Source organism: Trichosurus vulpecula, chromosome 5, assembly GCF_011100635.1.
Source record: "Trichosurus vulpecula isolate mTriVul1 chromosome 5, mTriVul1.pri, whole genome shotgun sequence".
Lineage (NCBI taxonomy): Eukaryota > Metazoa > Chordata > Mammalia > Diprotodontia > Phalangeridae > Trichosurus > Trichosurus vulpecula.
In genome coordinates, this window is record NC_050577.1 from 147429223 (window position 1) to 147501311 (window position 72089).

At 37.2% G+C, this 72089-nt stretch overlaps 1 protein-coding gene across 1 annotated transcript; it reads left to right on the top strand.

Moving 5' to 3' along the window:
• Positions 1-5917: 5917 nt before the first annotated feature.
• NAMPT (nicotinamide phosphoribosyltransferase) lies at positions 5918-49822 on the top strand. The gene is made up of 11 exons (XM_036759591.1): positions 5918-6300; positions 18652-18808; positions 21007-21110; positions 24190-24318; positions 27955-28113; positions 29087-29223; positions 37237-37462; positions 39395-39514; positions 43351-43491; positions 44718-44852; positions 46925-49822. The coding sequence occupies exons 1-11, from the start codon at positions 6244-6246 to the stop codon at positions 47033-47035; spliced, it is 1476 nt and encodes a 491-aa protein (XP_036615486.1). The 5' UTR covers positions 5918-6243; the 3' UTR covers positions 47036-49822.
• The last annotated feature ends 22267 nt before the right edge of the window (positions 49823-72089 follow it).

The following is a 72089-nucleotide window of genomic DNA, read 5'->3' on the forward strand; positions in this document are numbered from 1 at the left end:
GGGCGCTACGGCCCGCTCCACCCTGCTCCTGGTCTGGTTGGTCCATGCCGCTCATGCTGGGCTCTGCTCTGCTCCACTCCGCTCCCAGCTCTGTGCAGGATAGACCTCACCCAGAGACCATCCAGGCTGTCCTGGGCTGGAGCCCTGCTTCCCTCTGCTGTTTTGTGGGTTCTGCAGTTCCAAAATTTGTTCAGAGTCATTTTTATAGGTTTTTGGAGGGACTCGGCGGGGAGCTCATGCTAGTCCCTCTATTTTTATTATTATTTTATAACCTGATGATAGGACTACATTGCCCACCTCCTGACAGAGAAATGATAGAAGATTCAAGATGCAGAATAAGACACATTTTGTGGCACAGACAATATGAGAATTTGTTTTGCTTGATTATGTATATTTGCCACAAGGGTTTTCTTTTTCTATTAAATAAGGCTGAGGGTACACAGGCGAGTAGAGGGCTTTGAAATGAGATAAAATCAGTTGGAATCTAGACTTTAAACTCTTTAAGGTTAAAGACTTTCTCTTTCCTAAACTTTGTACATCCCCAGCTCATGATGCACTATTCCATACATTTTAGATATTGAATAATTACATAAATATTGTTTGGGGTGTGTGTGTGTGTGTGTGTGTGTGTGTGTGTGTGTGTATACGTGTGTGTATGTCTGTGTATGCCAGCCAGGGCGCATGGGAGTGCATAAATATGTAGAGATCCCATGGGAGGTAACTTCTTTAGCTAATTCAGACAGGCAAATGGTTTGCAATTTATAGTCTTATAGCATTGCCTGAGTCACTGATAGGTTAAGGGACTTGCTGAGGGTCATGCAACCAGTATGTGTCAGAGATGGGAATTGAACCCAGGTTTTCCAGATTCTGAGGTCAGTTGTATATCCACTATGCCATGCAGCCCCTCTTATATTGTCATAATCATTGTTTTCCATTTTAGAGTTCCATATTAGGAAATAGTATCCTAGATCTTCCAAAAGCCAGAAAAAAAGATAGCTATTAAACTCATAGGCCAATTAAAGATAATTATTAAATTATTTCTCCAATGATGGCAATTTAAAAATGAAATCTTTGGCTTCAGATTCAGTAATAAATTCATAATATGAACTTTAATTACTTCACAACTGATTCCATTAGAGCTATTTGATAGATTTTTATTTATGATACTAAAGAAGATTAGAATAAATTTACCTAATTCCAGGGTAGTATGGAATACTTGGGCAGCTAGGTGACTCAGTGGCTAGAGTGCTGGGCCTGGAGTCAGGAAGACTCATCTTCCTAAGTTCAAAGTCTCAGACACTTGCTAGCCGTGTGACCCCAGGCAAGTCGCTTAACCCTATTTGCCTCAGTTTCCAAGGAAATGGCAAATCACTCCAGTATTGTTACCAAGAAAACCCCAACTGGGGTCATGAAATGTCAGACACAATGGAAAAACAACTGAACAACTATAAGCCCATACTAGATTTGTCCATTTTGTAACTGAAGATGCATTTTAGGATTTTAAGATTAGATTGTCATAATTCTGATTTTAACACCATCATTGGCTAGAGCCATTTTGTAATCCAACCCAATTCTTTCTCTGCACAAAGCAGAATAGAACAAAGGTTACTGTATAGTACAGTGCTTGTAGGAAGATAAACAAGCAAGCACTTGTTCTTTGAATTGTTTATAGAAGTTTTTTAAAGTTCATAGGAAAAATGCTAAATTAGGGTAAAAAATAATTTTTTTCTCCTCCTTTGTACTGGTTATTACAAAAATTATTTAGTAAAACCTCTTTCTTATGGTATTCTGCATTATCAGACTTATTGGTCAACTGAGTTATTCAAAAAACTCATTATGTTTCAAAACTTGTTGAAAATCATTTCATACTATATCAATAGAATTTGTTGCCTTAAGCATAGTGAACGTGATTGCACTGGTTTAGTAACATCCTGAAGAACATCAACTATCTTTATGCAGTTCTATGTATCTAGACCAGGGGTGGGGAACTTAAGGCTACCTGTAGCCTTCCAGGTCCTCAGGTACGGTATTTTGACTGAGTCCAAGTTTTACAGAACAAATCATTTTATTAAGGGGATTTGTTCTGTGAAGTTTGGATTCGGTCAAAGGGCTGCACTTGAGGACCTAGAGGGCCACATGTGGCCTGGAGGTCGCAGGTTCTCCAACCCTGATCTAGATTAAGGGTTCTCAGGTATGGTCCTAGGACCTGATAGGTCCCCAAGACCCTTTCAGGGAGTACTCAAGGTAAAAACTATTTTCATAACACTAATGCAATATTATTTGCCTATTAAAATACAGGAGTTATCCCTTTTGCAACTACATATCTATGTGGGGCATGATTTTCTTCATATGCTTCAGCTAAAATAACATATCACAAGAGACTGAATGCAAAAACCCATTCAAGAGTCTGTCTTCTATTACTTTAGACATTAGAAACCTTTTCAAAAATATATAAAACAATGTCAGTCTTCTCACTAACTTTTTTGGGGGGAAATGTTATTTTTCATTAAAATATTTTTGTTAAAATACAATGACTTTATTGTTGGTTTTAAGTTAAACAAATATTTTTAAAATTATTGGTTTTAATTTCTAATACAGTAAATATATGGTAAGTATAACCCACATAAACAAAAGCTCTTTGAGGGCTTTGATAATTTTTAAGAGTTTAAAGGGGCCCTGAAAGATAAAAATTTGAGAACTTATTACCTAGAGACTATACAGAAGTGTAATAAAGTGGGGCTGGCCTGTACTTGGGGGAGAAAGGTTGGGAGACAAAGTGCAGTCCTTGAAGCATATACAGATATTCTTTGCCTATTTCCTATCCAACCATGTGGAAACTTAGGGGAGCTGGTTTCCAGCTGTAAATGACAAATGATGAAAAAAAAAAGTCTTCTCCTTGAATATAAAACTAGAATAACTTGTGACTCAGGTGATTATGGACCCAAATTGAGTGTACATACAAAAGAGATGACATGCCCATCTCTCACTGGGGCTACTCTGAGGTAGGCACAGAACCAGACACATTCTTCTACCTAGCCACCGTGTGTTTGTGAGCAGTGCCCAGGCAACCTGGTAAATTTAGGGAATCTAGAGTTCATCATCGGAAGTCCCATTCAGAAGCCTCCATTTTTTTGCAGTGAAATAAGTAATAAGACCCTCAGCTGAGATGTGGAGTTGAGGAGAGTTATAGAGACTTGAGGAAGGAAAACAGAAGGAATCAAAGAAGGAAAGGGAAAGCACTTGCTAAGAACCTACTATGTGCCAACACCTTCCTAAGTGCTTTAAAAATATTATTTCATTTAATCCTCCCAATAACCCTGTGAGCTAGGTACTATTATTATCCCAATTTTATAGCTGAAGAAACTGAGGCAGAAGTGACTTGCCAAGGGTCACATAAATAGTAAGTGTCTGAGAGTCACATTTGAACTTGGGTCTTCCTGATTCCAGACCCAGCACTCTGTCCACTGTGCCACCTCCTACTTTGCTACATTCAGGGCCCAGCTAACTTTGTGATATATTCAATCAACATGGTTGTAAGACTTCTAGCTATATTCAGCAGCTTGTGAACAGGAACAGAGGAGACAAGTAGTATGCATAATTCAAGTTTGAAGTTTAGCAAGACGTGAGTGGATGAGAGGGCAAAGCATTCTAGAGCAGAAGATTGTTGTTTGTCCTTCTTGAAGAGGACTGTGGCATTAGGGGAAGGTGGTGCCACAACATGCAAGTGAATTGGATTTAAGTGAGGGAGGAGTGTGAAAAGCCACCAGTCATACTTTCTCCTTTGGAACCATCTGGGTCCAGTGGCAAGCTATAGGTCAGGATGACTGGAGATGGCCCTGGATGCAGTGGAGACCTTGGCCTTTTTAAGCTAAGGTCTTTCCCAGGTCTCAGTTTGACTGAGGCAACACCCATTCAGTGATTAAGGCTAGGTAAGAAATGAGGCTTTTTTTTAATCTAATAAAAAAAATCAATTTGTAGGGGGAAGACCCTCAGGATTTCTGACCAGACAGAAATAATTGCTATTTACATTTACTGTGAGCCACCAGGGCCCAAACTATGACCACTAGGTGGGGCTTGGCCTGGGGCCTATTATTGGCCAATCAATAAGAGCCAGAGTAAATTGGGTTTAAGGCTTAAAAAAGAAATGTAGCCCCTAAACCCCAAGATATCTTGGGAGGTTTTGGGGATCAAAATTTACATTCCTTTGGGCAGAGCACCCGCAGATAATGATATGATACCATATGTGGACAGAGGGCAGGGAGAGAAAAAGGAAGGAAGAGCAGAGGGGAGGGTAAAGGAGAGGAGGGGAAGAAAGGAAAAATACTGGGTTCCATTTGGGACAGATGAACTTGAGATGTTTTTGGAACATCCGGTTTGAAATGTACAAGAAGTTCTCATACTCTCAAATTAAAAGACTCAACTTTTGACTGATTTAACGAGGAAGCTGTCAGGGTCTTCCTTGGGAAGGTTTAACTGAGGTTTACAGGAAATTGTCCAGAATTTGTATTGACTAAAAAATAGCTGGATATCTCGATTCCTGCATTACCCAAACAAATTCCTCACCAATGGGCTAGTTTTCTAAGTATTTTGACAATTCCTGAGAAAGTAAAATCTAAAAAAAAAAATGATAGTACTAGCTAGCATTTTAAAAGCACCTTCAAGCTTTACAAAGCATTAAACATCTCATTTTATCCTCACAATTACTCTCCTATTATTCCCTTTTTACAAATGAGGGAACTGAGATAGTCACACAGCTAGTAAACGTCTCAGGTAAGATTTGAATCTAGATCTTCATGACCACTGGTGTACCACTCCATCTCCTGTGTCACCTACCTAGCTAATCGAGGTTAATTGAGTGACAGTTGAACGGTTTATTGTATTCATTTTTCCTAAACTACCTCCCCAAGCATGATCGAAATGAAGGTTAAGCTTTTAAAAGTAGAAACCATAATCATGCAGGTGACTGGAAGAAATATGTTGGGAGTGGGGGAGTTGACAGTATTTATTTATTCCTTTAGTGGAGTGAGTGACACATCAATATGAAGGCTACCAGCTATAATAAATATCAGTGCCGCACGGTGACAAGTGTTCGAGCTTTGTCTTTTGTTTGCAGTCGTCGCTAGATTTAAGGCCGTTTCTGTCCCTTATTAGCGTGGCTTCGAAAAGCATTCAATCGCCCTCTATTTCAGGACCAAGGAGCGTTCTCTGTATTTTCTCCAGAGCAGGAAGCGCTGGACTAGCTCGGCTCTCAACAGCTCGAGCAAAGAGCATTGGATGCTCTCGGTTTACGAGCCCCGGGTGGCTCCTCAGAATTTGGAAACGCTAGAAATGGGGGCGGAAAAGGGGAGGGGGGAAAGGATAGATTTCTTCAAAGACAAAGATAAGGAACGAATTTCCTCCTCCACCATCCTTCGGACCACAGAGCCGAGGGGAATGGGAGGGGAGGAAGAGGGAGGATAAGCCGCTGCTCAGCACCCAAACTCGGTGGCGTGATTTGAGGAGGTGCAAGAAGGGCAAGGGACACTCCAACCGCTGCCGCTCCGCCCCACCTAAAAGGCAGCTCCAAGACAGGGCAGGGCTGGAAGCCCCTCCCCTAGCCCGCTTCTCTCTCCCCCTTCCCTTCCCCCTCCCCCTCCTGCTTCCCCTCCCCCACTACGAGCCTGCGTTAGGCAAGGGGGGGGGCGGGCGCTCGCGCGTCTCTTGAGTCACGTGCCGGGGCCGCTGCCCCGATTATCTGTGGCCACCGAGCGCTCCCGAGGGAGGGCGAGAGGCAGCCATCCCTGCGGAAAAGCGCGTGCCTCACGTCCAGCCCGTCCCCGGCTTCCTCCCCCTGACCTCCGAATCCAAACGCGTGCGCACGGCTCCGCCTCTCCCCCTCCCCCCTTCCTCCCCTCCCCTCCGCAACGCTCCCCGCCCTGGGGGGTGGGGTGAAGGGATGGGGCGGGGAGGAGCCGAATGCTCGGACTCGGGAACCGCGCGGACCGCCGCCTCCTCTGGCGTCACGGCTCTTCCCCTCCCCAATCCCGGCCCGCCCTCTCTCCTTCGACCCCTCCTCCTGCTCCTGTTCCCACTCCCGCTTCGGCTCCTGCACCCCACCTCCTCCCCTCCTCCTCCTCCGCCCCTCCCCCTCCTCGGTCCGTGCAGTGACTTAAGCAACGGAGCGCGGCGAAGCCCATTTTTCCCCTTGCTCGCAGCGCCGACGAGCCCGCGGCTCGCCTCCCCCCGCACGCCCTCCGCCCCGAAATGAATTGTGCGGCCGAAGCCGAGTTTAACATCCTTCTCGCCACCGATTCCTACAAGGTACCGGGGCTCGGGGTGGGGGCAGGTGACGGACCGAGGAAGGAGGGTCCGGGAGACGCGGGCTGACGGACAGGGTGGAAAGGCTGCGGCCGGTGGCTGGGGGGGGGGGGGGTGGAGGGGGCCGGGCTGCGCTGCGGCGGGGGACCCGAGGCAGGTGAGCCGCCTCGGGGCCCGTGCCGAGGCCCGAGCTGGGGCCCAGGGAGGCCGCTGTCGCCAGGGATGGGGCAGGTGAGGTTGGGGCTCCCTGACTGCGAAGGATGGGGAGGAGGCGGGGCCTGCCGGAGGAGAGGGGAGGGGATGGCGGGGCGGCGCGGGGTGCGGGGAAGGGGCGTGGGAGGCCTGGCAAGGAGGAGGGGACCGCGCACGGATGCGCACCCCCGCAGACCCGCGCCCGGGCCTCCCCAGGAACGCGCCCCTTTCTTTACAGGCTGGGCCTGGGGCGGGGGGGAGCGGGCGAGCGACCGAGGGAGGGGCGGGCATCCTGCTGGGGAAGCGGGTCAGTTAGGTAACGGCTGCAGCGCCGGCGGCGGGGGGGGGGGGGCGGGGGGGGCCTGGATCTGCCCACGCCGCCCTCCCTCCGCCAGCCTGCCCGGGGCCTGGGCAACCTCGGGCGAACTGGGCTTCTGGGGAAGGGGCTTAGCCTGCTCCCCGAGACTTCCCTTCGGGGAATCCGGCCGGTTTATCTTCCTTTCCTTTACCTTCCTCTTTTTATAAGAAAGAAAATAAAATGTTTCTGGTCTCAGGCAGTAATTGTGCAATCGGCAGGTACATCCCCCTCTTGGAAGAAGGGTTGGGGTGGTGGTGGAGAAAATAAAGGAGGAACGTGGTGTGAAAGGGCACAGGGGCAAGTTCTTTCAGTCTTTTCAGCCCGGCGCTTGTCTCACTCCAAGTTTTCTTTATTATCCCTTGCCCCTAGTTCACTGGACTCTACTTCCTCGTTTGTCTTCTTTTTTAAAAAGTCTGTCGTTATCTGCAGTGTTCTTTGCCCCATAAAGAAGCAGAAACTTTAACTCGGGACTTCTAGGAAGAGAAACTTAGGAAAGGAAACTGAAAGTAGTGGAGCACTGAAGGCTTGTGGAGTTAATACTACAGGACACAGCATAGTTGAATATTTCTTATTAAACACGTGTATTGGTGCTGCCCCATTACTTAGGCTTTCAAAAATAGAAGGATGTCTAATGAGTAAATTTAGCATAAATTATTGTACACATAGTTATGCATTATTAATCTGACGCTTCGAAGATTTCATGCAGTACTATGGACAGAAACTCATGTGTTCATTGGACTTGAGAAATGTAGGTTTTTAACCATCAAGATGGTGGTTTAAGTACATTTAACTATAATATTCCTTTGACATAGCAACTGTATCTGGTTCATTTGTGTTAAAAATGATATAGAGTCATGTTTTATTTTGTGTTAATCATCCTGCTGATTATTTTGTGTTTCCCCTTAACCTGACAGTGGCTTTAACCAGGTTATTTTAATACTTTTTTTTTTTCTGATTCTGAAACTTAAATGTTTTGAGACCCAAAATCCTAAGTAGTTTGTTCAGGTAGTGTTAATGGCTCGTTAAAGTAAGGCCCCAGGAGTTTTGAGTGGTATGGCTCTTCATTGCTAGGAGATCCTAGGATCATAGATTTATAACTGGAAAGGATCTTAGAAGTAATCTAGTCCAACCCCCCTAAGGAAAGAAAGGCCCAGAGAGGTTGTGACTTAACCATAGTCTCATAGAAGTAAACAAGAGCTCTGATTCCAAAGTCCATCCATGCTCTTCCATGCTGAAAGTAAACAGCTCACTACTCTGAAACAATTAGATTGTTGTGTTAGATCACTACAGTTCCTTTGGATAAGTGGTGATGTTTTGGATATCTTAAGTGGTTATTAGGCATCTTACTGCTGTTCAGTTGTCAGCTCTTTGTGACCCCATTTGGGATTTTCTTGACAAAGATGCTGGACTGGTTTGCCATTTCCTTCTCCAGTTCCTTTTACAGATGAGGAAACTGAGGCAGACAGGGTTAAGTAACTTGCCCATGGTCGCACAGTTTAGGAAGTGTCTGAGGCCAGATTGGAATTCAGGGAGATGAGTCTTTCTGTCTCCAGACCAGAGGTACCATCCACTGCACCACCTAGCTGCCTGCAGATATACCCATATTAGCATCTAAGTATTATCTAAGTTTCCACTAGTGGAAAGAGTGTGAGATTTAAGTAGGAAAGCTTAAATTTGAATTTTGCTTCAGACACTTAGCTGTCAACCTTTTTAGCCTTAGTTTCCTCATTTATTAAATGGGGATATAATAATACCTACTTCACAGAGTTGTGACAAGGTATAAATAACTTTGCAAACCTTAAAGTTCTATGTAAATATTAGCTGTTATTATATTTTACTGCTTAGATCTGAAAATGTTTCTTAACCCAGCCTTAAAATACAAACATTTTAATAATAAGGTAAATGTGGTATGCTGTCTTCGTTTAAAAAGTGAAGGTATAAATGAAGGAAAGATTGATCTAACACTTAACATTATTTTTTTCCTTTAGTGCCTTCTAATAAAAGCTAAATATGGCAATAATGTATTTTATGATGGAGTTAATGTGCTTTCACATTAGTTTTAGTAGAATTATAAACTATATTAAACTAATATTTTTCTAATCTCCTGACAAGACAGATTTATACCATAATATATAAGACAAAAATTATAGGATAGGACCATAGGTTCATTTAGTATAATCACCACATTTTACAGATGAGAAAACAAACTCAGACAAATGATTTGCCTCAAATTTCACGACTGATTTATTAGTGAGTGTATTGTAGAGGTGGGTTTAGAAAATATTTAGTGTCTTGACTCCCAGTCCAATACTTCATCCACACACTTGGTTTCTATAAGTTTCTTTATTCAGGTGTCTTTCAAGTAGAGCCAGTATGCTTTAGCTTTCTAGTATGTCACTTTTTTTTAAGCAATTTATTTTCCTATATCTTAGTGTACTTTAACATTTAAGTTTTTTTCTACAACTCTTTAGCAAATGTAAACTTAGTCACTTAAATAAGGTAATATACATAAAACACTGTGTAATAATTATTATGTATGGTCTTTTTCCTTTACATGATCTAACATGTTTTATGTTTATGATAGATCTATTTTGTGCCACACAGGGCAGTGAAAGATTATGAAACAAATTGCATCTTATATCATAGGTTAAAAGTTTGGTTTTCTATAATAATAGCTGACATTTATTTAGAGATTTAAGGTTTACAAAGTGCTTTGCACATTCACTTCCATTTGAAACTTAGAATGATCTTGTTGGATAGGTGCTACTTTTGTCTCCATTTTACAGAGGAGGAAACTGAGGTTTAGGGAGGTTAATTGACTTTGTCAGTTACATAGCATGTAAATGTCTGAGGTGAAATTTGCCTGTCTTTCCACTAGTGGAAAGAGTGTGAGATTTAAGTAGGAAAACTTAAATTTGAATTTTGCTTCAGACACTTAGCTGTCAATTAACCTTTTTTAGCCTTAGTTTCCTCATTTATTAAATGGGGATAATAATAATACCTACTTAACAGAGTTGTGACAAGGTATAAATAACTTTGCAAACCTTAAAGTTCTATGTAAATATTAGCTGTTATATTTGACTGCTTAGATCTTTGCTGCTTCTCACTATTAGACTTTATATTTATAAACCTAATTAGATGCTGATATAAAACTGAATATTTTATGAATTCTACGAACACCTTTTGATCTAATGGTGTAGGTGTAGTTTTCCAAACTGTAACAATTAATAGACTGGTCACTTGTGGTGATGTCCTTTTCTGATTCCCATCTCTTCTGACTTTTTCTCCTGGCAGTTGAGAGACAATAATAGTTCAAAATAGTATAGTGGAAAGGCCCTTCCAATTTAAAAAATTCATTGACTTTTTTGGATAGTTTAACAGTTTAATTTTAAAATTGCCTGAGAGTGGTTTGTATGTCCATAATTTGCACATAGAAATGAACATCATCCTAGGTTAGTTTTAGTGGAAACCACTAGTTAAAGTTCTCTTGAGTTTGTAAGGATTTAGAGCAGCTGATTCAGGACTAAAACAGGAATTTTGTACTACATGTTAACATATATTTCTATAACCTGTTTACCTGGTGATCCTGCCACTATACTTTGTCACTTATTCAACAGATAGCTTTTAAATGTTATTACTATGTCTAAGATATACATCATGTGTAAGATATACATCTGTTTTTTCCCTATGAATCTTACGGTGCTAGTCATAAAATAGGACTGCTTGTCTTAAGACCTCTATAATCATACCAACAGAATGGGAAGGGAATGAACTAACCCACATGAGCAAGTGCACAGTTTGCTAGACCAGGCAGATAATGTTCAGTGGGAACATGCTTGTGTCATATCATCTTGGCATTGGGGAATCTTGAAAACGAACAAATTTTATTCCACCCTAGGATTCGAGCCCCAAACCCCTTTCCTTAAAGGTTTGTCTAAGGGATTATCTTGATTTCTCAAACCTGGACTTTATAGGGTAATGACCTATTTTACCGTGATAAATAAGGGTAAAAAGATTTAGCTGGAAATAACTAAATCTTAATTGAATCTTCTTATATCATTGATTTTTCTCAAAGATCAGAGCTGCATATTACCTAAAAACAGTACTGAAGTCAGTATATACTCTCAAACAGGTTTGTCACTCAATCCGATGTCAAGTACAGTTAGTCTTTAACTTAGGCTGTTCTAAAAAGTAATTTATTAAGTGGTGTTTTTTACAACTTGGAATTCATTTTTTTCATAGAAATGAAAGAGTTGTTAGGTTCTCAAGATTCTATATCTTAAAGGAAGATGCTAACTCAAGCAACTTTAGAATTACTGGAATTTCAGGCAATAACAAAATGAAGTGGAAAAAATTGAGGTAGTAAGGGAAACAATATGGGGGGGGGGGGCAGGGTGGTAAGTCGAATGGGAATTGTATATGGGCATGCAAGCTAGTTCTGCCCAGGAATCTACTTCTACCTCCACTAGGATTCTTCCTTCCTTCCTCTTAACACACATTCTCTAAAAGCTCCGCATTGCTTTGTTTTTATTTTCTTTCTCACAAAGAAAACAACTTTGATCACTGGCAGTTGGCCAGTGTTGCTTTGACTTTTTCTATTTTTGATAAATAGGTATATTTCTAAAAAGTTTTTCATAAAGTAAAATTTTGCATATCTAATTCGTGCTGTTTCGTTTTTAGTGTAATATTAGAGCTAGATTCCTACTTTAAAAAACAAAATCATCTTTATGCAACAAACATTTGGCGTTTTCATTTTTCTCATCTCTAGGAAGGGAATAGTAACACCTATAGTGTCTACCTCACAAGATTGTTGAAGCTTAAATGAAATAATGTAAATAAAGCTTTTTCTAAAATTTAAAGTGCTGTGTAATAATCAGTCGTTATTGTGTGTGACCCTCCCAGTTCAATGCTAACGATTTATGGAACTCCTGAACAAATAAATGCCTGATCTGTTTAAATTCAAAGAACAGAAGCCCAAGGAGAATGATGGTTTTTTTCTCCTGTTCCTACTTTATACCCTTTCAGACTGAATCAAAAATTAACAAAATATTTTCTTCATAACAAGTCCAGTGTAGCATATTGGATACAATGTTGTATTTGACATCAGAAAGACCAGAGTTCAAATTCTGACTCACAGTTACTATGTGACACTACACAAGCCTCTTAACTTCTCAGGAGCTCTTATGCACCAAGCATTGGCGTTTTAATCCTTAGTTCCAAAAACAATGTGCCAAGACTCATTATAACAAATACGCAAACATTTCTGTAGAGTGACCAGTGTCTAACAGTATATGTTATTATTTTGCAAATTTATGTAGGTATGAGTAACAAAATACAAATTCATTTAAAATCATTGTTCATTATATTCATTTATAAATTGATATTAGCTTCGTTCTGTTTTCTCAGCCAATGTGCTAATAGTAAAATTACTATCTTAGGAGTTCATGAAACTTTTATATGTTAAAAAGGGTTTCTCATATTTGGAAAGGTCGTGATCCGTTGATCTATCCATCCTCCATTTATGTTATAGTCTAAGAAAACTAAAGCCCAGGAAGTTTAAATGATTTGTCCCAAATCACCCAGCTGGCAGTGGGAGAGATGATTCTAGAGCACAATGAGGGATATGGGTCTAGACACTAAATCGTTAAGGATTTAAAGGCTCTCAAATATACATTCAGTGTTTCTGAAGTAATTATTATCATAGAACTACATTTCAATTATTCCTTTTTTTGTAGAATCTATAGCCAGCAATAGAATTCTTTTTGTCAATTGTGGTACCAAAGCCAAGTTTGAATAATCCAGTTCCTGTTGCCTTTTGAGGAAGAGAAAGCTATTATATAAATATGATTCAGAATTTGACTGACTTGATGTTTCTGCAGGTGACCTTACATGTTGTCATGTAGACATTCGTAAAATAAATGGAGTATTTTGCTACTGGTTGGGGCTATGAAATGGTAGGCTCTAAATATTTCCTAGCATATAACAGTTAAACTGTAAGCAAAATGAGAAAAGTAGAATGGCAATCACTTTTGGCCATATAATCCCATAATATTAGGAAAGCTGTTTATTAGATGACAGTCTGACTTAGAGATAGCCTTAAAAACACTTTTGAGAAAATTAAACTTTGGTTTCACAGAAATATGCTAATATAATTTAAATATTTATAAGGTGGTTTTAGAATTGCCATGTAATTCAGACAAGGATCAAAGTATACCTAGCTTCTGGGGTACAGTGCTTTTTTTGCTCTCCATTGTTCAGTTGCTTGGGCTTGGACTAGAAGCTTTACAGTATGCAAAAATGTATAGCACCAGTTGATGCTACCTAGATATATAATAAAATACTATTCTTGTATTAATTTATAATGGCAGCTAGGTGGCGCAGTGGGTAGAGTGCCTGGAGTCAGTTTAGATCTGGCTGGCCTCAGACACTTCCTAGCTGTGTGATGCTGGACAAGTCGCTTAACCCTGTTTGCCTCAGTTTCTTCATCTGTAAAATGAGCTGGAGAAGGAAATAGCAAACCATTACAGCATCTCTGCCAAGGAAACCCCAAATGGGGTCACAAAGAGTCAGACATGACTGAAACAACTGAACAACAACAATCTTTTCCTTTTGCCCCCTTTCAAGAACAATGTGACATGGTGCAAAGATGATTGGATTTAGAATGAGTCAGGATTCAATTCCTTGTACTATCTACTAGCTTTGTGACCTTGAGCAAATCACTATCTTTCAAGGTTTTCTGCTCTGTAAAGTTAGTGGGTTGAACTTGATGATCTCCCAGCTCTAATATTTTTCAGCAACTACTTAGAAATTTGCAAAATTGATTTGTGTGAATTTCCCTCGAATCTGTGGGCTTTCCTAATGTAAGTTATAAGGAGAAAAGCAGTGGCCTATTTGGTGAAAAGAAAGGAGTTAAAACAGGAGCTCAGAACAACTAGATAATCATCTGTCTAATCATAAGTTGCTTGTATTCTTAGAACTATTTGCACTGAGTTCCTGCTTTTATACATCATAACTTTAGAAAATAAGCTATTTTTGGCTTTTAAAAAAATATGTGACATGCAATGAGGCATAGTGAAGAGAGAACCAGCATTGGCATCAGGAAGACCTGGATTCAAGTTCTACCTCTTACTGTCTGTGGAATCATGGCCAAAGAGGAAGAGAAGGAAAGGGAATAAACACCTATACAGTACCTACTACATGCTGGACACTATGCTAAGCACTTTACAGATATCTTATTTGATATTCAAAACAACCCTTCAATTTAGATACTGTTCTATCCGTATTTTACAGTTGAGGAAATTGAGGCAAACAGAGATTAAGTGACTTATCCAGGGTTACACAGCTAGTAAGTATCCAAGACTGAATGTGAAGGCAGGTCTTCCTGATTCCAGGCTTAGTGCTCTATCTACTCCATCCACTACTCCATCTTGCTGCTGAATCACTTAACCTCTCAATACACCAAAGTAATTCTTAATTCATAAATTAGAGATAGAAGCTTATCTACGTTGTATAGCAGATTTCTGCACTATGGGTTTCCTACACAAAATGTCCTCAGTTCCTGACTAAGAAAGAAAGGAAAAAATGTGTTCAGACATCAACAGATACAGGTTACAGACAGAGATGCCATTTTTCTGCCACATAAACTTCTGATTTGAAAAATTGCTGATCATCCCAAGTTCTTAAGTTTATTGGTATTAGAAAAAATATCCTGGTCTACTTGACTAATTTGTTGTTGTTTTTTTAAGTAAATACTGAAATACTTTACCACCCCAACGAGCTTGATTTTCCAAAATTGGATTCATTTTTTCAACAATCATTAAGTGGCTGCTAAGTGCCAAGCATTATGCTGGATACTGGGGTGAAAAAAAAAATAAAAACAGTCTTTGCCCTCAGAGTTTATTTCAGAATACATGTTGAAACTTTGAGTACTGGCAATATTATGTTTTTCTAAATGCTATTTAATTTATAGACTAGACAGTGTTATTTTAAATACCATATGAAGGTTTAGAATCATGTAAAGCATTGTTTGTTTTGTTTTTGTTAAGTCATTTCAATTGTGTCTTTGTGACCCCGTTTGAAGTTTTCTTGGTAAAGATACTGGAGTGGTTTGCCATTGCCTTCTTCAGCTCATTTTACAGATGAGGAAACTAAGGCGAATAGGACTAAGTGACTTGCCCAGGGTCAAATAGCTAGTAAGTGTCTAAGGCCAGATTTGAACTCGGGAAGAGGTGGCCTCCATTTTACCACCTAACTGTACACCAAAAGACGATTATATGCAACGTATTCAGTCTTGTTAAGAGGATGGGGGAAAAATAAATGACCCTTACTTTGTCCTATAATACTCGAATTCTACTAATACATTTATCCACAGAATATCCAACCCTTTATCAGAAGACATTATAGAATTGAGCTAAGTGCAAGATTCTAATCATTTCCACAAGATTTTTCTACATATCAAGAGTATTTTTTAATACTTTCACCATATTAATATTTTTTTTCTTTTCTACTTGCTCCCTAATGACCTTTTTTTTTTTCTTAAAGTATCTTCATATATATATTGAGAGGCAGCATAATGTCTTGAATACAGAGTTGGCCTCAGTCACTTAGATCTGGGCTCAAGTACATATCTCACCTGCTGGCTATGTAATCATAGGCAAGTCACTTAAACTCTTGTTGTTTGTCCTTCATTCTTGAAGAGGATCATGACATCAGAGAGGTGATGGTGATGGGGTGCTTGAGTGCCTGTGCTTGGACCCCAGTTCCAAAATCACATTTCTCCCTAGCCTCAAAACGCTGTCCCGAGCAGTTTCTCTCTAGCAAAACAGAACAGCATGCCCTAGCAAAACACTTATTTCTCTTCCTGACACAGTAGCCAGCTGTACCTATAGACTTTATGAGTTTGACCAGTTGTGTACATGAACTAGCTGTGTACTGGGTCATAGAGATATTTACTACTCACTAACCTCTCATATGCATGCTAGACCTAGACCTAGACATACATATAATCCCTTACATTTATCTTGTCTAACAAGACATTGATGGGAGCAGCCTGGGTATTTCTCAGTCAGGGCTGACCACACCTCCATGTAGCTGCCCTTTGGACTATGTCCCAGTGAACTCTGGTTAAGATACCTTGGCAGTAGATACAAAAAGTGCATGTTTCTTTAAGAACTGACCACCCCTTCACTACTCCCTAATCCCCCCTGAATCACTTCATTAATATATTTGGCACATTTTACTAAACTTTACCTGTGCCCCTGTAAGGTTGCAGGTTCCCTAAGAACTCTTGCTCTCTGAAAAGTATAATCAGTCTTTGCCATCTTGACTTAAAGAATGCATGAGTCCTTGAATTCATTCCAGACACCCGACTGCCTCCAGTATTCGAGTCCTTGAGGGGTACTCCCCCTCAACTACCCTGTCTGAGAACTCTAGTCTTGGGGTTCCTGGACTTTGTCTCTCATCCCTCAACAATGCCATGACATGCAAGTGAATTGGATTTAAATGAGGGAAGACCGTGCAAAGTCACCAGCTTTCTCCTCTAGAGCTATCTGGGTCCAGTGGCAAGGTATAGATAGATCAAGAAGACTGGAAATGGCCCAGATGCAGTGGGAGACCTTGGCCTTTTTAAGCTAAGGTCTTTCCCAGGTTTGACTGAGACAACACCCATTCAGAGATTACGGCCTAGTTAAAAAAAAAAATACCAATCTGGGAGGGGAAGACCCTCAGGGTTTCTGTCCAGAACCTAAACAATTGCTATTTACATTCACTCTAGGGCCCAAACCGTGACCACTAAGTGGGGTTTGGCCAATCAGTGAGAGTCCCCAGTGATTTGGATCTAACGTTTGGTCCTTAAGAAAGATGTCTCCCAAGATAACTTGCTTGGGAGGATTAGGGGATCAAAATTTACATTCCTTTGGGTAGAGCACCTGCAGGTAAGGGTATGATGCCCTTTGTGAAAAGAGGGAAGGGAAGGGAAAGAAGAAAAAAAGGAAGGAAGGAAAGGAAAGAGCTATGTTGCCCAATTGGCCAGTTCTGGTTGGGTCCTCCATGGGGCAGATACCTCTGCTACTGGTTGTCTTTCCTTTGAAGTGGACTTTAAACTGTTAGCGCCCTAGGCAAATCTAAGATTAAGTTGAAGAGCAGATACTGATTTACCTTAGTGTAGGGGATTTTTCTCTGGGAGTTACTGATAACAATGAAATAACAGGTTTGTCTAGTTATGTATCTGTATAGCTATGCACATGTCTATACACACATGTGTATATTATTATAAACATTCTTATTTATTCCTTGCAACATCTCTGTGAAGAATTATAAATGTTATCCATCTTTTACAGATAAAGAAGCTGACACTCAAAGAGCTTAGGTTATTGCCAGGTTTGTCAGATACTTTGGCAGAGCTGGGACTTTAGTCTAAGTCTTCTGATTGCCACCTCCCAAATCCAATTTGTTAAATATAATTTTATCATAACTTCATACAACTACATTTTTTCACAATCTGGTAGCCAAGGTTGGCCCCTAGATGATAAATTTTTTTCAGCCACTCTAACTCAGTGAAAAAAAAAACACAGGAGAATATACATTTTCTCCCAGTTGTCATTGGAAATGTTTATATTTATAATTTTAAAAATATATTGAGCAAAATAGTTAAAAATATTCTCTTTAGCTGTAAAGAAATCTCAGGCTTATGGCATATGAGCCTTTGTTGAACATGCCAAGTGAAAGTAAAAACTATTCCTTTGTAGTTCCTTTTGAAATCCACCAGCCTTGTTGAAGTTAGTGATAAAAGCTGAATAGGATAACCATGACTTAATTTCTTTAGATGTTCTCTTCACTTTATTTTAAAAGTCTTTTCTACCATAGAAATGATCTACCTAGTTCATTAGGAAGCAAGCCAGTGTATTCTTACTTTATTGCTGGGAAAATGAATGTAATCTCCATTTGTTTCACGTTGGTAAAATGGTATTATTAATATGACAAAGCATATTTGGGCACTGGAATAAAATTGTTAGCCTGGTTGCTATTTACAATTTTTCTCTGAAACAGAAGCAGAAAAATTTTACTGTTTCATCCAAATTCTTGAAAAAGAAAGTTTGTGTAAAAATATCTCTTATTTTTATCATGGTATGCTGTTTGACATTTATTTCGTAGGCCTCGGTGCCCCACCTACCCCAATTAGAAAATTAATTTAGTGATGTAACCAGTGCATGAGGAATTTTCTTTTCAGCTACTATTTGGATGTATTCTAGCAAGATGCTAGTTTTTAGACTTGTCACTTCAGTCATGACCCACTCTGTGACCCCATTTGAGGTTTTCTTAGCAAAGGTACTGAAATGTTTGCCATTTCCTTCTCGAGATTTTACAGATGAGGAAATTGAGGCAAACAGGGTTAAGTGACTTGCCCAGGGTCATACATCTAGTACGTGTCTGAGGACACATTTGAGCTCGGGTCTTTATAACTCCAGGCCCAGTACTCTGATCAGTAGTAAGTAAGGCATCATATGCCAAATTTAATTGTTTAGGGTCATAGATTTAGAACTGGAAGTGGCCTCAGAATTCATCTACTTATTCCCTCCCCCTCATTTTACAGATGAGGAAACTGAGGCCCAGTGAGACTGTGATTTGTCTAAGGTCACACAGATAGTAAGTAGTAGGGGCTAACTCCAAATGCAGCATTCTTTCCACTTTTTCATCTTGCTTTCTCTTTTGAAGCTTTGAAATATTTTCGATTTATTAAAGTTTTGATACGTATATTTGCTTATGTCAATCAGTGTCTTTTTACTAATATGCTTCTCTTCACATAGGTTACTCACTATAAGCAATATCCACCCAACACAAGCAAAGTTTATTCCTACTTTGAATGCCGTGAAAAGAAGACTGAAAACTCCAAATTAAGGAAGGTGAAATATGAGGAAACTGTATTTTACGGGTTGCAGTACATTCTTAATAAATACTTAAAAGGTATTATTTATTATTTTCCCAGTTTGTTTTTTTAATCTATTCCTTTAACATAAACCTTCATAATTCTTTCTCCAATCTTGCTGAATTTTGATAGTTAAGCAACCTAACTTGATGTTTACTAAATTTACTTAATTTTGTCCAGCTGATTTTTCAGAATTAGGAAAAGTTTTGTAAAGTAGTTAAATTTTATAATTTAAGCTTCTTTTAATCATTCTTTGCCTATCACTGGGCTTCTTCCTTTTGTTAGGAAGTTTTTTATTTGGAGGCCCTATACATACATACATAAATTTCAGGAGATCCATGGATCCCCTGGGATGGGAAGAATTTTAAGTCTTTTCACCAATCTGTAAATGGAATTGTGATGCTATGTATTTTGTTTCATACATTTAAAAACCTTCTTCTGAGATGGGGTCCATAGGCTTCACCAGACTGCTAAAGGGGAGTCCATAACACAAAAAAATGTTAAGCCCCAGCTTAACTTTATATATTTCATTTTATGAAATTTTTTTTGTATAACTGCTATTCTAATATCAGAAGCTTTAACTTTTGGGGGAACTTAGACCTTAAATTGTGGAATTTAAAATTCAGTTATAATTTGGAGAAAAAAATTATGGTTATGTTAATAATTTTCTAATACATAAATAAGCTATTAACTCATGTCAAGGAGTTTATTTTTAATCTGGAAAATTTTAAATTATAACTACCTAATATAATTTATTATAATAACTGTTTTAGTAGTTCATACCTTAAAATGATATCTTTAAATTTATGCATTGAAGGATAGTTATTATTTCTCATAATATGGAAATAATATAAAATCTATAGATTGATTATTTTACATTTTGACCTTCAATATTTATGCAAACCTTACCTGCCCTCTCCTTCCCTTACTCCCTTTTATCCCTTCTCTTTATCTTTTTTATTCCATACTCCCACATTCATACAATTCACTACCCTTCTCACTCTGTCCTTTGTCTCGCAATATTTAAGTGTTCCGCAAAGGGACTAACAATTCTTTGCCAAGATATTCACACATCTCAGAAAATCTCAACTTTTATAATCCTCTAATATGGAAGTATCTTCTGACGTACTCAAACAGATTCTGATACTAAATTCTGTGCAAATAAGAGTCCCATTTCTGTAGGATTGTTGTTTAAAACTAGACAACTCAGAAGGGACATACTGACCAAAAATCTAGCTAAAATTCAGAGGTTTGAAACCATTAGCCATGACTGACCCCTCTCCCCCAGCCCAAGTGTTTTTTAATGAGTCAACCACTATCTTGCTATACTGGCAGTTGCCAAAGACTGAGGGAGCATTTGATTAAATTCTTCAACGTAAGTGTGTCTTCAAAATAGAGATATATTTAAAATTTATATTATGTGGGTAAATTAGTATTTGTGAAAGTCACTGGATTGCCAGTCCTGGAGACTGAAATCCTTTATTTTAACCCCAGGGCAGGTACATCACAGATAGCAGTGCAAGCTTTCCCCACACCGCCCTGCCAATGTACCTCACCACTGTTTGGGAGAGACCACAGTCAATCCTTGGCTTCTCTGCTAAGTGCCAACCAAGGTTGCCAGGTGGTGTTATGGCTTTGTTGTGGACATCTGTCCACCAAGAACAGGACTGAATCCAACAACTCACTTCATATAGACCACCAAACATCATCAGATGGTAATGCCTTTCAGTCTCCTGTGACATGGGTTGTATGAGAATTGGTGACCTAAATAGTTAATCTGTTGCCAGTTCTTGAAGTAATTCAATTCTCTCTCCACTCTTCTCAAATAAAATGGGAGGTTGAGGGTGGAGAGGTTCACCTGGGGATATGTATTAGATTGCATATCAGCTGTATCATTCTCCCAATTTAATTTGTGTAAAAAAGCATGGTATATATTTAAATAACAAAAGAGTGTGTATATATATGTGTGTGTGTACATATATATAATATCCCCTATTAAAATAAAGATTTATCTTTTATGCAGAGAGCAAGAGACTAGAAGGTGGAAGTTCTGAGTTCCTTTTCCAGCTCTGCCATTGGCTCTGGATGAGTAATTTAAACTCTCAGTTCTTGTTTCTTCTGTCTATAAAATGGGGACAGTATTTCAGAGGTTAGCCCCAGGACAGACACATTTTAGGTAAAAGTAGCACATGAAATCCTTTTAGCAATATAAACGGGAGTTGTTTATTATTTTTAGGCAAAGTAGTGACCAAAGAAAAAATCCAGGAAGCCAAAGAGGTCTACAGAGAGCATTTTCAAGATGATGTCTTTAATGAAAAGGGATGGAGTTATATTCTTGAGGTAAAAATTGTGTTTTGATATTTTTTTAATTCAAGAACTCTCACAGAGGGACTTAGAATGAAAAGATAGTTCTTAGATTCATAGTTAAAATTTTGTGTCTTGAATACAAAAGCTGTTATGGGGAACATAATTTTAAAATAGTTCATTAGATGTCCTATCATCAAGGTGTAGTAGTATAAGTATTTCCTCTGTTAGTGAGAATTGCTACTCATGAGTGCCTTCTCATCCTGTGAGATTTTTGTCCACATTTTTCCCATAGAGCTTTTGCAGTTCTGTTCATTATGCTAGAGCCTTTCTTTAGGACTTTTTATATTTTGTGGGTACCAGTGCAACACTTTAAGCTATTATCCTTTGCTCTTGCTACGTAACCAACTGAACTTTTTTTTTAATGATGTACCTGAGGCTACTTCTTGCACATAGGTTGTCATTGTAATATTCTGCAACCTGTATATGGACAACATGTATCTTTCTGTTGACCTTTGGGTTACCTGCAACTTTCATTCTTATTAACATGATGGATTTTTGTTATTTAAAATTCATAGCACATCAGTTTCCCTTGGGATAGGTTGAACAGTTGGGTGAAGTTTTTTGCTGTATTTTATTTTCCCTACAGTGGTTAGTGATGTCAATTTTTATTACATGAATGAATCTATTATTTGAACACCTAAGCACTTAGAAGAATGGAGCATTTCATCTGTATAGCACTTAATGCTTTTCAAAGTGATTTTTCAGAAAGTGAATCATGAGAATTTTATTTGCTGTATTGATTTTCTTCATCATACATGTGCACGTCTGTGAATGTGTGTATGGTTATTTGAAGAGTGTGTGTGTGTGTGTGTGTACTTGTGTGTGTGTATACATTATATATATATATATATATATGTCCAGCATATTTTGCATGTAGGGATAGCATATTTCAGTATTTTAATGAGCCTGTGATCTTATTGTTGTGGGCACTTGCTTCAGTAGTCAGGTATCACATCCTTCCACAAGTCCTACTTATTGGATTTACTTAATTAACAAGCATTTCGTAAATGTTATGATTTTGTTTATTGCATGAAAATAGTCATTGATAATTTACTTTATTCCCTGATCATATATATATTTATTTTATTAGTTGCAATATGTCTCTTTTATACATATCATTTACCTTTACTAACTATCGTGTTCTGAATCATCAAAACAAATATTTTAGACTTCTAAAATTTTTCTTGGTTTATTGATAAGTTAGTTTTATCCACATAAAGTTTGGTAAACTACATATCCAGATAACTTAATGAGTATAAAAGCCAGAGGCTTACCATGAATCTGACTCTGGAGAGAAGCACTGCAAAGAGTTAAGAAATTCAGTTGGGTCAAATCTGGATCCAAATATTGTTCTCTAGCAAAGACTATGGAGCCTATTAAAATACAACAGTCATGCTTTTCAAATTTTTTAATAATATGACATTGAGAGAGCCAGCTAACAACTTTGGTATCCAGAAAGAACTTGACAGGCTAGAACAATGGGCTAACCCTAATGAGATGAAATTTAATAGACTAGTCATAGTTTGTTGTTTATGGGAATTTGTATGTGTAGCCAGATTTGGGTTGATTTTTTTTTTAACCAAAGTGCAAGATTGTGAGACATCACTAAATGGTTTTTCTTGTGAAAGACACTTGGTTTTAGTGGATTGCAAGCTTAATACAGTCAACAATTAGGCATGCCAATTAAAGTTAAGGTGAAATTAGGCTACTTTGATAAGAATTGTGTTGTTCAGGATAGGAATGGTAACAGTCCCTTTTGACTCAAGAGTACTCAATTCTTATACTTGAGGTTTTGTTTTTTGTTTGTTTATTAATCAACTTTCATAGCTATAGATCAAGAGGATAGAACTAGGCAGAGGACAATCTGAAAGAGATTTTTAATGGGCTGCAAAATTGATATGAATTGTCAGTGTGATAAAATTTTTTAAAAATTAATGCAGTCTCAAGTTGCATTAAGAGAGGCATAGTACCTAAAACTAGAGAAGGAATGGTGCCGATATCTCCTCACCTTATCAGACCATACCATGAGTATTATATTTTGTTCTGAGCAGTAATTGGAGGAAGGACATTGATTAACTGGAGAGTGTACTGAGGAGGGTTATTAGGCTGGCAAAGAGGCCTCAAGATCATGCCAGATGAGGACTGGTTAAAGAAATTAGCAGTGTTTACTTGGAGAAGAGAACATTTAGAGAAGAAATCTAATAGTTGTCTTCAAGTTCTACAGCACCCAAGAGGACAAAATCAAGAACAGCAGGTAGAACTGCAGAGACAAATAGGGACTCGATATGAGGAAAAACTTGTTAATGATTAGGGTTATCCATAAAAAGAAGGGGGTAACTTGGGAAATAGTAAGCTACTCTTCACTAGAGAGAGGTTTTACATCAATATATGGATGACTTTATTGAGTATGTCATAGAAGAGTTCTTTGTTATACTGGATGGCCTCTGACTACCCTGCCAATTCTGTGAGTCAATGATAGTTGACTATCCTTTAAGTTCTTTCATCTATTATTAAAAGATTAAAAAATAAAACATAGTTTTTTTCTCCCAATAAAAGTAAGTGTCCAAGATGATCTTTTCCCACCTTCAGAAGAAATCACCTTTTATCTTTTCCTTGTAGTATTACTTACCTGTGGTCATTTTATGGTTAGAACTTGTATAGCAGGAAGGTATATACTTTTGGAAATATAATGCTATAAGTTCATCCTTTATTTAAATATAAAGAAGCAACTCATCATTTTTCTGAATGAATTTGGAACTAGGTGCTCGCTCTAACAACAGTTAGAACTCTAAAGTATTTTTTGCAGACTATTACAAAATTAATTTCTACAACATAGATATTATTGAAATAATTTGAACTGGTGTGTTTGTTTTAATGTGGTAAAGTATATTCAGTCATATGATAAAAGAAATTAAGGGCATATTTACAGTTGTAAAATTCTTTGTATTTGGAAAAACTATATAAATAATTTTAGTAAAGTAAAATTGCTTACTGAGCTAGTTGATACTCAGCATATGTTTGAATGAATAAATTATTTATTATTTCCTAACAGAAGTATGATGGCCATCTTCCAATAGAAGTAAAAGCAGTTCCTGAGGGTTCTGTCATTCCCAGAGGAAATGTTCTCTTCACAGTGGAAAACACAGATCCAGAATGCTATTGGCTTACAAATTGGATTGAGGTGAATTTTTATTTGTGAGTCTCATTGATTTTAATTAGAATAGTGTCAAGAAAAGAGATATAAGCTGAGGAATACAGCCAGATAATCATCCAAAATTACTCCATTAGTGACCTTTGTGATCTTGAGCAAGTCATTTGGGTTCTGTTCTCATCTGTAAAATGATAGGTTGAACTAGATGCCCTCTAAATCTGTGGGCCCAAATTATGAGTCATGAGTTTAGAGTTCAAATCTGTATTAGCAACTTTCTCACAATTACACTTCAGCGTGTTATTTTTCACATTTCAATATTTACCTGATAACTTTAAACCTCCTAATGGTTTCATTTAGAGATTTATCCATAAGAGATATTACCTTTGAACAGGAGTTCTTAACTTGGGGTCCATGAACTTTTTTAAAAATATTTTTATGACTGGATTTTGCTAATTGTTTATCTTTGTGATTCTCTGCATTTAAAAACATATTGTAAGAAAGTATAAGCTTCACCAGGTTGCCAAACATTCCCATAACGCACCGCACCCCCCCCCCCCCAAAAAAAACGGGAGGATTGAGAACCTCTGCCCTAAAGCAATTTGAGAAATACTGCTTCTTTAATTGATGAATGTTAGATTTTGTATTTGAAATTAAATTTATATCACCTTTACTCTCTCCCCCTCTCCCAAATAACCCTAATGTGTTAGCCTGTTTATTATTCATTTTTTGTTTTTATGTGTGGTGAGATAACATGATATTTGCAAAATTACACAGAGAAGATTGAAAACTCCTTGAGAAATGAGCTTCAAGAATCTGTCTTGGAAGTATTTTATTTCAAGCCAAACTGATAACTTGCTGAAACTTTGTGAGATTCTTAAAGTGCATTGTCATTTCTAAAGTGGATTGTGTGATACTCTATAAGAGGCAAATATTTCCTGAAGGGACAAAATCTTTGCCTAAAATGAGTCGCAAATCCTTTTAAAATATTAATCTTTTGCTTTAAGTATAAAGTAGCAGTGTTTGAGTGTTAAATTTTCTCTTCAGCTTTGGTCTTTTCGTTAGAAATGATTGGAGGTCTTTCATTTCATTAAATGTTCATTTTTCACCCTGTAGGATTATACTTAGTTTTGCTGGGTGGGTTATTCTTGGCTATAATCCTAGCTCCTTTGCCTTTTAGAATATCATGTTCTAAGCCCTCTACCTCTTTATAGCTGCTAAATCTTGTGATCTTGACTGTGTGGTTCTTTAGTATTTGAATACTTCATTTCTGGCTTCTTGGTAATAATTTCAATTTGGTAGTTCTGGATTTGGGTTATAATATTCCTGGGACTTTTCATTGTGGGATTTCTTTCAGTGTATTTCAATATCTGCTTTGCCATCTAGTTCTAAGATGTCTGGGCAGTTATCCTTTATATATAAAGTTCGGAGGGGATGTTTGACCTGAGCTTTTGTCTCTTTATATGCTCCCTCAAGACCACTCCTCTCTACCTTGGATCTGTGGCCCAGGACTGAGTAATGGGCGACAGAGCTGCCACATGGCATTTGTTCCTGCTCCCAGTGCTAGTCCCATATAGTCTCACTGAATGTCAAACCTTCTTAGAGATTTGGTTTTTCATACATAATATACTTTTAAAAATATTTAATCTTCTTATAGTTTTTTTCCCTGCTCCTTCTTCCAAAGGTTTAATCACCATTCCAGTCAAGAAGTTGGTCTTATGTCTAACCAAAGTCTTTCAATGAAATTTAGGTCGGGGTGTGTGTGTGTGTGTGTGTGTGTGTGTGTGTGTGTGTGTGTGTGTGTGTGTAGGTGTGTAGATCCATTTGGGCTCTTTGTAGAACTGGAAAGTAATCATCATCCTGCTTTCCTCTGTGTACTTGAAGACAGGAAATTAATCCCTTAGTCTTTTCTTTCATAGTCTAAATAACTAGTAGTAGTTCCATTAATATTTCTTTACAAGGTGTATGTTTCATTCTTTTGCTTATTTTGATATACTTCACCAAAAATTTGGTGTGATCTAAGGAGAATTATACAGACCATATTTAGTTACCAAAGTGATCAAGTATATGTTAAATGTCTGCTGGGTGTTGGACATTTTGTTGAGCATTGGGGATAAAAAGACAGAAATGAAACAGTCTCTGCCCTCAAGGAGCCTGTTTTCTTCTCCTCTAGTTGCTTATAATCTCAGACAGTTTGTAGTCTAATTTAGCTTATGAAATTTTAAACACTTTTTTCTTGGAGTTAAGGGAGGTGTAAGGCAATACAAGGAAAAACATGGCTCACTTGTTAAAAATATCACAATATTACTCTGTATATGATTTGAGCAATAATGTATCCATACTTCCTGATTGGGAAACAAATTTGGAACTGTTATATGAACTTATTATATCTGTTATGCTAAATTGTTTTTTATGAGTCAAGAGCAGAGTGTTTGGTGGCGGGCTTAAAGGAGCCATAAAAGGCATCTTCACTGGCCAACATCTACCATCCTTACTTAGTGTTATAGCTCTAGAACTTACTATTATTCTGTGCTATAAATACTCTTTCCTCTTAACTTTCTAGCTCTGGAGCTATCAAATCAATACTGTTATTATGCCTAGAAAGTGCAAGTCAGATCATCTCTGCTCCCCTCCCATAATGATGTCTTCCCAAACCAAATCACCCTTCCCCTTTCTCTTATGTATTTTTCCCTCTTACTCATCTGGAAGCTCCTTGTAAACAAGTCCTCTCTTGCTTTTTTCTTTTTATTTGCATACCCACCACTTAGCACAGTGCTTGGAAGATAGTAAATGATTAATAAATATATTTATCATTCATTCCTATGAGGGAATATATGAAATAGGTACAAAGCTATTAACTACTGTTAGTAACTGTTTTTTATTAAGTTGTATATTTGCTTAGTTGTAGTACTATTGCTTTAGATTTTGTAGTCTTACCTTCTTATTTAGACTGAAAGCAGTTGTACTTCAAGTTCATCTTAAATTTTATGTATGACATTGGATCCCAAGCAGTGTGTTTCACCTTGTAACAATTATTATTTTAGCAGCATTTGTCTTCAGTTTGCTTTTAGTCTTAGTGTTTAGCTGGATATGTGACCCTAGTAGGTAGGCAGTTATTGCTTATAAAATCTCCCAACAAAGGCATGAATAAATCCAAACTTTCTGTCTTTAATAAACTGTTAGTGAAAGATTGTTTTAAGATTCTGGTGATTTTCCCGTGATATGTAAAAGAAGTTGTAGTAATGCCAAAGGTTATTTTCTGTTATTTCTTGTCTCCTCAAGAAGTTTCTAAGAGGAAAGAGTCTCTCTTTTTTTTTAAACTCAAAAGTTTTCAGATTTTCGTTCTTTTTCTTATTTGCCCCCTATGTCTTGGGGTTCTTAATCATTTTTTGTCATGGACCCCTTTGGCCATCTGGTGAAGTCCATGGGTGGGCCCCCATCTCATAATGAGGTCTTTAAAATACAGAAAATACTTAGAATTACAAAGAAATCCAATTATGTTGCAATAAAATTGTCAAATATTTTTAAGAAACAAGTTTGTAGACACCAAATTAAGAATCCCTGCCCAAGATGATATAACTATCTAAGCAATACCAAGTATAACTTTTTTTTTCTTAAAGTTTTCATGCATTAATATGTGTGATTTTGTTTTATCTTATAAATACATAGACTATCCTTGTTCAGTCCTGGTATCCAATCACAGTAGCTACAAATTCCAGAGAGCAGAAGAAAATTTTGGCAAAGTATTTGATGGAAACATCTGGTAACCTTGATCGCTTGGAGTACAAATTACATGATTTTGGCTACAGAGGAGTTTCTTCACAAGAGGTATGTCATTACTAGGAGTTTCGTGACATTGAGTCAAATGAGTATTAATGCTAATTTGTGATCTGTGGGGAGGTGTTGATGATGCTGTTCTAATTAATTATGTTATTAATATAATTATGAATATTAATTAATTAATTATATTCATGGAATCCCACTGAGGTTGTATGGAAAGGTATATATTTCCCAAGATAAGAGTTTTGTTCAGTAGAATGTTTCTTGCCCCATCATTAAGAGGATGTATTCCATTCACTCATTGTCTTAATCTTTATCAGATAGAAATAGCATCAGGAGACATAGGGTATCCAGTCCAAGACGTGGATTTCTTTCCCATTTGTACATTAGTTGGGGCATTTCCTCTATTCGCTCTAGGCAAGAGATTCAATAGACCTTTTTTACACAGTTAAGTATATTCTTCTGCCCAGTCTCCCTGATAAGAACTCAACTGACTGATCTGGATGGCAGCATATGGGATCATAAGTATAGAGCCAGAAGAGACCTTGAAGGTCAACTCTTCCTCTTCCAGGTGACCCTAGTGTTTGAGGTCCAGGAGTACTTTCAGAAGGTTTACATTAATGCCAGTGCCAACACCCCAGATTTAATGATTCAGGAAACCAAAATTTACCTCAACACCTTCTATGCTTAGGCTACCTTTTAGTAAGAGTTTACCCCACCCCACCCCAATGTTTTATTAATGAAAATTTATGGCTTGACCCTTAATTATAGAAAATAAAATTTGAAAGCTTTCTTTTAGATTGCTTCTTCAAAAGTTTAAAACAATAGATACCAATCATTGAAACCTTAAGTTTTTAGAAAAACTGAACTATTACATAGGTAATTATAGCACATTTGATGTATATGTTACTTTACTATTTACTGAAAAATGATCTTATCTTTTGGTTTTTTTTGCCCTGTGTGTTTATAAGAATGTGTATATATACATGCATATGTAATATGTACTTATATATGTTTTCAGACGGCTGGTATAGGAGCATCTGCTCATTTGGTTAACTTCAAGGGAACTGATACAGTGGCAGGAATTGCTTTAATTAAAAAATATTATGGAACAAAAGACCCTGTGCCTGGATATTCTGTTCCAGCTGCAGAGCATAGGTAAAAATTCTGTTTTTTCTTGCTCTAATCCCTTTTAAAATATTCCCAAAATTAATAGAATTTTTTTTGTTTCCTTTGTTACCCAATAATATTTTGTTTGACCTTAATTTAGTAGTATAATAAAACATCATTAATTTGGACTGTACTAATTCTGGGTTTCATATGATGGGCTGGATTGAATTTTACTTTTGCCTTCTTCAGATAGAAATGTTAGATTTTAAAAAAGATTCCAAGGAGACATTTACCTACTTCAGCAAAAACTCCTTAGAGATGTCAAGTTTGTTGTATGTAGATAAATAATTTCAAATTATAAAATTAATCACCTCTGCCTTAAAACAAGTCTTCAAAAGCCTTATTATTCATTCTTTGGTGTTTAAAAGTATGCATTCTCTCTCTCTCTCTCTCTCTTTCTCTCTCTCTCTCTCTCTCTCTTTTCTTCCCTCCCTCTCTCTCTCCCTCTCTCAATATATATACACAGATATACACATATGTATAAAATCAGCATAATATATATTCAAGATATCTTCCCTTTTCCCTTCAAAATTGTTCATCTATGTGTTGCTTTACCACAGTAATTATCAAGAATAGCCAGAGCTCCTTTTCGAAGACTTTTTAGAAAGAGCTATAGAGTAGTAAGTACACCTTTTTGATGAAAAGAGGAATTATTTATTAGTCTTTAATTGCTCTTAAGCCTTCAGATGGGGGTAAGGGAATTATACTAGAATTCTACAAACTCAATTTTTTAGTATCAATTGAATTGCTTGCTTATTCTTTCTTCCTTTTCCTCTTCACCCTTTTTAGTTGGAGAGTATTATATTTGCTTAACAATGAGGAGGCAAAGTATAAATAGTATGATAAGCTTGGTTTTTGTGAAGCTTTGTGTAATTCTTTGTATAAAGCTTTGTTTAAAACTCACTTTCTCCCCACATTAAACAAAATTTAGTGAGGTTGCACTGTATTTTGAAAATAGTTTAGTCTAATGCTATATACTAACAGACATCACCAGATAAGTGAATTGCAAGACAAAAATTCCTGGTTGGAAATAGAACAATCAGTAACCTATGCCATATGATGTAGTAGAAAGAGCACTGAATTTGGAATCAAAGTACCTAAATTTGAGTCTGCCACTTAGTATTTGGGCGACCTTACACCTCTTGTTTCCATAATCACACAGGCATGGCTTCATTTCAGAGGTCCAAGACATCTGCTTAGTATAGTTTGCTTAAATGAGCTTTTCCTTATTGTTATTTTTTATAGTTCATTGATTAACTCTTTGGATTAGAAAATTATAAGCCAACAAGCAATAGAAGCTTAAATCATGACTTACTCAAGTAACAGTTGCAAAAGTTTTTCAGTTGTATTTTTCAGAAGAAGAATTTGCTGAAAGAAATTATCAACTGCTGAGTTTGGCAACATATGTCCAGAGCATATATCACTTATCCCTAATGTTCTCATCATTTCTCTTTTTTGAAAAACTACATTTTAGTGTTGCTTTAAGCCTAATATCCCATACCACAATATACAAGTATAAGGTAGCATCACATGGACTAAAAGATTACAAGGAAAGTCAACCCAAGCAAACTGGGAAACTCTTAATAAAAATGAAATTCAGTGATATAGAAACAAATATTTCAGAAAAGGAAGGACTAAAGAAACTGATATAGGTGCACAGAGAACTTATTTACTTAGACTTAAAGAAGATAAAAAAGGTGGAAGCAAATGTAGGCAGTAAAGGATGAGTACAGAAGAACAGCATAGTTCTATGAGAATTGTGTCAGCAGTGCACTGATAATGAGAGATTTTCCATAAGTTTCAAGAACTACAAGTACTTTTAACATTGAAGGTGAGAGAAAAAGCAAAGAAAAGATAAACTGCTTCCAATGCAATGGTAATGGATGGCAGAGAAAAGGCCAGAAGTACTTAGCTCTTTAATTTGCTTCTCTTTTCTCTGCCAATTTTGAACTTTGGAATTAGAAAAATGAAGTGGCTAAGAATTTAAAGCTCAATATTGATGAAAAAGATTACCCAGTTGCCTTCCATAACTTCAAGACAACAGCATTCAGAAAAAGAAAACAGCTTTCCTAGATGTGATTGCTGGAGACCTATCAAAGGACTAAAATGAATAAATGTCCCAATTTTTAGAAAGGAAAAGAAGGTAGAGCCATCATACTTGAAGCTACTGAGATCACCTTTGACTCTTATAAAAATTCTACAAAGCATTATTAAAGGAATAGTTTGTTATTACAGATCCACTGATAGCTCATCTCTAAGAATATGTCTATTGCCTATTGTCCAAGGGTGAGTGCACATAAGTTTAGAGAGGCTCATCACCAGATAAATTTTTAAGCAAAGATAGCTCTACAAGACCATCTTATAAACTAGGGAGATTTTTGTGATCTGCATCTGCAGATGGGCAATATCCACACACACAGTGAAATCATATTCCTCAAAGTATTATGAATAATTAGAAAAGGAAGCTATTAACATTAAGAGCCATTATATGGAATTTTTTTTTTAATTCATTGGAGGTGCAAAAGGTCTAAAAATCTCAAAGGAAATAATGGAAAAAATGGAGGAAATAAAGGGAATATGGCATTTTTAGGCCTAGTTTTGTCAAAACTCTTTGAGATAGTGGTTGAAAAATAGGAAAGCAGAGCAGTAGTTGAGTAAACTAGATAAAGATAAATCAGAAACAATTGAACTCAATAACTCGGTGCTTGATAAACCCAAGAACACAAATTACTTGGGGAAGAATTTGCTTTCTCACAAGAACTGCTGAGAAAACTGGAAAGCAATTGGGCAGAGATTAGATTTAGACCAACATTTTGTATCACATAGCACAATAAGCTCAAAATGGATACATGACCAGTATAAATATGGGGGCAAGGGAAAGAAAAAGAGAGAGAAAAATGAGAATGAGGATCTGTTAACTTTCCCAGCACTTACTAGAGGTGAAAGTCTTAACCAGACACCGGTTAGAGGTGATCACAAAAGAGAAAGGGGCTTTTGCATAAATAAAATTAATACAGTTTCCCTAAGAAGGAAAAGCCTTCCACTAGGGAAAACATTTTGCATCAAAGATCCCTTGTAAGAGAATTCTGCTGGGTGATAGTTTACTCATTAATCACGATTAAATGCTTTCTGTTGAAACTGTCATATCTAGAAAATGTAATGTTATTACATGCCATAAGAAGTAATAAATGATGAATTCAGAGAAGCAATGGAAAGACTTACATGAACAGCACAAGAGTAAAGTAAGCAGAATCAGGATTATCAAATGCACAATAACTACAACAGTATAAAAAGAAAGAACAAAACTGAGTGTCATACAACTATAATGATATAAAGTTTTGTCTATTGAGATGAGTTGAAAATAAACCTCCACCCCTTTTGGTGGGTGGGGAACAAAGGGTGTGCAATATTGAATATACTGATAGGCCAGATCTTAATAAGATTCAATTAAACAGTTATAAATCTGAATTCTAGGCCTAGTGATGGGCTATATTTCTGACTCCTACAGACCAACCTGGCTAAGTCAGAACTACCGGACTTGTAGCATATTTATTGACCACAGCGACTTTAGAAGACCATCATAAAAGGGTTTTAATTTGCATTAGTGAAGAGTGTGCTCACCCCTGAATGTCTTTAGAGTATTGAAGTTAAGAAATAAGTGTAAATTACTAAAATTGTGCTCTAAAAATCTACTGTAGGATGAAGGCAGCTTGACTAGATAATAAAGTTTTAATCTGCTATTATCAGACCACATCTGGAATATTGTATTCAGTTCTGAGTGCCATATTATCAGGAGGGCTATTGATAGGCTAGAAAATACTTAGGATGAAAAGACTATGCCATACAAAGGCTAGTTGAAAGAACTATAGATATTTAGACATGGTAGGACATCACTTCAGATTTGTCTTTTCTGCTTGTCCCCAAATACCAGTGGTTGGCAGTTAATGGGAAGCAAGTTTTAGCTTTATATGAGGGAAAACTTTTCTAATAATTAAAACCTGGTCACTGTTGGTAGAACTTTAAGTTGGACCAAACATTATAGAAAACAATTTGGATTTTTTTTTTAATGTGATTTATCCATTGACCTGGTGATTATACTTACACCCAAAGAGGTCAGAAATACAAAGGTACCCAGATATTCAAAACTCTTTTTTGTGGTAGCAAAAAACTGGGAACAAAGTGGGTATTCTTCAATAGGATAATAGCTAAACAAATTGTGGTAGACAGATACAATGGAGTAAGTAGTGTGCCATAAGAAACGACTTGCAAGGAATTTAAATATGAAAAGATGCAAACAGCCAAATAAGGAGATTCAGGAAACAGTGTACATAATGACTACAGTAATGTACATTAAAAACAATAAAATGCAGTTGAACATTAATTTCAATGGCCAATTTTGGTTTCAGATAAAAGATGAAAAAACGTTTCTTGATGAACTGACTTATTTGTAGCAAATGCAATCAGATATGGTTATTTAGTTGATTTTGCTTAGTTTTTTCATAGTGACTAGGGGATTGCAGTTCAGTGCTGGAGGGGAAAGTGATATACAGAGATAGTAGAAAATGATACAAAAGGGGGGTCATTAAAAACTTTTTTTTTTAATTTGACAAGAATTTTCACACATGAAATGGCTTCTCCATCACTGGAGGCATTTAGTTGTAGACTGAATGGTGATTTGTGGAAAACATTGTAGAGGCAATTGTTGCCTCAGTGTGTGAGTTGGAGTAATGACATCTGGTATTCCTTTTAATTCTTGAGATTTAATATTCTTAGACTATAATCTGATGAAGAATTTGAAAACTACAAGTTGGAGAAATTTTAATAGCTCCATAACTGAGTTACTAAACCAGGTCAGTTATTTGACCGCTGTGCTTTATTTATGTATCCTACCTCATAGGAGCACGGAGGACAAATGAGACAACCTATGAAAAGTATATGAACCGAGATTCTTTGATTCTAAAATTCCAACTCTTAAAAGCAAAAGAACCGAATCTGGAACATTATTATTGGAATTATTAATTTTATTTAAGATTTATAAGTGTGTGTATGTACACACATGTACCTATGAACTTTGGAAAATTATGAAAATTTGACACTTTAAATTGAGTCTGGGTATCATAGTTAGAATTAAGTTTTACTAGTTATAATGTAGTGAATGACAGCTTACGTCTCTCTAGTAATATATTCAATACATAGTGAATACGTAGTATGTAGAGATTATATAGTGAACATATACACTTAAAGAGTATATGCACTTCATTTAATGTGAACCTCCCCTTTGATCCCGGAGTATAATAGTAACTCTTCCTAGATGTATTGATGTATATATTTGATACTTATACACATTGTAATAAGTACCTGCTGTTTCTCCCAATACAATGTAACCTTCTTGAAGCAGTAACTTTTAATTTTTGTCTTTTGTATTTCCAGCATCTTAGCATAGCGCTCAGCTCTTAATAGGTGCACAGTTAAATCCTTGTTGAATTGATTTGAATCTGAAAAGAAGAGTGTCCCTCCATTTATATCTTTATTTTGCGTTTTAGGCAGCTTATGTCTACTTGAAATAGACACTTGCTTTGTGAAAACTTCTAGCTTATGTAGGACTGTTTGCTTATTGCCAACTGGATAGGAGATATCTGTATAGGTGGAGAAAATCTCTTGTCCATTAAAAAAAAACATATTAAGCCTCTCCTCCCTCCTGCTGCTCTACCCTATATTTAACAAGAGGGCATTGTTTTGATTCAAGTCCTTATTTTTATTGAATGGAACTTCAAAGTAAGGTCTCCGCTGGGTAGAGGAGAGGGGTCATAGTTTGTTGTTGTTTTTTAAGCAGATATTCCTATCTATAATTTAATAGCTAATTCTAAGTATACTAGATATTCCCTAAGTATACATTATGTATACAATTAAAAGAGCTACATTTCATTACAACATGATTGCCTCGATTTCTATTCTTTGACTGGAAGAACTTAGAAGCGGAGTATAATTCTGAAAATATATAACAGTTCTCCAACGGTTTAAGATTTACAGTATTTTTTATATTCTAAAGGGAAAGATGTAGGAAAATGATCCTGTCCAATGCATTACACCCCAACTATGAGAACTTTCATATGTTACTTATTTTTACATTACAGGTGAAAGTAAATTATTCATTATACTTACTGATTCGAATTATTAAAGTCAATGCTAAAATTATAATAGCCTTATGAGAAGGTAAAAGAAAAGGATAATCTCATAAATGTTTATATTTTACTTGGGAGTCCTTTTCTATGTAGCTTTTATGTTTTACTTTTTTAAATTAACAAACATTTTCTCTCCCTCCTATTTCCCTTTCCATTTGAAAAGAGAAGAAGAAAAACTCTTGTAACAGATAAGTATAGTAATAAGCAAAACAATTTCCCACATTGGCCATGTCCAAAAATATGTCTTACTCTGCATCTTGGGTCCACGAGTCAGCAGGTGGGTAACGCTGTTCATCATTGGTCCTCTGGCATTGTAGGTAGTCATTGCATTGACCAGAGTTCTTACATTTTTCAAAGTTTATCTTTAAAATGATGTTGCTGGTTCTGCTCACTCAGCATCAATTTATAGTTTTTTCCAGTTCTTTGCCACTACAAAAAGAGCTGCTATAAATATTTTTGTGAAAAAGACTTTAGAATTCTTTTAAAAACAATTTTTTAAAAAGCCCCCACATTTGCTTTTCCTAATTATATTGTTTTGGGGTAATGTTAAATCTGAGGAATGAAAGATCTTTTCTATCTGAGGTATCAGGAAAGATTTCATGAATGTGATGGCATTCAAATTAGATCTTGAAGGATGAATAGAATTTTTAAAGGTCAGGGTACAAGTAGTATTACGAGTAATTCCAAAGTAATGTAAAGAATCCCAAAATAATGTGAATGTATTCTTGGAATAGTGTTCTCAGTTTGCCAACAGTCTCTTTTATAAGTGAGTTATATTATTAAAATCATCATAAAAATGAATAATTTTGAAGACTTCTGTAAAGTGATAAAGAATGAAATGAGTAGAATCAGGAGAAAACTTTACATAATAATAATAATACTGTAAAGACAAACAGCTTTGAAAGCTGAATTATGATCGGTACAGTGACTATCCATGATTTCAATGGATCAATGAAGGAACATACTATCCATCTCCTGACAAAGAGGTGATGGACTCAGCATGCAGAATGAGATATAGCCAATGAGAGAATTTATTTTCCTTGACTATGCATATTTGTTACCAAGAATTTGTTTTTGTTTTTTTATTTTTCTGCTGGGGCAGGGGAGTGAGAAGCAAAGAAAATAGAACTATGTTAATTAAGAACAGTTTAGAAAGAAAGAGATTGGTAAGGAGAAAGGTACCACGAATGTGGAATGTTGTGTGCTCTTTTAAAGTTGCTGTATTTTATTAATTTTGCTTTATTTTACATAATGGAGGTAACCTGTAAATTCTTTTAACATAAAAGCAAAGCATGTTAAAACTTTTAAAATAATATAATAAAAGAAAAATAATTTTCAAAAAGAAAAAAGTGAATTAGATGAATATTTTTACCGTCTCTTAATGTTTGAAAGTTTAAATGAATGTCTTATGCATCTGACTATGTAATATAGTGCTAATAAAATAATAAAATTATTTTACACTGTAGCATAATCTCTTATGTATAAAAGGCATTCTATAATAATTGTGAGTTGATTATAGTTGAAGTCAGGAAAACAAAATCTAATTTGAAAAGCTGAAGGTGGTTTCTTTTTAACTTGTAAAGTCAAAATAGGAATTACGTTTTTGCCGTTCTTGAAACAAATTGGATGATTGATGCTAGTCTATATATTCAGTTCACTGTATGACACACGTTAATTTAAATTGCTCTGCTTGTCTTGTGTTACTTAGTGTGAGATAGCAAGTTTTGTGAAAATGATTAGAGTTTCTCCAGGATAGAACAATAGTGCAACTATAACTGCTTAAGCAAATTAATTCTTAGTGGGTTTTTTTTCCCCCTAGTACCATTACAGCCTGGGGCAAAGATCATGAAAAAGATGCTTTCGAACATATAGTAACACAGTTTTCATCAGTGCCTGTGTCTGTGGTCAGTGATAGCTATGATATTTATAATGCGTGTGAGAAAATCTGGGGTGAAGATTTACGACATTTAATTGTATCAAGGAGTGCAGAAGCACCACTAATAATTAGGCCGGATTCTGGAAATCCTCTTGACACTGTATTAAAGGTAAATTTAAAAATTATTTTTTTTTATTATTTTATTTAAAATTTATTTTACTTACTAAAAATGCCTATGTTGTATATATGAAACAACTTACTATATTTAGCTATTTTCTGTTCTTCAATTTTGAAATCTGAAAATTGCTTTCAAGCTTGTGCCTTTTGCATTTGGTTATCTTCAAAGTTTGGATTTTTTTTAAACTAAACTTTTTCTTTTACCAGTGCAGGAACTCATGCTGTGAGAATTTCCAGGAATGCAGATTGGCAGATTCATGGCAATTATAATCTTAGAGACTTGCCTGAGAGATTACCTTTAATAATTCCTAATGTTACCTAGCTAGTATGTGTCAGATGTAGGACTTAAACTGATGTCTTCTCGATTCCAAAGACAGTATTCTATCTAGTATGCAGTGATTTAAAATGATCTAAAGTAACTATGCCACTTTCATCCAAACAGGTCAAATTAAATGCTTTGGTGATAGAATTCTTCTGTGTGCTTCATTTCTATTACGCAGCAGAAGTTATTGATATATTTTTGTCAAATTTTTGTCCATGGCACATAGCTCAAAAATAATTTGAAGACCTTTTAGGCACTTGTGCTTCCCAAAATACAGAAATTTTATATTACTTCTCTAAGGATCTACTGTCAGAAGTAAAAAACTAGTAAAACTTTACTAGGTGACACAGAAAGTTGAAGAGACCTTCAACTCTGTGGCTATTAAACTTAAAACTCCTAAAAAGTAATGAGGTACTTTGTAAAATGTAAAGTCTTTGAAGTCACACAATTATCTAAGAAGGTGATTTCTTATAGGTGTAAGAACAGAGCAAATCAGAAATTAGATCTTTTTCTGTTCACTTGAAAAAGCATACCTCTTACAGTGTGTTTTGATTATGTCAGTTACCACCTACTACTCCCTCACTCTCTAATACTCAGAATGAAAGGAAACCTTTAGGCAAATACTGGCTCTGCTGTTTATTGCAAGGGAGACTTTGAACAAGTAACTCTACCTCCTTGGACCTCAATTTCCTTATATATAAAATGAGGCAGGTAGACTAGATAATTTTTAAGGTCCCTTTCCACTTTAAATATTTACTTTTTCTTATAGAAAGGAAAATATATCTAAATCTGGTATATTTTAAAAATATTTATAAACATTTTTATTGTTATTTTTACATTACCTAAATTTTCCCATGTTCCCCTTCCCTTCCTCTCTTCCAGAGGGACATTCCTAATAGACCTTGTATATGTCTAACCGAGTCTTCACATGATGACCTTTTCCCTTTTTTAATGAGAGAGTATTAAAATCGGTTCTATCATTGTAGTTTCTGCAGAACTTTCAGTGATTAAAGAGTCAGCATGATTTTGCATTTTAATTTGAAAATATTTTTTGATACCTTTTTTAAGTAGATAGGAAATATGGTAAGAACTACATTTTTTACTTCATGCCGACAGGAGTGTGGTGGCAAATGTTATTTTACTCAGTTTCATAATTCCAGTAAGATTAAACATATTGGTCAGATAAAATCAAATTTACCTTGTGGTACTTGGTAAAAATCCACTAAAACCCAAATAACAAATACAGTCATAAAAATGTTATTTATACATAGGATTATGTATTATATTGTGTTGGGTTTTTTTTTTATCTTTTCTGTGAGATATAATGAAAATCTGCATTTTTTTGAGCTGTTTTGAGTATGATTTACAACCAAGAATAAAGGCAGCAGTTATTTGGAACTAATTACAAAGTTGCCCATTTTATGTGGGGTAAGTCAGGGTGGAGAATCTGTGGCTTCAAGGCTGCAGGTTCCCCACCCCTGATCTAAGTCTAGTGAATTCGTATGTGTGCGTATACTATATATGACAGTAAAACAATCTTTGGTTATCTTCAAAACAATCTTTTAAAAAACTTTGGATGTTTTCATTGCTTTTTTCTCACAGGTTTTGGACATTCTAGGTAAGAAGTTTCCAGTTACTGAAAATTCAAAAGGCTATAAATTATTGCCACCTTATCTCAGAGTTATTCAGGGAGATGGAGTTGATATCAACACCTTACAAGAGGTATGTGTCACATCCAAAATCTCCTAAAAATATATTGTAAAATAATTAGGCTTTTGTATAAATCTAACTAGCTTGGTAACAATACCAGGATATTAATCATAATGATGCCTAGGTGCCTAGAATGTCCATCTGTAAATAATTTGGTTTAAAAACAGACATGGTATCTTAAAGTACTTGTAAGTAGCGGTTACTTTTCCCATCCTACACCTGCTTTGCCACCCTGGAAATGGAACTGAAGAAGTCTCGTGATGGTAAATGAAGATACTAAACAAGGGAAAGTATTTCCCCGATCGATTCTATGTACAAAGGAAATCCTGGCCCTGCCCTAATAGATCTCAGGTTTAATAAAGTGTAAATATCATAAGTCTGCCTGTTCACTAAAATCTTAATGCCTAAAGTTGTGTTTTTAATAATACTTTAAAACTATATTGTGGTTGCTTTAAAACCTTATTGCTCCCCTTGACACATTCAGATCTGAATTAACAAAGATACTTAGAGTACTTAAACAGTATTTTAGTATAGAAAATTTATATCAAGAATATGCCATTCAATACTCAAGTGGCATAAGTCAAATAGTCACATGATTTTCTGCTCGAAGATCAAATTTTTGGCTCTATTACATCATAGGCAGTTCACAACTTTTTTGAAATACAGTTTCAGAAGTTTGTCATTTGAAGCTCTGATTATAAACAGTATTAACATGGTACATTGAGTCAGCTCTCAAATGTTTTCATAAATATGTTTGCATAAATCATAGACAGGTACCTAGACCAAACCATAATGTACTGCAGTACTAGTGGTACTGTAGGATGCTGTAATGCAGCTATTAAAAAATATAAAAACTGAACCACCATGTAAAACAGTATCAATAAGAAAAAATTCATCTGGAGTTCAGCTTGAAATGCCAAGAGTAAATCTCCCCAGTAATGTCAGAGGAGCAAGTTTCAGCTATCTTTTGGATAATGAACTTGTAGTTCCCTCAACTCTAAGCCACTGGTAATGGTTTTGGAGGTCTGGTAAAAAAAAAAAAAAGCTGTGGAAACCTTATCCTTGGGAAACTGCTAGTCGTCCTTTTTTTCTAGGAAAAAGCCTATATTCATTTCCTCTACTTGACTTCCTCATTCATCAGCCCTTTGCAATCTGTCTTCTGACATTATTGCTCAACTGAGATTGTGCTCTGTATAGTTACCAATGATTTCTTAATTGTCTGATTCTGTTATTATTTTTGAGTCATCCTTCTGTGCTGCACTTGACACTCTTGGCCACTCCTCCAGGACATTGGCTTCCTCGTGGGTTTTTGTGACACTTCTCCTCCTGGTTCATCTCCTTCCTGCCTAACTACTCTTTCTTAGTCTCTTTCACTGGCAAATTATCCATATCACACCCTTTAAATGTGAGTGCTACTGTCCTTTCTTTCTATACCCTTTTTCTTGCTGATCTTGTCGGCTCCCATGGTTATCTAGACAAATGACACAGATATGCATATCTAGCCTCATTCTCCCCTTCAGCTCTATATCACCATCTGTCTATTAGGCATTTCACATGGGATGTCTCAAAGAGGTCTCAAAGCTCATTATGTCCAAATTTTCTTCTCTCTTTCTCAAATCAACCCTCTTTCAAAATTCCCTATTTCTAATGAAGTGCCATCATCCTTCCATTCTCTCAGGTTCCTAATGTCAGAAGATAATCTGTAGTACAGATTTTTGGCCATGTCACTCTTCTCATTCAACTTCATTGTTCCCTATTACCTCTAATCAAATAGAAATCCTTTGCTTACCTTTAAAAAGCCCTTCACCAGCTTGGTCCCAACCTAACTTTCTAGCATCATTGGACATTATTCCCACTTCCAAAAAATTGGCTTTCCTTTTCCTTACTCCATCTCCTATTTCTGTGCCTTTGCCTAGAAAGCCCTCCTCCTCAGCTCCCCCTCATAAAGTCCCCTCTCTTTTTTCAAGCTACAGTTCAAATGACTACCTTATGAGATCTTTCTGATCCTTCTAGCTCCTATTGTCTCCCTCCCTCTTAAACTACCTTATATTTTATTTGTATTTATTCTCCTTATCTTCATGCTTTCTATACTTAGTATTTACTTATTTTCCTCATTAGAATATAAGTAATAAGAATTGTTGATATCTTTTGTATTTTCAACCTCAGAACCTAACATAATTTCGATATTCACTATTAAAATAGAACTATTTATGTGATTTGACAACATAAATTCTCTTATACCATAATTTTACAATACCATACTTCTATCTGGTTAGACTTCCCTATAGATAGTGTGCTTAGTTGAGTGGTAAAGTTTGTTTTTTTCTAATTTTATAAATGCTAATGAAGAATTTAACTGTATATAGGTTTATAGTTCATTAAGTAATATATGGTATTTTTAAAGAATTAAATTGTACTGGAAAAAATCTCTAAGAAAAAAATTGTTTCTGTTTTTACTGTTCCTGTTACTCTACTTATTCAGATATCTCAGGGCCAGCTCTGAAATTAGTTGGCAGGCCCATCATTTTGCCTTTGCTTTTAATAGGCACCTTACCATTCATCTTTTCCCTAGTCTTTCCCTACTATTCCTGTGACCTTAGACAAGCCAGTTAGCCTCTCAGCTTCCTCATCTGTAAAGGAGAGGGTTGGACTAGGTGATTCTAAGGTGCCTTCCAACTCTAGGTCTATCATCCCTCGCTGTCCTGCCCTTCCCGCTTTGGCACATACTTGACCAAAGTCATGCAGCAAGTAAGTGGTAATATTGAGATTCAAACCCTTACTCTTGGGTCCAGTGTTCTTTCTATTATACCAGCTAGCCAGAATATGTAGTTAGTGGAGTCAAAGACTTTGCTTCTTTTAGCTGATGCTAAAAAATGAAATGCTCTTCTAACTACCGATATGAGCTTTTTTTCCCCCATCAGCAAAACAAAGTGGGTAAGATAGCTCCTCACTTTGTCCATATACCTCCCAGACTACTCATTTGGGTGCAGATGGGAGTACATAGTATGATTTATTCTAGGCCCGGCATCCCTTAAGTAAGACTGTAGTAGACCAGGGTCTGATTGGTTAATTGGACTTGAAAAATGTCTTATTCCTATCTTGTATTTTTATATCATTTTGTTTTCAAATATATACTTCCCTAACCAGCAAGTCTTCACTGTGACAAAAGAATAAAAGCAGCTCAGCAAAACTTACCAACAAATTACCTGAGTTTGACAGTAAATGCAGTGTTTGACAACAATGTACTTAGTCTTTCCAAGGAAATAAGGGGAGTGGAGTACAAATCTTCAGTTCTTCTCAGAGCCCACGTTTAGTCATTCAGTTTGATTTTTGTTGTTGTTCTTTCTGTTTACATTTATTCTACATTTATTGTTTTCCTGGTTCTATTTCACTCATATTCTGTCTTCCTGTGCTTCTCTGAATTCTTTTGTTTGTTTCTTATGGTGCATTGGTCTCCCATTACATTCATGTGACACAATTTATTTAGCCATATCCCAGTCAGTGAGCTTGTTTTTTATTTTGGTTCATGAACACAACAAAAAGTGCTACTATCAATGTTTTGGTATATAAAGAACCTTCCTGGCATTTAGAATAGGGATTGCACAGTGTCTGGCATGTGGCAAGTGCTCCTTGGTAAGTGTTTGTTGATTAACTGATTTGATCTCTGGGGTGTATACCAGCAATGGGGTCTCAGGGATAAAGGATGAGTACTTGTTCATTCTAATTCCAGATTATTTTCCAGAATGGTTGGACCTAATTGGTTAGTTGTTAGGGAATATTTTTTATCTATAACTATTTTAATTTGTCTGTGGGAAATCACTTTGGTATATCTCTTTTCTGTCCCATAGATCGTTGAAGGCATGAAGAAAAAAAAATGGAGTATTGAAAATATCTCCTTTGGTTCTGGTGGAGCTTTGTTACAGAAGTTAACAAGAGATCTTTTGAACTGTTCCTTCAAATGCAGTTATGTGGTTACCAATGGCCTTGGAGTATGTCCCATAATTATTTTTTTAGTCTTCGTGTTGGCAATATCTTTGGAGAAACTAGGCAGAAAGTAGTAGATGTGATCATAATAGCTAAATTTTAGCACTTTATTGCAGTCCTGTTAGAAGGTAATACAAGTATCGTTCCCATTAATCAGTCTCAGAGAGGTTAAATGACTTGTCCGTGGTCACAGTGTCAGAAGCAGAACTTCAACCTCAAAATGATTCCAAGTATAGCACTCTTCAGCTGCACCATACTGGAGCACAAAAAGTCAAGTAAAAGACAGTGTGCTGTTAACTGTTATAATTACTCTGGCCTTGACCCAGGAAAAATCAGAAAAGAAAAGAAACCTGAAAAGATTGAGAAGGGAAGGGAAAGAGAACAAGAAACAAAAAGAAGAAAATTTGGTGAGAGCGAGATAGAGAAGTTGAGCTGATAGAGAAGTCATTATGATTATATCACTATTTATTTAGACTTTGGTATGGTGTTTAAATGTGAATGTCATAGTCAAGCTGGCACTTATCAAAAACATAGCTACAGGTTTTGGCAATAGAAAATCCTTAGAAAATAGCTAATTTCTCCCTAAACACCTCTCACATTCATTTATTTGATCAGAGTCACACACGTTTTTCAATGTGGTAGAATCAGTATAAACACATTATCCCTGAAAAGCACGGTAAGCAAAGCTACATAAAGGAACTAGCCAGCAGTAACCACTGGAAAACTAGAAATTCATTACCTCTGCAGGGGTAAGCATTTATTATGTATCTACTGTATATAAACACCATTGAGAATCTAAGATGTCTCTGCTCTCAAGAATGTTGAATGGCATCATTCAACTTGGTAGCTGTGCAATAGTATTATATGAGGGGGAGATACTTTATCTTTCTACCCATTACTCAGAATAAAGTAACAGAACAAAGATCTCCATGGCTTTACAATAGTGTACTTTCTCTCACAAGTAGAGAATCCATCTCAGAAACATTCATACACTGTTGAAGGATAGGATTTATTCCTAATAGTTATGATTCCTGGGGATTTTTTATTAGAAACAAAGATATCCTTTTAAAGAGGATTCTAGAAGCCAGAAGTGGGGTGCTTTGGGCCTTGTACCTGTTTTGTAAAATATAAAATGTATGTGTGTATGTATTGATGAGGGGTGAATAGGGGAATAGGATAGCACAAGAATCCATATCTTGGGTTTCACTAATTTCCTGACTTTGGATTTCAGATTAATGTCTTTAAGGACCCAGTTGCTGATCCAAACAAAAGGTCAAAAAAGGGCCGGCTGTCTCTACATAGGACACCTACTGGAAATTTTCTTACCCTTGAGGAAGGAAAAGGAGATCTTGAAGAATGTGGTCATGTATGTCTTTATGTTGGATTTTTAGTAGTAATAGTTTTATTCTCCATACTAAGTAAAAAAGTCTTTTTTCCTCCCATTGTTTAGGATTTCCACTTATACTTCGTGTGTGTGTGATCTCTGATTTTCGTCATTATGCAGAATTCTCCATCAGCAAATCACACTCAATGAATATAGAAATTAAATGGCTTTCCAGAGTCAGTTTCAAGTTTAGGAATTGAGAGTCTTTTCAAGACTGAGAAGTGGAATTTAAACACAAATCTTCAGAGAGAGAGTGAGAGAGAGAGAGAGAGAGAGAGAGAGAGAGAGAGTGTGTGTGTGTGTGTGTGTGTGTGTGTGTGTGTGTGTACACACAGAATGAAGAGCAAAAATATTTTGTGCAAAATACACAGTGACTCACGCAACTAGATGTTGCAGACAAGAAACAAATACCTATTTAAATACAAGACAGTCAACATTGGAAAGAAAAACGAACACTTGAAGCTATTTATCACTGGGTCTCCAGTCATTATAAGAAATGAACTAACAATACCAGCTTGAAAGAGAAAACTTTTGAAAGTTTTTTTCATAGATGTTTTTAGAATTGATTTGACATAAATAAATTTCCCATAATTTGTAGTAATTATGGAGAAGGCCAGCCTACATTATAGTTACTTCTTAAAGAAAACTGGGTTTGAATTAAAGAGGACAAAGTTTGAGACTCAGCTTAGATATTTATAAGCCATATGCCCCTAGGCAAGTAATTTAACTTGTCTAAATTTAAGTTTCTTCACCTGTGTAATAGAAAAAAAAAACTGCTTTCACTGCTTATCTCATAGGACTGGGGAAAGTGCTTTGTAAACTTCAAAATGCAATTAATAAATATGAATTATTGTTACCCTTTTATTTTCATCTAAATGTGTGAGTTACGCAGGCAGGAAATTTATTAAAATAATCATATATTGTTACAAAGAATATGTGATCAGCATAAAATAGTATATATGAAAAACTCTTTTTCAGCCTATAAGTTGGCAGCAGGGTTAAGGAAAGCTTAATTAAACTCTTAAAAAAAATTCTTGTTTAAAAAAAATCTATTGACTACCTGTAGAACCCTGAATAGTCTCAAAAAATTATTTCCTGTATTTTTCTTGATAAGACTCATGTGAATGATTACAAAATACCAATTGGTGAATTTTTTTGGTCATACTCATTATTTTACTTCATAGCCAGAAGATTGGTGGAAGGATAATACTAATCCCAGTTCTCAGTTCTGTCAGTGTGGGTATTCCATTCACTGGCACAAATAACAATCCCTCCATACTGAGTGATTCTTGTCCATGTAGTTCATCAATCTTCCATAGAGGATATGAACCCTACCTCAAATACTTTACTGTACAGCCTTGGGTAAATGCTTTCATCTCAAGAGTTTGGGTTTCTTCCTATGTAAAGGGGAGATGATAATAATGACAGCATGTTTTTGAATGGCCAGTTTATTGAGCTCCAGGACAGCCATATAGAGTGTTTGGAAAGTCATTGCATGTAGGTGGATGGTGAACGGATGAAGAAAATGGGCTAGAGAGGCCCTCCCTCATAGGGTCAAATGAGATAGGGTATGCTGTTAGAATGTGAGCTATTACTAGCATGGTTGTTGCTTAGACTGGTCACCAAACAATAGACGTAGCCCTTTGTTATGCTTGTACATCATGCTTTTTCAACTTCATTACGGCCTGCTTGAGCTTTCTAGGGTCACTTCCATGCCATGAAGCATTAGAGTAAGACTTCTCACCAAGAGATTCCTAAATTACATTTAAAAATTTTGTGTGATAAATCATGCAGTACTTAAATCATTCATCTGCCTTTCTTTTGCATCCTTTTTAAATGTCAGTATATTATAATGGTAAAAGTAATGGAATAGGAATCTGTAAACTGAGATTCCAGTCTGAGATAGTCATTAGCTGTGTGTCAGTATCTTTAGGTTGGTAGATGTAAAATCAGGGAATGGGACTAGGTAATAATAAAGGGCTTTTGCAGTCCTTAACAACCGATGGTTCTTCTGGTTCTCGTCACTAAATTATTAAATCGGTCTGTTTGTACAGGATCTCCTCCATACTGTCTTCAAGAATGGAAAAGTGACAAAAAGCTATTCGTTTGATGAAGTACGGAAAAATGCCCAGTTGAGTAGTGAACTGGAAATGGCACCTCATTAAGCTTTGTTCTCTGACTGTGTGTGCGTGCCTGCGTGTGTGAATGTGTGATGCATAGATAATATTGTACAGATCTGTGTGGGGGGTTTATGTGTTTTATGATACATTACAGCCAAATTATTTGTTGGTTTATGGACATACTGCCCTATTTTATTTTATTTTATTTTATTTTCTGCCAGTCTTTAGGGAGATCTCAAATTAGGGAATGACACTTAACTGTGTAAAAGATTTAATGCTGAAGTAAGCTTTTTAGGGCCCTTTGCCAATAGATAGTGATTCAATCTGGTATTGATCTTTTCACAAATAACAGAGAACTGAAAAACTTTTTTATATATAACAATATCACATAAAACAGATTTACATAAAATTATCATGATTGCTTTATGTTTATATTTAACTTGTATTTTTGTACAAACAATATTGTGTAAGATATATTTAAAGTTTCAGTGATTTAACCGTCTTTCCAACTTTTCATGATTTTTATGAGCACAGACTTTCAAGAAAATACTTGAAGATAAATTTCATTGCCTTTTGTCCATTAATCAGCAAATAAAACATGGCCTTAACAAAGTTGTTTGTGTTATTGTACCATTTGAAAATTAAATCAGGATTGTACCCTCTAGAATTACTGACCTCACTGCCCCATGTAGAATTTATGAACCATTCTACATTAAAGAAAATTATTGTTGTTACTGGAATGTTGAGGCACTATACGCAGAGTCTATACCTTCCTGATGGTGTAAGGTATACAAGTGAAATGCCAAATTTGAAAGGAGACAGTATTGCAATTTGTATGTCAGATATTGCTTATGGATCTAATATGCACCTCAAGATTTTAAAGAGATAATGTTTTTAAGAAAATTCCTCTTCCACTGTAGAATATATACATATATGTAAAATATTGACAGATGTGGAAGTGGTGTATTTTAAGGTAATTACACTTCTGGATTTATTTTTCATATTCTATAGATAACATGATTTCAGAGTGAAATACTAGACTGGGTAGTGCACTATTTTGTTTTCATTTTTACTTTTATACTTCTCATTAGGATTTTTCTTCCTTTTCTCAAAATAAATGTTAAATTGTACAAATATATTTTATCAACTTTTAAAAGAAATAAACAACACTTCAATAAAATATTATACAAGCATACTCTTATCTGAAAGCAGATTGCCCTGTGAAAACATAAGATAACAGTAGGTATTGACAGAATGAAACCTTAACTAACAGCAAAAGTTAGATTCAAATTAAGATCACCCTCAGCATATACTAGGCTGAATGGCTGCTAGACAATGAGATGGCCAGTGGATCTAAGAAGTTACAGAATCTTTTCACATTCTTCTACCATGTTGAACTAGTCTCCTGTTTAAAGGGATGTGCCTTGAATTTTAGGGAAGAGGGAAAGGCTAGTGTTCATATTGGAATTTTCATTCATTTTGGAAGAACTATCAGGCTTAGGTTTTACTTAATTTCAATTTTTATGTCATTAGAAAGCTGACATTTGGGAGACTAGAAAAGCTTTAACAAGATACTATAATTATGAAATTTCTAATATTGAAAAGCCATAACTTGTTTGTCTTGTCAAAGAGCCATGTAACAAATGTTATAACATTAAGACAGCTTATTAATTAGGTGATGGATTCTAAAATTAATTGACTTTTGAGGGTGATGGAAAGAAATAGTTTTCTTTTTTCAAATGATCTAAACACTAGCTTCTGGACTGCTTTAAATAGTAGGACTTTAAATGAGAACTGTAAGCGTTTCTCACTCCCAGGGAAAGCCTTACTCCTGCAACGTTAGGCCAGAAAATGTTTTAAACTAAATAAATGTATCCAGTTTCAGTAGTACTGAGAAAGAGCTTGTGTTTCTCCACAAAATGTTCTAGAGAATTTTGTCCTGTTGAGTTTAAAAAAAGAAAAAGAAAAAAAAAGCTGCATTAAGTTCTGTACCAATAACAACTTTTGATAACTTGACTACCCATAATTGATATTTTTATATTTGATTAAACACCGGGGATATGCTACAAATGCACTATTTTCTCTTGTGTACCATTAATTACAAGCATTTTTGTTTTCATATAACTAGATTTGATTTTTATTTTGAGACTTTTTATGAATGCTCAAAGCTGTTCATCAATGTACATGTCATTTTTCCTGAAAATCATTATTCTTAAGTTAGTACTTAAGTACTTAAAACTGATTTAACCCTAAACTTCTGTCACTAAGTGCTTAGTGTTTGGCAATCCCTGTCCTGGGCACTAGTGGTTAATATCCAGGTCAAATATAGAACCCTTACTGCTGTGCTTGAACCTTGACATATCCTTATTCTTAACAGAAGCAAACAGCATGTTTGGGTTTGCTTAAAATCAGTAGATTTGTAGTTATTGATATATTTTAATTCCCCACATTTAATAATATCGTAAAATATTTATATTCAAATAGGATATGGGAGTTTTTTGTGTTGACTTAATTTATTTGTAAAATGGCTTTTATGAATATTCCTTATTTCTTTTCCTGAAATGAATTATTATGAAATTGATATAAAACTTTTGTAAAGAAATCTATCATGGACGATCAGAAGGGAAAAAAATAATAGAAAGGTATTTATCGTTCTGTTTGCCAAAATTCAGAACTAAAGTTTTTTGTAGTTTTACATTCCTTCTTAACCCATTCAGTGGAGAAAGGTAACACTTCTCCTAAATCATATGTTAAAGCAATCTTAATATGTACTCAGCATCAAAGACAAACCTGTAATAAACATGGAAATAAAGTTTAGTTATGTTAGTGAAACATTAATATGACTGTGTGCTTTAACTAATAACATAATTTAGTGACACATCCTTTTTCAATTGTACCCCATTACACATAATTGGACAACAGTATCACTCATAAGACCAGGCTTCTGTAGTATTGGTTTATACTAACCTTGCAGGTCTATACATTAATGCCTTCTGAAGATAATTCCTACATTCCAAAGGACTGATATATGATGAGGGAGACATTTTGGGGCAGGTAAACCTTCAGATGTTTCCAATTATACCATGTAAATGTACTGTTACCCTAACTACAAACTCTTTAAGGGGATCACCATTCCGATTCGATGCAACTAAGTGACCATCATCCAAAGGCCACTTTTAGCACTTTAAAGAACATAGGATAATGGCTTAAGCTGAAGTGGTTTCCCAAGAATTATCCAGAAGTTCTTGGAGTATCCCTGGAAAGATCCTTCAAAGCCCTGTTGTCGTCTTGAGGGGACAATTATTGAACATCTAGAAGAAGAAGGAATAAAGATCATACCAGATCAACTTCATTTGTTAAAGGTTAACCCCTGAAAAGAACTGAGAAAGTTCACCTTCATTTCTTTTTCCACATGATTATTACAGGATTGCTGAGCCGGTAGATCAGAAAAATGCTTGTAGGTATGGTTTGCCACTATTAAGTAGTATCTGGCACTCACATAAGAGTGCTCTAACATTTGCAAAGTATTTTTCTTACTTGAACCCCACAAAAATCATTTGCAGTAGATACTACTGTATTATAATAATTGTACAGATGAAAAACCAAGAGTGGGGTAAGTGATTTGCCACCCATGGTTATACAAAGGATGTGTCAAATTGGGATATAAACCCAGGTCTTCCTAACTCTAACTCCCTTAGTCAAACATCCATTATACCACTGCAGCCTCTCATGCTAATCTTATGGGCACTATGGAGGGATATAGATTAGACTATAGGATAATTAAGTAGATTCAAAATTGGCTGACTGTCCAAATGGAGGGAGGTCTCTCCTACAGTATCCCAGGAATTTGCCCTTGGCTCTGTACCATATAACATGGTCATGAGTGATTTGGATAAAGGCATAGGTAACACATTCAATTGTAGATGATAAAAAGGTAAGAGGGACAGCTAATTTTTAAAAATCAGCCAAGAAGGGCAGCTAATCTAAAAAGATCTCAGCAAGTTGTAGCATTGGACAGACTCTAAAAAAGGAAGTTTAATTGTGAAGTGTAATTGTCCATTCAGATTCAAATAAATGTCACGAGTACCAGTTGGAGGAGGTGTTACTAGCTAGGAAGCATCTAAAAAAGACTTGAGGGTTTTGGTAGATTATGATCCAGCATGCTCTGGCAGCCAAAAAAACTAATGTGATTTTAGACTATGGTAAGAGGAAAAATGTGCAGAGTGAGGAAAATGGTAGTTCCACTGTACTGTGCTCTGATCAGATCATATCAAGTATTGTTTAGTTTTGTACCGTATCTTAAGAAGAGCAATGGTGAACTGAAAGAACAGTGACAAGCAGGTAAGCATCCAGAGCTGGGTGAGGGGCCTCAAGATTGGTCGAAGGTATGAGGGATGGTTAGCCTGAATAAGAAAAGATTTAGCAGAAACTTGTTAGGTCTTCAGGTATTGGAAGGGGGATTGGACACATTCTGCTTAAGAAGGCAGAGGTGGGAGCAGTGGGAAGAAACCTCTGAGCCAAAAGATGGCTTGTCAGATATGTAACAGAGGGGTTTATTGTTGAGGAACAGGTTTGATTATGCTGAGGTCCTTTCCACCTCAGAGTGATTCTTAGCCATCCCTAAGGGCAGCGACTGTCTTCACTTTTGTATTGATATCCCCATCACTTAGCACAGAAATTATTAATGCTTTACTTTCATCCATCCATCTAAACTTTGCATGTAATGCACAAATTCACACAGTAGATGCTTCACAAATGCCTGTTGAAGAATAGTTTGAAAAACTGAAACCAAAGACTCAGTACTTTGATGGGCCATAGGTCATAGAAACAGGCCTGTTTCAAACAAATAAAGTTTGGCTCTCCTTATCTCAGAGTAACCCCCACCGTCTGATTTCTCTTGCCTATAGAGAGGCAATCTCTGCCCACTACAGATTTTAACTATCTTAATCTGTCCCTGTCAGTTTCCTGTCTCATTCCTCAAACTATTCTAAACCCCTGACATTGCCCCCATAGTGTCTGCAGACTACCCAGCCTACTTCTCAGAAAACAGTCAAGAGTCCCTCTTTTTTAGGGCTGATCTGTTCAGAACCTGTAGTTATCACTGATACTTCATTCCCATTTCCAGGCAATTACCAAGTCCCCACCTCCCACTCATCCCTTCTTTTCCAAAGGCCACTGTTCTTGTATAGGCACTAGTATTACCCCAACTTGAACTGTTGCAGTAAGTTCTAAGATGCTTCTGCCTAGAAGCAAGAGGTGCAGTAAAGTGCTGATCCTCGGCTCAGGAGAACCCGCCTTCAAATGCAGCCTCAGACGCTTACTAGCTATGTGACTCTGGGCAAGTCACTTAACCTCTGTTTGCCTCAGTCTCCTCAACTGTCAAATGGGGATGATAAGAACATCTGCTTCACAAGTTTCTAGTGAGAATCAAATGAGGTTGTATTTGTACAAGGCCTTGGCACAGTGCCTGGTACGTAGTGCTAAATCAATGCTTATTCACTCTCTCCCCCTCCAGTGTATTCTTCCTACTGCTTCCAGAATAATTTTTCTTATACATAGATCTGGCCATCACTCCTATGCTCAGAAATCAGTGGCTCCCTGCTGCCTACCAAGTAAGGTACAAACTCCTTAGGCCAGCATTCGGGGCCTTTCTTAATCTGTTACCAATCTGCCTTTGCAGCCTTATGTGTAAAATGGCCATGATACATCATTTACTTTGCCAGATTAGCAAACCATTATAGACTGTTTTTGCTACATGGCAAAGTACAAAGTACAGAAATAGGTTCTGATGGTACAAAAAAGTACAAGGCAGCTTCTTGCCTCTCTGGCACTTAGATTAAAAAAGAAGAGTAATGCTACAAATTAATGAATTAGGGAGATGACTCAAGCTGGAGTGATAAGAAGAGGTGGGATTTGGGGACAGAGTTAACACTTGAGTTAGACCTTGGAGGGAAAGTAGGGTTTAGATCAATAGAAAAAACACAAGTGGTACTGGAGTTGGGAAAGAAGAGTCCAAGCAAAGATTTGGAGAAACAGTGGCACATGTCAAGATTATGCTTAGCTGGAGTGAGGATAGGTTCACGTGGTAGAGGACTTCAGAAGGAGTCTCGATTTTATTTTGTAGGAAAAGGGGAATTATCAAAAGTTTGTGAGCAAAGAGGTGACAGGCAAGGCCGCGTTTTAGGCACTGAATTTGACAGACTTATCACCAGTTTAGCCACAGGGGGATGAATTTTTCTGCTACAATAAATTGAAAACCATCTGTTAAATTCATGCATCATTTCTAGACTTCCAAACCATGCTTCAGCTGCTAGAACTTCTCAGCACCTGGGGTCCCCTAACCCTGGAATATTCCTCCTTTAGGCTGGTCCTCTTCTCCCATTGGTAAGTTACTAGAGCCTCCATTTTGTAGAAAGACCCAAGCCAGCCTGGCTTCACTCCCCTCTTCCCCTGCTCTGACTCTTTAGACTTACCTTCATTTCCTTCCTTCTCTCCTTCCCCCCTCCTTTTTAATCTCCTTTTGGTGTGTTGCTGTGTTGGTAAGCAAGATAGGCTCTTAGCACTCAGTTCACCCAAGTGCCCTTGTAGAGTGTGGCTTTTGTGTCCTTCGATTAATTCAGTGTATTTCATTGAGTCTTACTAGGTGCTAAGCCCCAGGCCCAAACCCCTATTAGGTGCTAAGCCTATGTGGGTGTGAAGCTCCTGGGGTACTAAGGGGAGATCTAACTCAAGAGCCAATCATAGGAGCCTAAGTGCTGGTCATTCAGATGACTTTTGATGATGTCTGAAATGGTGTAAGAAGAGAAGACAGAGCTATTCTCACTCATGGTGGTGCGCTGATGCAGAGACTCCAGGCAACTGTAGCTGAGAGCCCTCCAGCTCATAAACCTGGATGTTGGGACTTTGTTAAACTCTGGTAACTATGTATTGGGATTTGAATCAGACAAGCTCTGTCTGTTGATGTTTGTAATTTGTTTGTATTTTGCTATGAAGTTCAGGGTGCTGGATTTTTCCCCTGAACTAAGTGAATGGTATTTGTATACTGAATTAAAGTAAACTTGTCAACCCCTTAACATTGCTTTCCTTAGTAAAGCAGATCAAAAGAACCTGGGCTTTGGCAGTGTGCTGGTAGTGTCCTTGTTGTTGGGCTTGTGTTGGTCTTTCATTTGCACAACAGCTACTAGCCAGATTGTTGCAACAGTTGCCTTCCCCCTTTAGGGAGTAAGCTCCCTAAGGACAATAACTATCTTTATTTTTGCTTGCAGTTGTATCCCTAGCACTTAGGAAAGTACCTGACACATAATAAGTACTTAATAAATGCACTTTCCTTCCTCATCAAATATGGATCACCTGTCTACTACATTCATGGTACTGTGATGGGGGATATAAACACAAACCTACAAAACGCACAGTTCCTATTCTCAAATACCTTATGTCCTAGGCGGGGCTAGGTTTGAGGTAGTGCCAGAGCGAAGTTGCACAAATCACTATAATACAAGGTAGGAAGTAAAGGAGAGATCTAGACAAAAGAAGAAAATTTGAAGAGAAAGAAAAAACATTCAGCTTGGGGAAATGTGGAAAAGCTATACAGAGGAGGTCTGAGTAGAGCTTTGAATGAGGTTAAGGAGTCTGAAAGACAGAAATGAAGAAGATGTGCATGCAGTCCAGTCAACGGCACAGACCAGTACTCATGTATAGGTAGGCAAGATAGCATGTCAAATTCAGGACCACACCTAGCAGTCCAGTGGGCTGAAATGTAGTGGATGGAGTAATGTGAGTTAAAAGTGGAAACAGGTTGAACCAGATTGTGGAGTACCATAAGTTACAGGCTAAGGAATTTTTCATTGTTATTTTAGAGCAGGAATTCTTAATTTAGAGTCCATAGTAACCCCTTCCCCATAAAGGAGCTGTGGATAGGTTTCAAGTAATTGAACTTGGATGGGGAAAAAAATTCCATCTTTATTTTTACTAACTTTTGGTTTCCTTTGTAAGCCTATGTGTTTTATGTTGTACATTTGAAAACATTACTCTGGGGCAGAGGCCATAGGCTTTCCTAGGCTGCCAAAGTGATCCACAATACAAAAAGGTTAAGAACTCTGTTACACAATGAATGAGTCATTTATTGAGGAGGTGTCATGGCTCAGACCTGTGGTGCAAAGGACCAAGCTCTCAGAGAAAAGCCTATCACCATCCAGACCAGGTCCTCAGACACCAGGCTTAAGCAAGAGCATAGTGCAACTCAAGGTGTGGGCTATCTTCCAGGTGCACCTTATCCCCATCATATCTCTAACTGAACCTCCACTGGTGTTGTGTGTGACTTCAGTCTAGCTCCTGGGAACCTATTCTTCAAGTATTTACCAACCCAAACACCTGCCCTGAACCTTCCATTGGTTCCATCTGACATTTAGAAAGAATTCCATTACCAACCCCATCCTCCATTATCATAGGCTGTAGAAGTTGAGGACTTGGTAGTTTTGGTAGTTGTTTCCCAGTCCTATGGATTAAAAATATAAACAAACAAACCGACCTCCTACCCTTTTCTATTTCAGAGTTGGAACTATTTGCCAAAGCAAAAGCCCCTCCACTGCTACTCCTCTCCATACTTTGTCTTGCTCTATTTTAACCCCGCCTCCATAAATCATTTCTTTCCCTGCCAATCATTGTGTTATCTGCAGGTACTAGACTCATGTCTTTTGAAGAGTCAAAAAAGAAAGTTCTTGTTACTGTCAATGGTTCAACATCAAAAAACTGATATTTTATCAGTGGAAGTGACAGTAAAATAAAAGGCATTGGGACAGTGAGGTGGTACAATGGATAGAGCACCAGCCCTGAAGTAAGGAGGACCTGAGTTCAAATCTAGCTCAGACACTTACTAGCTGTGTGACCCTGGGCAAGTCACTTAACCCCAATTGTCTCAATATATAAATGAATGGATAGATAAATAGATGTAAGCATTATCCTCTGCTTTGCTCCTGTACCCCTTAGGGACCATGGAGTTTTCCCATCTGATTTACAGCTGAAATCTTCCATGTGTGGTGTCTCATCCATTAGAATATGAGCTCCTTGAAAGCTGCAGCTGCCTCTTCTATTTGGATCCCCAGGGCTTAGCTTTCATTCATTCATGGAATCACATATCCACTGTAAAAAATCATTCTAACGGGGGAGACAACATGGAAACAATTGTACATACAAGATTTAAAAGACAAAAGGTTTAAATAAGAGAGTCTCAGGAAGGAAAGCTTTGGGAATAGATAGGGGGACAAGAAAGGTGGAATTTAAGCTGAGTCTTGAAGGAAACTAGGAGAGGTAGGAGTCAGAACTGAGGAGTGAGGGCATTCCAGGCATGGGAGGAGATAAGAGTGTCATGTTCAAGGAAGAGCATGAAGATGAGCATAGTTGGATTATAGAGTGTGGAGGAGATTCACATATAAGAAGACTGGAAAGATAGGGACAGGCAAAAATACATAGATCCTCTGCATGTAACAAGTGGAGAGGCAGTGTGGTGTCAAATTCACATAGAAATGGATCCTGGCCACGTAGTGACAAATGAGCATTTTCTTTGTTGTATTCTATTTTTATTTTGTTAAACATTTCCTAATTACATCTGGTTCCAGCAGGGACTTACAGGTTGAATTTGACCCCTCTGGTGTGGTAGATAGTCACTCTTAGAATTGGGAAGACCAGGTTTCCAATCCAGCCTCTGGTACATACTGGCTGTGTGACCCTGGGCAAGCCCCTCTCAGTACCTACAAGCAACTTGCTACAACTGGAAATGGCAGAGGGGCTAATGTGCATTGAGAGAGGGAGTTTCCCTATGCCAATGAAATCCTACTAATAGGTGGCTTTACTATAAGTCTGATTAAAAAAATATCAGTTGCATACAAACTACACATTACATGCTCTCCATTTTTAGGCATTGTCTTAACTACGTGGGTAACCTCCCGTTACTCATGAAGCATTTTAAATCAGCTGAATCAATTGTTGAATAGTCCTGGTACTTCTTCTGTGATGTGCTTTTAGTTTTTCACTCTTGGTATCAAGAAATCCACCCGTCTGAAGTCCTTATCCTGATTTTGGGAATGGCCTGCCCTAGGTTATATCTATCACTGGACCCATCAAAGCCAAACTCTGAATGAATCCTGGCAGGATATCAGAATAATATCCATAGCTGTAGAAGCTTTCAAATGCCCAACTGGGTAAGCCTGAATATACCTGGTAAAATACTCTGTCACCACTTGGATATTGTTCATGTTCTTCCTATTTCCTAAAGATAAAAAGCCTAAATAATGCAAATTCCATTGCTTTATGGTACTTTTACAATTCATGTCAACGCTATGAGCACTGGACCTAGAGTCAAGAAGACCCAAATTCAAATCCAGCCACAGATACTTACTAGCTGTGTGACCCTGGGCAAGTCACTTAACCCTGTTTGCCTCAGTTTCCTCATCTGTAAAAGGAGTTGGAGAAGAAAATGGCAAACCATTCCAATATCTTTGCCAAGAAGACCCCAAATGCAGCCCTGAAGAGTCAGACAGGACTGAAAGGAGTGAACAACAATAAACTCTTTCCCTTCTATCCATGCAACATGAGTCTCACAGTTCCTATGGATGTTTGCTGCCATCTTAGGCCAATTGCATCTGTTTGGAATGCGCTCCAGAGCACTGTCTTTGCCTCGTTGTCCAAAATCATTGTGTAGAACATTCACGGTTGTGGGAGAGTGGAACAAGTGAAGACCTCTCCTAAAAAGGACAAATTGAATAAATAGGAATAAGTAAGATAGTAAGGCCTCTCATGAAATCTAAACTTCAGCTTTCTACTTAAGTTTTTCTGTAAGACAAGTTAGCGACTGTGGGAAGACAAGTTAGTAACCATAGAATCCCCCGAGAATAAAAATAGGACACAGAATGCTCACATCCTGTGTGTTTACCTAAGGGCAAGGGGCTTCAGGAAGAGAAATGGATGAAAAGCCAGAAAGCCAGGTGCAATGTAGCTGTGTAAGACCTGGTTGGAAAGACCAGTTAGGTGTAAGAATGATGGGAGACAAATGTAAGGGTGCTGGGGGATATCCGTCACAGATGTAAGGGTGATGGATGGCATCCGTTGCAGAAGCAAGGATGGTGGGAAAGGCTAGTTTGCCACAGATGTGAGGACGAGGTAACCAACAACTGGCTTCTGCTTGTCACATATAACCAAACCATTTATTCATTGTCATTGTCACTGAGGTAGATTTATCACTTAAGATGTAAGAATGGTGCGTCACCTGCTTGTCAAAAATAACCATACCATTTGCTCTTTGCCATTGTCACCAGGGTAGATTTATCACGTCCTGATTGTACCCTCAAAGCTTGCATCTTCAAGCTGAGAGGAAGGAGGTTGGGAGGGGGAATTGTGGTTAGGGACCTATACAAACACCCAAATTTTCTGTGTCCAGCGCGTTCTGACACTGAGAGGACCCTTGGGGCTCTTGGTGCCTGAGTTGCCCTTTCCCACGAGATCATAATAAAATTTCCTTTCTACCTGAGATGCCTCTGATTTCAATTTGTCAACTGTGCCACACGTGGGTCAGTTTGTCTTGGGCAGCACCAGCTGCTTCCTCATACTTTACTGTTGATCATATTTGGCTTGGCATGGTACTCCACTATATTCCTCCTCCTCTCAAGAGGAGGTAACTTCTGGGGAATGCAGCTTGAATCTCTGTTTCACAGCCTGTATCACCTATATCCCATCTCATGAGGATCATTGTGGTATAGTGGATAGAAAACTAGCCTCAAAGACAAAAAAACCTGGGTTCAAGTCCAGCGTCTTACCAATACTGGTGGTGTGACCCTGAGTAAATCATTTAACATCTCAGTGTCCTTGGCAGTTATCTGAAACCTAATGTGGCAGAGATTGTGTTAGCCTGAATTAGGAGAAGGAATTTCCTCACCCGGGGAGTTCTCATACCAATGAAATCACAAGTCCAAGACCTATTCCTTCTCACATACCTTCACCATTGCATCTTTCAAGGCCACAGACAGTGATGACCTGGTCAATGTAAAAAAGTTAACATTCATTGATTGCACATCCTATAGATTCTAGTTGGTGTCACAGGCTCACAGCTGCCCTTTCCTATGTGAGCAGCCTAGATCCCTGTTACAGCTTATTTGGAGTTTGAAAATAGTGAATATGGGATAGGGCATCTTCCTCAATGTTAGTCTTCCCTGGATGGTAATGCATGCTCAACTCCCAAGTTGGCTAGTACTCCTACCTATCCAGGGCCGTGAGTATCCAGTTCCTTGTCAAAATATCTCAGTCAATTATGGTGCATAATGGAATATTATTGCACTTAAGAAATGATAAAATATACAGTTTCAGACAACCTGAGAAGACCGATGCAGAGTGAGGTGAGAAGAACTAGAAGAATGATTTCTACAATAACAACAATATTAAAGAGGAGGAGAAAAACAGCTTTGGAAAGAACTTAGCGATCACCTCCAGAAAAAAACAAAAACAAAACCAAGGCTGCAAACTTTGTGGTTAAATTTAATAATTCTATTCAGAAACAAGTTCTGCAAGGCATCAGAAGGAAGGCCTTCAAATACAAAGGAAAAGACATGCAAATAATGCAAACCTATTCTGTACTCACTAGAAAAAGGAGGCAGGAAGGAAATAAGGTATTCTGAAGAGCAATGGAGCTCAAGACTTTCTGCAACTCTGCCTCACTTAAATCCAGTTCACCCCATGATGGACTTTGGTCCTCTTCAGAATCAAAGGACAAACAATAACCAGCAGACTCTAGTTTGCCTCTGGCGAAAGTGGGCTGGCCTTCAGATGGAGCAGATTACCCCCTCTCGGGCACTTAAGGAATGCTAGTTGCTTTATGAGACCCAGGTGCCTCTAGCAGTCTTGGCTAGAAATTGTACCAAAACCACCTCAATCAGGTTCCCCCTAGGTTTGATCTTCCCCTAACTCTGATAAAGGAAAAGTCAGGACAGGAGACTTTACCCTTCGGAGGGCCTATTTGGGCAGGTTCTCTAGGCTTATGGAATAAACAGAAAAGTGAGGAGGGGAGGTGTCCTACTTGGGGAGAAATTGCCTTTGGGGCTGGGAGTGATTACATTACTAATTCACACCCTTCAGAAGCTGCCTGCCCTTCAGAAGTGGGGTCTCAGTACAAAAAAATGAAATTTAAAAATCAAGGAACTGAAACAACTGAAGGGGAGGAAAGGTAAGGAGAATGTCAAACAAGAAGAGGGAAGTAGGGGTGAGGGCAAGAGAGCCAGTGGGAACAGGGTCACCTTAAAAGAAAAAAATAACTGAAGGACCGTAACACTGTGTTTACAGAAGAAAGGAAACTTGAAACTGAAAAACTTCTGCCCAAACAACATTAGCGCACCTAGGATGAGAAGGTAAGTGGTGAAATTGGAAAAAATCTTTGTGTTAAATTTCTCTGTTGAGGTCTTGGTATCTAAGACGTATAAACAACATCTTTGTTGGAGGGGTTGTGGAAATCTAGGCACACTGATACATTGTTGGTGGACAACCATTTTGGAAAGCAACTTGGAATTATGCAAATAAAGTGATTAAAATGTCCATACTCTGAACCAGAGAGTCCATTTCTGAGATTATGCCTCAAGGAAGCTATTGATTAGAAAAACAAAGTCCCCATATATGCCAAACAACATCTCTGTTCCTGCATCCAATGATAACACAGGGGTCTCCTATAATCTCTTTCTGGCCAGTTGCCAGTTCCCAGTTTCCCTTACTGTCTCAGGCCTGAGAGCTCCCAAAGCTGCTACTGCTTCTGTTGCCACCACCTAGTCCCACCACTGGTGTTTCATCCACATGGGCTCCAGGCCAGCCTCCACCTCCATGTCACAGATCTCTCTTTCTGACCTCCTAAGTTGTCTTGGGCCTTAAAATGTCTCACCCTTATTTTTTGTTGGCCCTGCCACTCCAGAATTTGATTTGAGGTGTTACTTTAAATATTGGGAGAGCTCAGATGAGAGCCCCACTCTACTACACATCTTGTCTCCACCCCCAGAAGCTCAAAACTTATTTTTTTAAAGAGAAAAATACCTTTGAAAGACTTGAGAACTCTAATAAATGCAGTAACCAACTAGGATTCCAGAGGACTGATAATGAAACATGTTAACCATCTCTCAACAGAGAAATAGTGTACTCAAGGTAAAGAATATAATACAGATTTTTACAACACAGGAATTTGCTTTGCTTTCCTATTCATGTTTGCCATAACAGTTTTCTTTTCATTTTTTCATTGTGGGAGTGAGTTGGAAGTGAGGGGAAATAGATTTTTGTTCATGAAAAAGAAATTTTGTTTTTAAAAAAGCAGCTTATACATACAAGTAATCGTTTTTTAACTCTTGTTTGTTTAATGAACAAAATCTGTTTTCCTTCTACTTCTCAAGGAAAGTAAAAGCTTTGTAATATAGAAATTCAAAACATTATTAATAATAAGACATGAAGAGAGGCATTATCACATAGTAGAAAGTGGCTTGAATTCAGGAGGTCCCAGGTATGAACACTGCCTGTGATGCTTTCTAGCAGACACCATGGAACATGTCATGTAACCTCTCTCAGCCTCAGTTTTTCATCTGTAAACTGGGTACAATAGCCATTTACTCTACTGCCAAACAGGGTCTGGGCTTCTTTGCTGTTTTGCAGTTTTGGCTTTGGTGCTGGTGAAAGTACAGTGCTCTATAAATGTGAGATTTTTTTTTATCTTAGTATCATCAATTATGAACTGAATCATCCTAAAGATTAGGAAATTGAGCCCCAGAATGGTACACTCATTTGCCCAAGGTCACAAAGCTAGTAAATGGCAGAGTGCTTAAATTCTTTGACTCCACTTTTAGGGATCTTTCTACCACATTCCAGTAATTAGAGTTTTTTGTGTTTTGGGGTTTTTTTTTTGGAAGGGGAAGGCAGGGCAATCGAGGGTAAGTAACTTGCCCAAGATGACACAGCTAGTAAATGTCAAATGTCTGAGGTCACATTTGAACTCAGATCCTCCAGGGCCGGGGCTCTATTCACTGCCCCACGTAGCTACCCCCATTAGAGTAATTAGAATGTTTTAAATTGCTCAATGGTAGCAAGAGGTTGTCTCATTCTAGACTCAGGAAAGTTTGCTCTGGTAACAATTGACAGCAGGTCTAGATTTAATCAGATTCGATTTCGTAGCCCGTTCATGGGGCAGAGGTTGCCTTAAGCCTATTGACTAATTCTCCTCCATGAAGGGTAGAAAATCAAGTCTCAAACCTTGTACCAAAAGAAATAACTCTTCTGTAACACGGTTCTGTATGTGAAATAAGGCAGGGAGAGTTATTACAATTTTAGGGGAGTCCTCTTACTAACCAGAAAGTTAACTGTTCTCCAAGGACAAATGTATTAAATAATTTTACATTGAAATTGTGATATTTTTACTCAGAGGTCAAACTCTGAAATGGTGGGAATATCATCCAAACTGTTTATTTCCAGCCTGTCAATTGTCAGCTGAATAGTGTGACCTTGGACACAGAGTGCAAAAATGCCTGGCAGCCACTGAGTATGTATCAGTTAGACTCAGTGGGAGGCATGTGTTGAAACACGGCAAGGGAGAGTGAGAGGAGGGAGGCAAAAGGCTATCGTTCTTATGTTATTTATTGCATTAGTTTTTTGGTTTTGTTTTTTTTTAATACTAATGGATTCCAGGCACGAAGAAGCTGTGGCTTCATAAGCATGGATAACTCCAGGGGACTCCAGGTATGAAAACTCCTTCCCCCAACATAGAAGGTCAACCCATCTAATATAGTTTAATAGATAAGTCCTTGGGAGTTGCTTGAAGCACATAAAAGTTAAGCAACTTGCTCAGGGTCAAATAGCTAATAAACGACAGACGTGGGAAACTCCAGGCTGTAAGCACAACACTCTAGGAGGACAGCTAGATGGTGCCATAGTGGATAGAGTGCCAGCCCTGGAGTCAGGAAGACTCCTCTTCCTGAGTTCAAAACCAGCCTCAGACACTTGGGCTCCTTTACCCTGTTTGCCTCAGTTTCCTCATTTGTAAAATGAGCTGGAGAAGGTAATGGCAAACCACTCCAACATCTCTGCCAAGAAAACTCTAAATGGGGTCACAAAGAGTTGGACAGGACCGAACAACAACGAAGTCGAGAAGTATGAATGAAATTGTAACCATTGCCCAGAACTGAAGTTTAAATGGACCCAAATTAAATCTGGAGGGATTTTCAATAATTTAATACTCTTTTTGGCTTATGCCCCCTACCTCAGAGAGTCTCTTCTCTGTAGACAGTAGTTTCTGGCTCATCTTAATTCTTCCTTGGAGGTGTTCAGTTGTATCCTCATCAACAACAAACTAGCAATGCACATCTAAGCATAGAATATTCAGGACAATAATTGACGGAGAAGTCATTAGTGCAACAATCCTTTTTAACCAAAGACTAGTTACCTGTATCCCACCTCTGAGTGAATGCAGTTTGTTACCCTGCTTAATAAGTAGTTGATTATCATAATATAAAAATTAAAATAATCCTATTAGTAATTGGTAAACTTCCATAGTAATAATAATAACCCGTATATTCCATTGCAATCATGCTTTTAGGCAGTTCAATCACCGCTTTTGTAATGGTGTGGATATGCACACCGAAAAGTGTCATGTCAAGACAATAAAAAATTTAAACCAAAGAAAACTCATAAAATCAATAAAGTCCCAGGAGCCTTAGTGCACTGGATGGATGGGTCCTGTGGCAAGTACAAGTCCTGCATCCCTGACTGCTGCTCAGCTCCTTTTCCCTGGAGTCAGGTATTATTCTTATGGTTTTTTGCAGTCCTACAGCTCTATCAAATCATCCTTAGACCCCATTCACCTCTGCAGTTTACCAGGACCATCTCTGGGAAACTTTATTTTCTTCCCGGTTCTTTTTCTCAGGATCCCTACTCCCCCAAACCCCTTGCTCCTATTCTTTGAACATGTACCTCTCTATGCCTATGACATTATGATAAAGCAAGTCCCTTTCCTATCAGCACATGAGCCATCTTGCTGCCTTCCTCTGTCCCTCAAATGGGAGAGAAAGGAAATGAAAAAGAGAAATGGTTTTGCTGACTGCTGCTTACTTTTGCATATACTTGCTAAAGAATTTGAAGATTATGCTGGTATATGTTTGTAGGTATATATCAAATTATACAGTGTCATTACATGCAAAATACCAATTGTATGGTAATATTCCAGTGTAGAATTATCACACAGTGGATCACACAGATAAGTCATATGTAAGTACACATACTGTAATATCACACAGTATACTTGCATTCAGTCAACATTATGTACAATTTATTATCTGAAATGGAACAAAATGCAATGGAAAGAATATTGACCTCAGTGTCAGAGAATGTGGGTTCTAATCTTGGCTCTGACATTTCTAATCAAATGTAGTGTGGTTTAGTGGATAGAGTGCTGGCCTTGGAGTCACAAAGGCTACCATTAGACACACATATACGTATGTATATGTATATGCAAAATCATTCTATACGTACTTTTATTTATCTGTTCTTTCTCTGGATGCAGATAGTGTCTTCTTTCATAGGTCCTTTGTAGTTAAATTGGGTATTTATAATAATCAAAATGACTTAGTTGCTCAAAGTTATTCCTTTTTTTAATTTATGGAATAAAACAAGCATTTCTATAACATAGTACAATAAAAAAAGATGATTGTACATCAAACTGCAAGTCTACTATGCACAACTTGCTATTCCTTTCAAATGCACAACAAAATTACCATGCAAACATCTTTCTTTTTGTTTTTTTCCTTCTCTCCCCGCCCCTCACCTTAGAGATGGCTACCATTACACACAAATAGGGGTATGTGTGTGTGTGTAAAATTATTCTATACATACTTCTATTTATCAGTTCTTTCTTTGGATTCAGATAGTGTCTTTCTCCATATGTCCTTTTGTATCAGTAATTAAGGTGGGACTTTCTTTTACTGTTTTCTCTTTTAGCACTTATTTAATCAAGTGCCCTTGAAGAGTCTGGCCTTTGTTTCTTTGATTGAATCAGGAGTCATTGACTTGTATATGGTGGTACTAGGGATTAACTTTCCCACACTCTAAATGGGATTTGTTCTCTGTTTGAGTGCTTCTAGGCATTGAAGTAATCAAGTGCCCCAGGGCCCTGATACAGGTATATAAGATCCTAGCTTGGTGTTTGACTTTTGGGGCACATTCATGGAAGGAATACTGAGACTCTGGGCAAGCTGTAACTGCCCCTCTCCACCCCACTCTTTGTTGGTGATTCTCTGGTAATTATGAATTGGGATTTGAATCAGACAAGGTCTGTCGATGTTTGTAATTTGTTTGTATTTGCCTTGAAGTTCAGGGGGCTGATCTTTTCCCCCTGAACTAAATGATTGATATATGTATGCTTAATTTGTTCAGCCATTCCATCATTGATGGGCAGCCATTTCCAATTCTTTGCTACCACAAAGGCAGTTGCTATAAACATTTTAGAACATATAAGTTCTTTTCCTTTTTCTCTAATCATCTTTGGAAATAGACCTATTAGTGGTATTGCTGGGTCAAAGGACATAGGTAATTTAATAATTTTTTGGGCATAATCCCAGATTGTTCTCCAAAATGGTTGGATCATTTTACAGTTCCACCCACAATGAATTAGTGTCTCAATTTTTCCACATTTTCTCCAACATTTGTTATTTTCCCCTTCTATCATTTTAGCCAATCTGGTTGGTACAAAATGACATCTCGAGGTTGTTTTCATCTGAATTTCTCTAATCAATAATGATTTAGAGCATTTTATTTAGTATTAGTATTCATTGTTTTGATTTCTTCATTGGAAAGTTGCTTATTCATATTCTTTGACCATTTATCAATTGGGGAACAACTCATATATAGATTTGGCCAATTTCTTTATACATTTTAGATATGAGACCTTTATCTGATAAACTGTATATAAAATTTCTTTCCAATTTTCTACTTTCCTTCTAAACTTGGCTATATTTGTTTTATTTGTACAAAAGCTTTTTTTTTTTTTTTTTTTTTAAATTTATTTTTAGTTTACCACACACGGTTCTACATAGTTTTGAGTTCCAGTTTTTCTCCCCTCCCTCCCCCCTCCCTCCCCAAGACGGCATGAAGTCTCATATAACTGTCATGTATAACTTCGCATTGAATTAATTTATGCTCTAGTCAAGTCGTGGAGAAGAATTTTGACCAATGGAATGAATCATGAGAAAGAAGAAACAGAACCAAAAAAAAAAACAAAAAAAAAAACCCAAAACCAAAAACAAAAGAGAAGCAGAAAAGGCGAGCATGTAGTAGTGTGCCTCAGTCTGTATTCAAACTTCGCAGTTCTTTCTCTGAATGAAGATAGCATTCTCCATCGTGAGTCCCCTGGAGTTGTCCTTGCCCCTTTAGGTTGCTGAGAGAAGCGCAGTATGTCAGGGTTGGTCCTCACGGAATCCACATATCTGTGGCTGTGCACAACGTTCTCCTGGCTCTGCTCCGCTCACTCAGCATTATGTCGTGTAGGTTTTTCCAGGTTGTTATGAAGTCTGCATCATCCCCATTTCTTATGGCACAATAGTATTCCATCACCTTCATATACCACAGCTTGTTCAGCCATTCCCCAATTGATGGGCATCCCTTTGCTTTCCAATTCTTGGCTACCACAAAGAGAGCTGCTATAAATATTCTTGTACATATGGGTCCTTTTCCCGCTTGCATGATTTCTTTGGGATACAACCCTAGAAGTGGTATTACTGGGTCAAAGGGTATGAACATTTCTATAGCCCTTTGGGCATAGTTCCACACCGCCCTCCAAAATGGCTGGATCAGCTCGCAACTCCACCAGCAATGCAACAATGTTCCAATTTCCCCACATCCTTTCCAGCATTTATCATTCTCCTGATTTGTTATTTTAGCCAATCTGACAGGAGAGATGTGGTATCTAAGAGTTGTTTTGATTTGCATTTCTCTAATCAGCAGCGATCCAGAGCATTTTTCCATATGCCTGTAGATAGCTTTAATTTCTTCCTCTGAAAACTGCCTGTTCATATCCTTTGACCATTTCTCAATTGGGGAATGGCTTGTATTCCTATATATTTGGCTTAGCTCCCTGTATATTTTAGAAATGAGGCCTTTATCAGAGATACTAGTTGCAAAGATTTTCTCCCAATTTTCTGCTTCCCTCCTAATTCTTGTTGCATTGGCTTTTTTGTACAAAAACATTTCAATTTGACATAATCAAAATTATCCACTTTGCATTTTGTAATGCTCTCTATCTCTTGTTGGGTCATGAATTCTTTACTTTTCCACAAATCTGATAAGTAAACTATTCCTTGCTTTCCCAAATTACTTAGAGTATCAACTTTTACTCCTAAATCATGAACCCATTTTGACTTTATTTTGGTATATGGTGTAAGATATTGGTCTATGCCCAGTTTTTGCCCTACCATTTTCCAATTTTCCCAACAGTTTTTGTGAAATAGTGAATTATTAGCCCAGAAACTGGCTTCTTTGGGTTTATCAAAGAGTAGATTGCTAAACTTGTTGATTTCACCTACTTGTGTACCTATCCTATACCACTGATCCACACCCCTGTTTCTTAACCAGTACCAGGCAGTTTTGATGACTGCTGCTGTGTAGTACAGTTTAATATCTGGTGTGGCTAAACCACCATCCCTAGCATGTCTTTTCATTAATATCCTAGATACTCTAGACCTCTTGTTTTTCCAAATGAATTTTGTTATTATTTTGTCCAGCTCAGTAAAAAAAAATTTTGGTAGTTCGATTGGTATGGCACTGAATAGATAGATTAATTTAGGTAGAATTGTCATTTTTATTATATTAGCTCGGCCTAACCATGAGCAACTGATATTTCTCCATTTATTTAGATCTGATTTTATTCGCGTGACAAAAGCTTTTTAATGTAATCAAAATTATTCATTTTACACCTAGCTCTCTGTCTCTTGCTTATTCATAAATTGTTTGCCTATACATAAGTCTAATAAGTAACATATTCCATGTTCTTCTAATTTTCTTGTAAAATCTCCCTTTATATCTAGGTCATGTATCCATTTCGACCTTATCTTGGTAAATGGTGTGAGATATTGGTTCATACCCAGTTTCTGCCATACTGTTTTCCGAACAATTTTTATCAAATAATGAATTCTTATTCCAAATACAAGGTTATTATGTTTATTTGCTGCTGTAAATTATATATCTACCCTATTCTGTTGATCTATCTTTCTGTTTCTTAGCTAGTACCAGATAGTTTTGATAATTACTGCCTTATAATACAGTTTAAGATCTGATACTGCTAAACCTCCTTCCTTTATACTTTTTTTTCATTATTTCTTTTGATATTCTTGACTTTTTTTTTTCAAATGAATTTTGTTATTATTTTTCTAATTCAGTTAAAATAATTGTTTGGTAATTTAATTGTTTTATTTGTACAAAAGCTTTTTAATGTAATCAAAATTATTCATTTTATACCTAGCTCTCTGTCTCTTGCTTATTCATAAATTATTCACCTATACATAAGTCTAATAAGTAATATGTTCCATGTTCTTCTAATTTTCTTGTAAAATCTCTTTATATCTAGGTCATATATCCATTCTGACCTTATCTTGGTAAATGGTGTGAGATATTGGTCCATACCCATACTAACTCACAAATCTTAGCTGTCTGCTTGTCTGGGTCCTCTTTTCCTGCAGTTCTCTCTCTCTCTCTCTCTCTCTCTCTCTCTCTCTCTCTCTCTCTCTCATTCTCCCTCTCCCTTCCTCCCTCCCTCACTCTCCCTCTCCTTCTCCTCCTTTCTCTCTCCTTCTAAGCTTAATGGCTACCCTCAGGGTGTGTGTGTGTGTGTGTGTGTGTGTGTGTGTGTGTGTGTGTGATTTTAAGGCCTAAGGGCTTCACACCTAATCAGCAAACCAATGTGGGCCCGCCTACAAACCAGCCTCCCCTAATCAAGCTTCCCTTAACTAGCTCCACCTAAGGCCTATTAAATGGATGGGGAAGATCTTTAATCACATTAACACCACAGAAGAGATAGTAAAAAAAAAAAAAATACCCCATTTAAAATAACTCTGGACAGTATAAAATACTTGGGAGTACACCTGTCAAACCAAACCCAGGAACTATGTAAACAAAATTATTTTTTAAAAAATTTTTATACAAATAAAATCAGATTTAAATTAATTGGAGAGATATTAGTTGTTCATGAGTAGGTAAGACCAATATAATAAAAATGACAATTTTACCCAAACTAATTTGTATAGTCAATGCTGTCCCAATTAAATTATCAAAGTTGTTCTTAAAACAATATTGCTATTACTGTATACAATGTTCTTTTGGTTCTGCCCGTTTTATTCTTCATTATTTCATGCAAGTCTTTCCATGTTTTGTAAAATCATCAAGCTCATCATTTCTTTGGGGGGGGGTCAGGGCAATTGGGGTTAAGTGACTTGCCCAAGGTCACACAGCTAGTAAGTGTGTAAAGTGTCTGAGGCCAGATTTGAACTCAGGTCCTTCTGACTCCAGGGCCGGTGCTCTACTCACTGAGCCACCTAGCTGCCCCTAGCTCATCATTTCTTATAGCACAGTAGTATTCAATCATGACCATATACCACAACTTGTTCAGCTATTCTCCCATTGATGGGCATCCCTGCAATTTCCAGTTCTTGGCCACTACAAAGAGAGCTTCTATAAATATTTTAGAACACATAGGTCCTTTTCCTTTTCTCCTAATCATCTTGGGAAATAGATCTAGTAGTGGTATTGCTGGGTCAAAGGGCATAGGCAGTTTAATAACTCATTGGGCATAATTCTAGGTTGCTGTCCAGATTGGTTGGATCAGTTCACAGCTCCACCAACAATGAATTAGTGTCCCAATATTTCCACATCCCCTCCAACATTTATTGCTTTCCCCTTCAATCATTTTAGCCAATCTGGTAGGTATAAAATGATATCTCAAAGTTGTTTTAATTTGCATTTCTTTAATCAATAATGATTCAGAGCATTTTTTCAAATGACCAAGGTCTTTTCTAATGCTAAGTCTATGTCCCATGATTGGTTGGTCATCCTTGTCCAAAAGCAGAAGCAATCACTGCTAGACTACATGGATGGTATCCTTGCCCATCAACCCCCTAAAGTTAGTTGGCAGGACCAATGGAGTCCAATCCTCTGTTGAAGTTAGTTACTAGAATGAAATGAGACACTGGGAGGTCATTCAACAGTTCACCAAAGGAAGTTTACTCATTCATAATGTAAAAAGAATATTCAGCAAAGATACTAGGTAGATACCGCCACCCTCACATCTATATAGAAATGCATCTGGTATGCAGGGTAGGACAGTATGTGGTATGGTAGTGTCTGTAGTCTAGGGGCATCTGCCAAGTCTGAAGGGACCTGACTCCAGGTGGATGGGCTTTTTTATGCCTTTAGGTGACAAGGAAGCCAGTTCGACATGCTGATACTTTATTGGTAGCCAGAGGCTACAAGGAATCCTATCAAAAAAGGAACAGCTTTAGATTTAGCCTCCTGGGCCAATCAAGTCCTTGTGATAGCCTTGTCACTTTTCAGGAAAAAAAAAATAAGCAAAACCTATGTGTCAGAGAGAAGGAGGAATCCTGGTCCATTGAGCCTTGGGGTGCACCAAAAAAACCAAACAAACAACAAACCAACAACAGAGAGTAATGTCTCTTTTTAAAGGTCATTTTCACTGATAAAATCATATCTGTTTCTGACGTTTGTGCAAAATGTTTTAAATTTACTATAATCAGATTATTACATTAGACCATGTGATCAGTGCCAAGGACTTTGTTGACAAGAACCTTCTTTTGGGGGCCTTTAAAAGCTATGACTCCAGTACCTACAGGAACAGCTGCTGTGCTATATCTCCACAGGAATTGCTTCCCAGGGTAATGGCTGTGGACACCGGGCTGGAAGTGTTGCTCTTGGATACTAGTAAATATTTGTTGACCCACTACTCTATAATATGCTTCTTTATTATTCATCTTCGTTCCGTGTACTATTGCTAGATATGCATGGATCCTTTTTGTGACCTATGTATGCAATACGAATGTTTAGCTACATATTGTTTTACATGAAATCCATACGTGTGATTTACAGCGTGCGACTTGGCTATGGGTGGTCTTATACTTCTATGTATTATGTATTATTAGGAGGTGTAGGGATAGAGTGACAGGCCTCAAGTGAGGAAGACCTGAGTTCAAATCTAGTTTCAGATGAACCTGGGTAAGTCATCTAACCTATCTGCCTCAGTTTCCTCACCTGCAAAATGGGGATAATAATAGCTCCTACTTCCCAGGATGGTGGTAAGGATCAAATGAGATAATAGTTATAAATTATGATTTCATTATATATATTATATAAACACATATTATATATAAATATTATATATGTATATTATATAAAAATAATTATAAAGTGCTTAGCATAGTCAGTCAATGAGTGCTATATAAATGTTAGCTGGGGCAGCTACGTGGCACAGCAGATAGAATGCAGGGTCTGGAGTCAGGAAGCCCTGAGTTCAAATTTGGTCTTGGACTCTTACTAGTATATAACCTTGGGCAAGTCACTTAACCCTGTGTGCCTCAGTTTCCTCATCTGCAAAATGAGCTGGAAAAGGAAATGACAAACCACGCCAGTATCTTTGCCAAGAAAACCCCAAATGGGGTCACGAAGAGTTGGACACAACTGAAGATGACTCAACAACAACAACTGCCTTATGTTCTCTTTTAATTTTTTTGTGATTTAAATTCCTATGTTGAGGTTACTTATCCATTTGGTAATTATTATGTTATAAGGCATGAGATGCTAGTCTAAACCTAACTTGTTTAAACAAAGGGCATCAATAAAATGTGATTTTATGTCATTGCTGTTTTGAAGAGCAATTTGATTCTTGTTTTTGTTTTACCAAGATATTCAAGAACATGTTCTCCTTGAGAACCACACAAACCTGTGTAGAACATAGTGAGTCGGAACACTCCCCTAGCCTGTATCCTGGTTGGACAGAAATGTTTGCAGGATGCCTAGTGGTAGACTGAGTATAAATTCTCATGAGAGA

Excerpts from the sequence above, each read along its gene's own strand:
- NAMPT (XM_036759591.1), top strand. The coding sequence starts at position 6,244 with ATGAATTGTGCGGCCGAAGCCGAGTTTAACATCCTTCTCGCCACCGAT. Across the intron at positions 6,301-18,651 it reads TCGCCACCGATTCCTACAAG|GTTACTCACTATAAGCAATA; the intron begins GTACCGGGGCTC and ends CTCTTCACATAG. Across the intron at positions 29,224-37,236 it reads GTTCCAGCTGCAGAGCATAG|TACCATTACAGCCTGGGGCA; the intron begins GTAAAAATTCTG and ends TTTTCCCCCTAG.